The sequence below is a fragment of the Triticum aestivum genome, chromosome 6D (assembly GCF_018294505.1).
Source record: "Triticum aestivum cultivar Chinese Spring chromosome 6D, IWGSC CS RefSeq v2.1, whole genome shotgun sequence".
NCBI lineage: Eukaryota > Viridiplantae > Streptophyta > Magnoliopsida > Poales > Poaceae > Triticum > Triticum aestivum.
Genome location: NC_057811.1, coordinates 344578922 through 344651010, shown reverse-complemented (window position 1 = coordinate 344651010; position 72089 = coordinate 344578922). Strand labels below are relative to the sequence as shown.

Here is a 72089-nt window from a genome sequence, read left to right as displayed (position 1 = left end):
TCTTGTCTGATTGAATGTTTCCGAAATTAACATGGTTTAATGTTTCCAGAATTAACATGATTAAATGTTTCCAAAATTAACAAAATCCCATTTCCTGATTGAATGTTTCCATAATTAACATGATTTAATGTTTCCAAATTAACAAAATCTTGTCATATACTGATTGAATATTTCCAAAGGTAACATTACCAATTTTGCAGGAGTACCAGCTGCAGGTGGTCGAAGCAGCAGCAACAGTAGGCATCAGCGGCGGGGGCAGCAGCAGTAGTAGGCGTCGGCGGCGGGGCAGCAGCATTAGTAGGCGTCAGTGGCGAGGAAGGAGCCAGCGGGGAAGGACTACCTCAGCAACAGAGCCGGCGAGGAAGTAGCCGGTGGGGAAGGAGAGACTGGGTCGGCGATTGTAGTCTCCCAGCAGCAGAGACGGGGCACAGAGAAGGATCGCGGCGGAATCACGGAGGTTGGCGGCGGTGCAGGTGGGCGCACCGCAGTGGCTGGTCGCGCATGTGGGCGGAAACTCAGTGAAGTGGCGGAATTGCACAGCTGGGCGCCGGCAGGTCCTTGCGGATCGAGGACCAGCTCGCCTGGTGGTCGCGGTGCGGTGGGCGGCGAAATCGGCGGGCAGCTGGTGGTAGGTGGGCGGCGGTGGGTGGGTTGCGAGCGCCGGAATCTCCAGCACGGCGGCGGAATCCCACAGCGCTGGCCCCTGGCGACGCGCGGGCGCCGGACGAAGGAAGCAGAAGGATTCAAGGACCTGTTTGCTACTGTTTTAACATTACGAGGTGTTTTTTGCAAAACAACCACTGTACTGCACGCGAGACATGAATTTCGCGACGGAGGGAGTACGAAGCAAGAGCAAATAATATGTTCGAGCCCCATTGTTTTACCTTTAGTAATAGCAATACAAATGCGTGCCTTGCAACTCCTTCTGTCACAGAGCAAGGACACCGCAAGATTGAACCTACTACCAAGCACCTCTCACATTGAAGATGAATCAATCTAATTGGCCAAAAGAGATAGATAGATCAGAGAGAAATACAAGGCTATAAAATCACACATAATAAATCTCATAAAAGACTCAATTAATTTCAGTGAATAATCTGAACATAAACCCATAATTCATCGTAAACCAACAAACACACCGCAAGAATTACATCGAATAGATCTTTGAAGAGATAATTGTATTGAAGATTAGAGAGAGAGAGAGATCCATGTAGCTGCTGCTATGGACCCGTAGGTCCTTTGGGAACTACTCACACATCATCATGGAGGCAACAAGGTTGATGAAGATGGGTCCGGTATGAACTTGCACAATTTTACTAAATTGTCCAACATGCCACACATTAGAGATTATGACCCTAACGCTTTGAAGTTGCGTGTATTTCCTTTCTCTTTGAGAGGAAAATAAAAATAATGGCTTCTAGCTTTACCTAGAGGAAGTATAACTTCATGTGATGATTGTTCCAGCAAATTTCTATGTAAGTTTTGTCCACCTACAAAAATCATGCAACTTTATTCTCAGATTACAGGTTTCAAGCATGAAATGTGAGCCACTAGCGCTTGCGTGGGATCGAATGAAAGAAGCCATAAGGAATTATCCTAACCATGAAATGGAGGAATGGTTACTCCTTCATATGTTTTATAATGGTTTAAATCCTATGTCAAAAACTATGCTTGATATAGCTGCAGGAGCAACGATCATTGGAAAGCCATATGATCTCAAGAAACTACTTGATGATATGCAAGAAAACCATGCCCAATGGTAGGTTGAAAGAACTACCACCAAAAGTGCAACATCCCAAAAATGCAGGAAGACACGAGTTTGGATGGACCCGTGACTTTGATTCTAAGGGTGGTAGCATCCTAGACAATTTGGCGATAAATGGATATTCAAGGAGACACCAGACCTAAACTTTTCTTTCTAGCCTCTTTGAATCTCGAGGGCGAGATTCATTTTAAGGGGGGTAGATTTGTAACATTCCAAAATTCTGAATTTTGGAATTTTATATAAATTAAGTAATTTTTTATTTCTTTGATTGATCTTGTTTAAAATTGAGTTGAATTTGAAACTTTGAGTTTGAATGAATATTAAATGAGAGGGAATAAAATGACTTGCCCATAATTTTCGGTTTGGATTTTGGTTGTATGTGAAATTTGAATTTCCAAATATTCAAACATTTTCCAATTCAAAAGGAAATAATTGAGAGAAGGTAATATGACTCCTTAAAAATAAATATTTTAAAAGTATTTGAATAATGTTTGGAATTTAAATTTTATTTTGAACATTATTTTAAATACTTAACTTAACTAAAATTGCAATATTAATTATTTCCAAAGTAATTTATATAGGCCATAGAAAATGTTTACATCACTCTATATATCACCATATATTTATGTGAATTTTTCCCAATTTTTTAATGGAAAATGGGTCATGTTTAGGACACTTCCTCCCTCTCTGCGTAAAACATAATAAAAAAACGCTATGAATACTGTTGGTCAGGCGGCTTATACCTATCTCCCGCACAGAGCGAGTTGTACCCATCTCTTGCGCAGAGGGATCAATACCTATCTCTCGCTTTGGGTAACTCATACTTATCCCTCGCTCACGTGCAGCACAGCACAGCCAGCAGCCCACGTGCGCAACCTGTATTTATTTCCTTTCCTTTTTCTCATGCGCCTTGGCGTTGTCTCGCCCGTGCGTGGCGTTCTCTATTTTCCTGTACATGCACGCATTTCTTTTGTCTCTTTTAGTCGCACATTGACTATCCGATAAACCTCAAACCTATATATAAAGACATAAGGAACACTCAAATACATCCAATTCGGACTAAATTAATTTTTGGTTTGGCTAACCTCATTAAAATATTCTTTCTTCTGTGGTATCTTTCTCATTTCTGTCTTCGTATTTTCTTTTATATTTCCGTAGTTTATTATTTTTAGACTAGTCAATGATAGGAATCCATTTTTTCGCTAAGTTATGTATTCCGTCCATTGTAGGTTGTTTCATATTATCAATTAGTCCCTGTATTTCACAAATTAGCCTTAGAATTTTTTTAGTCATAATTTTTCACTCGTACATCTAAATTTGTTGAAATAACGCCCAAATTTTCATGTTGATCTCATCTATCCAGTTAACCTATCTATCAAATTTTTGCAACTTCAAATTCCAAATTTATTCAAATTCAACTTCAAACTTCTTTCGATCATAACTATTTACACGTAGCTCCATTTTCGACGAATCCAATTGCATTAGATTCTTATCGAAGTAATCCTCCTATTAGTACCAGTACAGTTATCTTTTCAACATATAATTTTGATCATAGCCAGATTACTCCACTAGTTCAGAAAGTGTTGTTGTGGCAGTATTTTGACATATTAAATGCGAACTTCTTTCGGTTATATCTTTTGATTTGTTATTCCAAATCTGGTGATTCTTTTTTTTCTACGTGTTCATATTGATAATGACTATCTAGTAGCACCATTATTTCAACTTTAAAACTTCCTCAAATTTGAGCAATTATAATTTGAAATTCAAACTTATTTTGATCATATCTTGCAAACCATATATCATTTCAAGTGTTTCCTTTTGCATATGAACACCTGTATCATATACTTGATATTTATGTCACGTATACTCCAAATACAAATAATTTTGACATGTTTGAATTTAAATATTCAAATAAAATTTCATTTTACTATAACTTGCGTTGTAGTGCTCCATTCAAATAATTCTTTTTCCATATGAACTCTTATGTCATATGCAATCTTCTAAACAACCTTCATGTTGTTCTCAACTCCATGCTATCTGAAACATACTTGTATAGCAATCTTTCAATATCCATTAACTCTTTTGAGTTAATTCCTTCACCTACCACGTTCTAACACCATAACGACGCATGCTATATAATAAGACTATTTATGTTGTTGCCTTTTGCACTATGCCATACTTCGTTCTTGAGTTTATTTGGATTTTTATATGGCATGGTTGTTGAGTTGAATTATTTCGTTTACGATAGATTGCTTGTGACGAGTAGAATTATGAAGAATTGTGGGTGCGAATAGCTTCATCAACCAGGAAAGTTACATCTAGATCATACTCCTTTTATACATATGTTTTCTATGCATTGTAGACCCATTGAATATATGTATGAGTAGGACTATGAATATAGTATGCAATATACTCCCAGTAGTTCATTGAGGTAGGTTTGAGCCAACGCTGTAGGATATTTTTTCTATGCTAAAGTAGACGGGGATTGGGAAGTGATTCATTATGTGGTATGAGAGGAAATGTAGTAATTAGAACCAATTAAATGACAATAACTTTATGTTAACGAATTATCTGGGTGGAACGGTTGCATGGTGAGGGGCACCCTGGAGTAACTAGGGATTTTCCCGAGTGTCCTAGAGTAACCAGGGGATCACTCTTTTATGGAAAGCCACCTAGGTTCAAAGGGATCAAACGATATTTCATGACTAGAAGCTTACGTGTCCAGCCACAAGCTATTATGGGTCCTGGCTTGGTTGATCAGTTGTGATGACTCTTACTTGGTAGTGCTACGAGAAGTAATATAAGTAGGTGGGATGAGCACTACCGGAGTTAAGGGAAATTCTTTTTAAAGACTATGTCTCGGTCTTCCAGTTCACATACCACAAGTGTATGAGCTACAAAGAAGGTGATCGAGTCTTTTGGGGAAAAGTGCGCAAACCTCACAGTATGTAAAACTAATTGATTATCCGTGTCCCTGGTTACGGTCAATTTGAGCATCTAGACGTGGGAATGTTGAGTGATCTCATCAAATTTAATTAATTAAATGGGTTTAAATCAACTTGGGTATAGATTGAGTGGAGGAACCATCTCAATCATATGATAAGCTTTGTAGTAATAAATTGATGATCATGAAAATAAGACAAACTTGCTTTACGCAAAATTTAAACCTAGGGCCTTCCACTGGCCAAATTGCATGCACAAGTTATACTCTCCTATGGTGTGACTTGCTAGCACATTCCATGTGCTAACCTACACAGGTGCAACTTATCATGTTGCGGGAACTATATGACGAGTAAGTGATGCGTTAGGGGTTACAATGTCTACACCCAACTTTGCCATTGGTGTTGATGCTACTCCACAATCTTTGTTGTTATTTATATTGTGTGGACTATAAGGTAATAGTATTTATGTTACTTTTTAACATGTGATTTTCTGCTAGTTCATCGAGTACTATGTCTGCTAGCTACTGATCCAGGGATAGCACAGCAAGCATACAAAAAGAGTGAATGCAATTGAAGAAAACAATGCGGAGTTGAAAACCAAGTTTGATGAACTCATCTCCGTCACGAAAGGTAAACAAGAGGTAAATGTGAATGCCATCACTAATGAAGAAATTAATGATGTGAATATCATTGCTCGTAATAGCTACAATCCAAACTTGAAAAATAATGGGTATGCTCGTAGATTACCATACCCTAATAATAATGGAGCACCTAATAATTTAATGGAGCTAGTAATAGCAATATCAATAGAAATACTCTTGAGGATACTCTAAAAAATTATTGCTAGTCAAACTGAGCAGAATGATAACTTCAAAAATATTTTGAAGAACCATGATAACTTACTTGTTTAGTTGACCGGTAAGATCCTAGCCAAGTTTGTAGGTAAATCGGAACCTAACCCGGTTGAAGATATCAAGATGATGACAAGTGTAAGTGCATCTAGTGCCACCCCTAGTTGGTTTTGGAGTATTGACGACAAACCTGGTTGAGGGACTAATGTGTTTGTGAGAATTGCAGGATAACACAGGTAGTAGTCCCTCACTGAGTCGGTTTACCTACCGGAGATGACCCCTAAAAATGTATGAAGACATTGAAGACAATGGTGGTATGTGAAGATATTCAAATTGAAGACTATGACAAGAGAAGGCATTGCGTGAAGACTATGGAGCGCGAAGACTTAGTTGTTTCGTTGTTTCCTTTTCTTCTTTGTTGAGTCGTAGGAACCACCGTACTGTTAAGTGGGATCCCAGTGAACAAAGTCAGAGTGACTGAAGTGATGCTCAACCAAAATCCTATGTCTTCGAGCGAAGACAATGAGAGCAAATCTTATCCAGAGCTGGATGAGTCAGCTTTACTTGTAGCCCAAGTAAAGTTGCCGCGTGTGTTTGAAATCTGACCGTTGGAACACGTGTCAGTTCCTTAGTGGCCCAGGGTCATTTCGGACAAATCAGGTCGGGTTGCCTAGGGGCTATAAATAGCCCACCCCCTACACCATAAATTGGTGGCTGCTCAGAGTTAGTGCACGGCTTTTGTCGTTTGAGAGCAACCCACCTTCGAAGCTTTTGAGAGAGAGAAATCCTGGCGAGGACAAAGCCCAAACACCCAGAGCCAAAGAGTGTTAGGCATCACTGAAGTCTTTCTATATATCCGCGTGACCTGAAGGCTTGTTACACTTGAGGACTGTGAATCCTCCAGCCGGTTAGGCGTCGCGTTCTGAGCATCCAAGAGTCATTGTGGATCGCCGGTGAACGAAGTCTGTGAAGGTTTGGAAGTCTACCTTGAAGACTTACCAGAGTGATTGGGCGAGGACTGGGTGTCCTTAGCTCAAGGGGAATAAGGTGAAGACGAGGTCTTCTGAGTTGAATCTCAGCCTCCCTAACCAGACGTACAGTTGTCACAACAACTGGAACTGGTCCAACAAATCCTGTGTCCTCGACAAGTGACTGGTTCTATCCTCTCCCTCTCCTTACTTACATTTCGTATTCGTGAAGTCATTGCCTCTTTGCTTTACCTATTTGTCTTCACTGTGTGACTACTATCGTTGTTTGGCTTCATACCATCTTCCATCCTGATCCTTACTACCTAGCTGTTATTAGTCTTCGTGCTTTCACTTCTTTGCATACTTGACTATGGGTTGCTTAGTGTAGTTTACCTTCCGCTGCATATCAATAGGTTCATTTCTATTGTTTGTCTACGAAACTCTCATGTTTTGAAGACTTTCATAAAAATCGCCTATTCACCCCCCCTCTAGTCGATAACTAGCACTTTCAATTGGTGTCAGAGCAAGGTACTCCCTTGTTCTGTGTGATTTGGTTTAACCACCTGGAGTTTTAGCTATGTCGACTGCAGGGATAATCAAAGTCTCCGCTGCTTGCCCCGTCTTCGATGGAACTGAATATCCCTACTGGAAGAATAAGATGCGCATGCATCTTGAAGCCATTGATGTCGACCTCTGGTATGTCGTCAAGAATGGCGTTCCCAAGATTGGTGAAGGTGTCACCCCTGCTGATGTCAAGAAGTTCACTCAACTGGATTCTACTGCCAAGAACATCATCTCTGGTCATCTGACCAAAGGACATTATGGCCGTGGTGAGTGCTCTGGAAACGTCGAAGCTAGTCTGGGACTGGCTCTCCAAGGTCAACGAAGGCGTCTCAACCTAGAGAGATCAAAGGATCAGTGTTCTTCGCAACCTCTTCAACCGCTTCAAGAGAAACGACAATGAGAATGTCCAGCTCACGTTTGATCGCCTCACTAACATCACAAATGAGCTTCGTGCTCTCGGCGCCACTGAGATTACCAAGCATGAAATCGTCAAGACACTACTGAGATCACTTGACAGCTCGTTCGACACCCTTGCCCTCATGATACAAGAACGCCCTGACTTCAAGACACTCGATCCGAGTGATATACTTGAGAGGCTCAACACACATGAGTTCTAGCTATCTGAGAAAGGAGATATCTATGGTCCCAACTACGGCCGAACTCGTGCTTTGAAGGCAAAAGCTGTTTCCTCATCTGAAGAAGAATCTGACTGCAGTTCTGATGATCTTGAAGACATTGGAAAGGAACTTGCTATGCTTGTGAAGAAGTTCCAGAAGTTCACTAAGAAGAAGGGCTTCAGAAAGTCTTCACGATCCAGCTCAAGAAAGGATGAAGCTTCCACTCATGACTACAAGAAGAGAACATGTCACAAGTCCAAGAAACATGGACACTACATCTCTGAGTGTCCACAGTGGGACAATGAGAAGAAGAAGAAGAAGAAGAAGAAGAAGAAGTAGAGCAAGGAATATGATTCTGATGACAAGAAGAAGAAGAAATCCTCAAAGTCTTCTTCCAAGTCCTCATCCAAGTCTTCATCTCATAAGAAGAGCTCATCTGGCAAGGCTCGTGCTTTTGTCGGCAAGGAGATGGATTCAGAGGAGGAGTCTGCTTCTGAGGAGGCGGAGGTGGAGTCTGAGGAGGAGTCCGACCCTGGCGTTGCAAGTCTGGCTCTAGCTACAGCCTACGTTGCCAAGTCCATCTTCAACACTGAAGACAATGGCTCCGTTACCAACGCTGAAGCTAATGATAAGGACGGCTCTGCTCCCACCTACTGCTTCATGGCACGTGGTGCCAAGGTAAAATCACGCGATGCTTACTTTCAAACATCTAGTGAAGATGACTCTGATTGTGAATCCAAACCCAGCTACAAAACACTTGCTAAAATTGCAACTGAATAACACAAAGCTATGGAACATACTCAAAAACTGTTAGATAAAAGCGATGACCTATTGGACGCTGAAATGACCTGTTCTCAGTCCTTAATTGAAGACATAAAAAATCTTCATGTTAAGTACCAGGAACTTGAAAGTCGTCATGAAACGCTCTCAACAACTCATGAAAAGCTCTCCTATGATTATCTTCAAAGGAATCAAGAGCTTGAGAAATTGAGAGCGACTCATGAAGATCTTCAAAAAGAGAATGAGTCACTTCGCGCTCAACAGATCAGTTCCACTCAGGAAGGATTTGAACCACCATGTCTAAAATGCCTTGAGCGTGATAACGCTACTTCTGTTGTTGAATGTTCTACTGCTGCTACTGTTGCAATATCTTCAACTGCTGATGTGGTAACTAACCCCTCTGCTGAGGATACCACTACTATTGGTGATGAAAATGCTAGGTTGAAGACATTGCTTGAAACAGGGATGTACAAAAGTCTCAAAGGGCATCAGACACTGTGCGATGTCCTCAAAAAGCAGATTCTGAACCGAAACCCTAGGAAAGAGGGTGTTGGGTTTGAGAGGAAAATGAATGTTGATGGCTCCTACTGGAAGCCTGAGCAGTACCCCAAAACCACATGGGTTGCTGCAAAGGGACCTTCAGTGGATCCATCCACCTTATCTGGCTTCACTTGTGCTAACCCTATTATCATTGATGAATCCTTTGATGCAAACTATAAAATGTTTAAGAATCGAATGGTGAAGTGTTTGCCAGGTATGTTGGTACTAACTGCAGGAATGGGCCACCTATGAAGAAGATCTGGGTTCCCAAAAGTTGTCTTGATAATCTTCCTGTGAATTTCATCATGACACCACCTGGGAAGAAGACAAATCTCAGACCAAAGGCTTCATATTGTCCAAAGGCTTCATACAGACAGAGGACTCACCTGAGTCACCCTAACGCCAATGTTTTGCAGGGAAATCATACTCAGACTTATGAATATGAGCGTGTTTCTTCATACCGCTATGTTCATAAAACTAAAAAATTTCTGCTTATTCATATGAGTATCATTCATCTCCTGCAAGGCTATTTGCTAGGGCTCCAAAGCCGAAGTTCTCAGATGCTGCACTTAGACTCATTGCTTCTAAGCCACCCCTGAAGATGTGGGTGGTTAAGAAGAATTAACTTTCTTTTGCAGGGAAAGGTCTCCAGCCGGAAATCAAAGGCGTCTGATGCTATTGCTGGGGACCTAAAATATCTTGTAGGGCGCAAGATCAAATGCCCAAATGGTCTCACTATGTATTTTGTTCCTGAATCGTTTGCCAATCATCCTATCAGTCCTAATCTTGATCTGAGCTTTCATAATCCTCTTGCCCGTCAAATGTTTATGCTTCACAATACTCTTGGTGAAGCCTATCCCCCTAACTGTACTGTAGGGTATGACACCTCATGCTTCAGAATGGATTATGGACAGCGGATGCACTAATCATATGACTGGTGATCGAAGTCTTCTCATGGACTCAACCTTACGTCCATCTGACAAGAGTCACATCACATTTGCTGACACTGGTAAAAGCAAGGTATTGGGTCTAGGTAGAGTTGCAATCTCAAAGGATCAGCACATGGATAAAGTGATGCTTGTTGAATCCCTTGGTTTCAACTTAATGTCTGTCTCAATGCTTTGTGACTTGAACATGATTGTGATATTTGGAAAATATCGTTGCCTTGTACTTATGGAATCTGACAAGTCTCTAGTCTGTGAAGGGTACCGGAAAGATGATCTATACATGGTAGATTTCTCAGCAGGGCCACAGCTTGTCGTATGCCTTCTTGCAAAAGCTTCAGAGTGTTGGCTCTGGCATCGGAGGCTAGGGCATGCTGGCATGAGGAACTTACACACTCTCGCAAAGAAGAAGCATGTCATAGGCATCGAGGGCATTAAGTTCAAGAAGGATCACTTGTGCGGTGCCTGTGAAGCTGGAAAGATGACTAGGGCCAAGCATCCCTCGAAGACAATCATGAAGACATCTCAACCCTTCGAGCTGCTTCACATGGACTTATTTGGCCCTACTCACTACTCTACTCTCACTACAAATGCTTGTCTCTATGGCTTCGTCATTGTTGATGATTATTCAAGATATACATGGGTTCACATAATTCTCTACAAGACTGAAGTGCAGGATGTCTTCAGACGCTTCGCCAACCGTGCCATGAACAACTATGGCGTCAAGATCAAGCATATCAGGAGTGACAACGGCACGGAGTTCAAGAACACCGGCCTCGATCTGTACTTGGATACATTAGGCATCACTCATGAGTTCTCAGCTCCGTACACCCCTCAGCAGAATGGCATCGTGGAGCGCAAGAACAGAACACTCATTGAGATGGCTCAGATGATGCTCGATGAATACTTGACACCCAGAAAGTTCTGGCCTAAAGCTATTGATACTGCATGCCATGTCATCAACCGTGTTTATCTTCACAAGCTTCTGAAGAAAACATCCTATGAATTCCTCACTAGTAAGAAGCCAAATGTCAGTTACTTCAGAGTATTTGGTGCTAGGTGCTAGATCAAGGATCCACGTCACACTTCAAAATTTGCACTGAAAGCACATGAAGGTTTTATGCTCGGTTACAGAAAGGACTCGCACTCCTACAGAGTCTTCAAATGTCAATGATGGGTGAGCTGAAGTTTTTCCTTGGTCTTCAAATCCGTCAACAAATAAATGGCATCTTCATATCTCAAGAGAAATACCTCAAAGATTGTCTGAACAAGTTTGGAATGCAAGACTGCAAAGGTTACACGACGCCAATGCCAACCAAGAGTCATCTGGGTCCTGACGCCAATGGTAAAGAGTTCGATCAAAAGGTATACCGCTCCATGATTGGTTCTTTACTTTATTTATGTGCATCTAGTCCAGATATTATGCTTAGTGTTTGCATGTGTGCTCGATTCCAAGCGGCACCAAAGGAATCGCATCACTTAACTGTGAAGCGAATTCTTCGATATTTGGCTTACACCCCAACATTAGGATTATGGTATCCAAAGGGCTCAGAGTTTGATCTAGTTGGATTCTCGGATGCTGATTATGCTGGTGACAAGGTGGATCGCAAGTCTACATCAGGCACATGTCACTTTCTGGGACGATCACTTGTCTGTTGGTCTTCAAAGAAGCAGAACTGTGTATCACTCTCCACTGCTGAATCTGAATACATTGCTGCTGGATCATGCTGCGCTCAGCTTCTATGGATGAAGCAAACACTCAAGGACTATGGCATCCATCTGAAACAAGTACCACTCTACTGTGACAATGAAAGCGCCATCAAGATTGCCAACAACCCAGTTCAGCACTCGAAGACAAAGCATATTGAAATTCGTCATCACTTTCTCAGAGATCATGTCATGAAGGAAGATATTGATATCATACACGTCAACACTGAAGAGCAACTGGCAGATATCTTCACAAAGCCCTTGGATGAGAAAAGGTTTTGCAAGTTACGGTGTGAGCTAAATATCTTGGAGTCCTCAAATGTACTGTGATCAGGCACACATCCTAACACTTATGCATGATGATGACTTAGATGTGCAACACACGAAGTAAAGTATATCTTCAATCAATGAAGACTTACATTCTAAGTGTGAATACATTAACGCGGAATTTGACTTCGGAGCGCCACGATAATTGTGCGCCGTGTCTGGGTCTAATACTTCCTATACGGTGGGTAACGCTACCATCAAATTCTTCTGTTTGAAGTGTTTTTCTCATGGCGTTACATTTGCTATGTCTTCCATTTGGTTTGTCTTCAATTTCAACTTGTCTTCATGATTATCTTCACTATGTTGATTTGGTTGCATTCTGGTATATACATATATTAGTGTTTTGTCCTCTACAGCATTCAGTTATAGCTATGTCTTCTCGTTTGAATCTTTTGAACTAAGTGAATGTGATCGGACCCTAACCTCTCTATGCATCCTACCTCAAACTCTATCTATACAAATCATATGCATTCTGTTGAAACTGTCGAATGTCTTCTCTGCGTCCTTGTCAGCAGAAGATACAGAGACAAACATTAAATCTGTTTTAAATGTTCAATTCTTATTGCCTGAAACCCGGAGAAGCCGGAACGATCGTCCGACAGATCAGGCGGGCATGGGAACATGGGACATCTCCCAATGTGTTGCATGTTCGCCACGTGTCCCTCAGATGTGAACCACCAGGGGCACCTGCGTAATTGCGCTGTGTCGTCCCTTTCCCTATAAATACCCGTCCAATCACGGTCAAAATCCTTCTTCCACCTCTCCACCTCGACAAACCCTAGCGCCTTCGCTAGCTCTCGACGATGCCGGCGACGAAGCGCTTAGCTGCCGCGACCTCTCCGACGCCGTCTTCACGCCGGCCGCGGACATCGTCTTCTCCGCCGCCGCCATAGGTATCCTCCGTCGCCAAGTTAGGGCACGGAAGATCGAACTGCTCGGCCTCATCTTCTACTCCGTCTAGCAGTTCATCGTGTGGTAAATTAAAACCGTCTTTTTACCGTCTTTTTGATCCTATAGATTCATCCTTTCTTACCAAAAGTGGTTTCTGCCTCCACAAATTTGGATCTATCCTGTCTGCATCTCATATAATGCCTAGTATATTCACTTATGCTTCACACGTAGTTAGATTCCTCACTTGTACTTATTCTTGGATTCGTACAAATCTGGAACCAACTCTCAACATATAAGTGAATGTCTTCGCGCTATGAGGTCAATGTCTTCTAAACTGATTTATCTTCAAAATCTTCTGAGAATGCATATGACCCCTTCCCCTTCCCTCGCATCTCTAATGCTGTCACAGGTACATGTCCGTGGGAGAATCCCTTGGTTCTCATAGTCTGTATTCATTTGCAGAATTCTTACAGCATCGCATCAACTCTCCCGAAGCCAGTTCCTGTCTAACCAGCAGACGGAAGCCTTTGACAGTGTTGAAGCCATTCAGTCTGAACTTCATGGCAACAGAGAAGTCTGCAAGGAAGGGTGGCAGACAACGCCGTGGGAACACCTCAAGAGATTTACCTCCTAACCTCTGTGAGTTGTACAAGACAGATCCAGAGGAGGACTACAATCAGCGAAAAACCCGAATCCAATGGATTCGAAGATATTGGGAAGAACAATGGTACAAGTACAGGTTCGTGACCCAGGAATATGCTGAGAAGAATGCCATCAAGCGACCATGGGGAGACATTTTGTACAAAAATCTTCCACCCAGGTCCAGAGCTGAAGCCATTGAACAAGGCTTCTACCCTTGCATTGTCCGTGGACCACAGCCTGTAGATGCCGACCCATCTTCATTGCTATGGTGTCGTGACGACAATTTGTTCAAGCGCAACTTCCAGTTTGCCAAGAACTCTGTGAAAGAAAACAAGAAGTCGCGGGGATTAGACTTCAATCCAGGCCCCTCTGCTCCTCGTGCCGATGGCACCCGCGAAGCTGAACCCAATCTTGTTGGGCCCTTCTACAACCTAGAAGGTCTCATCACTCATATTATGGTTCAAGGGACAGCCGTGGATGAGCATGCAGACGACGCTGATTCTAACGAAGCGCCTGCACCACCTAAGCCAAAGAAGCTGAAGAAACCTAAAGCTTCGAAGCCTTCCCCTGCACCAACAGCTTCATGAGTGAAGCCTCTGGCCACTTCTCCTCCTGCACCAAGTGTGCAGTCTGAAGATCTCTCACGCATCTCCAAGTCTGAGAAGAAGAAAAAGAAGCCTATGCACTCCACTGGTCCAGCTCTGACCCCTGCTGCTGTTCTGAGGAACGAGAATGACGCCATTGATCTGTCAAGTGACGACGATCTTGCTGATGATGCTCTTGAGCAGCTGATAAAGAGCAAGCAAGAGGCGGAAATCTTCAATGATTTGCCTCTCTTTGACGTGGAAGTATTGAACAACTTCATTGATGAGTGGTTTGACACCCCCAATCTCAGCTTTGACGATCTGCAACTTCCAATTGGCCTAAGCGTCTCCTTCCATGGAGCCATTGCTCCTGAGCTGGCTCTTGCTCAGAAAATTGTTGAGCTGAAGCATAAGATCGATTATGAAAAGGCTCAGTTCAAGAAGCATGTGGCCAAGCTCAGCGTGGCAGACGTCCAGAACTTCAAGGTCATGCTGCATGAGCTCAAGGAAGCGTTTCACAAGAAACGTGATGAACCAAAGGTTCTCGTGAGCGCATGAAGATTCTTGCTGCCAAGTGTGTTCAAGCTTACAATGAAGCTGAGAAGCGCAAGGCACTTGGGCGTCCTAGCATCGACCCTAAGATGGCCGCCAAGCAGAAGAAGAAGCCATCTGTGGACCAAACTGAACCATCCAGGCGGGACGAACCTCGCATTGTCTTCCCAGCCAGTATGACAGGCGTGAAGCCTAAGGTCCCCACAGTGGCTTCAGAGCTTCAGAAGACAAGGGCAGCTGAAGCCAAGGCCAGAAAGCGCAAGACCAAGAACACCACTGATGATGCTCCACCCACCAAGAAGCGCAAGACCAAGAAGAGAGATCGGGCTGCTCCCACAGAGCCCCTTGTAGTCGAGCCAATTTCTGTTGCTCGTCCTGAATCTGCACAACAAGAACGTCGAATGATAGTTCATGAGCCTGCTTCCACAGAGGCTCCTGAAGCTGAAGACATTCCAGCTATTGACCCCAACGCAGCTGAAGACATTGGTCATCATGACAATGTTGAAGATGATGAAGTCCTTCCTCAGATCGAGCACAACATGGTATCATCGCCTGTTCTTATGAATAGCAAACTCATCAGCATTGGTCGTCCATTGACGCCAACTGCTCAGGATGACTCATGGGCTGATCACCGACAAGACTCCCCCTGTCAAGAAGAAACACCTGTTACTCCCACAACTCAAGTCACCACTCCGGTGATTGAAGATGAAGACTTTGTGGCCCAACCAACTCCATCTCCACAAGCGTTGCCAGCATTTCGCAGGCTTCGCAAAGGACCAAGGCCACAGGTCACTCTGTCAAGTGTTCCAGAAGGAGAAGAGCGCCAATCCGTTTCACGCCAAGTCTTTCCTGAAGCCTCTCCAACTGTGAACAACCCCGAGACTGAAGCCAATGTGGCTGAAGATATTCCGGCTGCATCAGCCGATGACCAAGAAGAACCAAGAGAAGAAGAAGCACGTGTTGCTACACCCCCTATCAACCAAGTTGTTCTCGAGGAGAACGTGTCTGACCCTCCAGCTACTCAAGTGGAGGTTAACAACATTGAGGCGGCCACCAACACCAACACTGAAGCCAATGACGTTGTCATGGCTGAAGCTAATGTGGCGCCTGAAGTCAATGAGGTGCCTGAAGTGATAGCACCTGAAGTCAATGCTGCACCTGATGCCAATCTGCAGCCTGAAGTCACTGCCACTACCACTGCTCCTGTACCGCCTCCCAGGCCACATACTATTGAGCAAGCATACAACTATGGTCAGTTGGTCACTGTCAGATGGCATATTCTGGTTCCTCCTCCTACTGCTGCACTAGTAGAAAAGAGGGCTTTGGTTCAGGTCGGGTCAGCCCATTAGTCCCGGTTCAGTCCAGAACCGGGACCCATGGGGGCACTGGTCCCGGTTCGTGAGGCCAGGGGCCTACCGGGCCTCGTGGGGGCATTGGTCCCGGTTCATCTGGCCCCTTTGGTCCCGGTTGGTGGGACGAACCGGGAACAATGGGCCTCGCTCCTGGCCCACCACCATTGGTCCCGGTTGGTGGCTTGAACCGGGACCACAGGCTGCCCTTTAGTCCCGGTTCATGCCACGAACCGGGACCAATGAGGTGCCTATATATACCCCTCGCCCGCAAGCAGAGCACTCTAGTGCTCTGTTTTTCTCTGGCCGGCGAGGGGAGGGCTTTGTGGTGCTCTAGCTCACCTCCTATGCACATGAGGTGTTCGATGAAATGCCCGAGCCACACTAGTTAAGCTTTCTCCTCTCGAAGCTCGACCTCAAAGCTCCATTTTCCTCGAGATTTGTCTAGGTTTAGCGGCCCGTCACGTCCCATTCCCGTCTTCACCGCCGTCGATCGCCCGCGCCGATCTCGTCGCCGGCACCACCGTGGTGAGCCTCTTGTTCTTATCTTCTTTCTGAAAGAAAAAAATTCTTACTTTAGATGTATGGTTTAATTAATTAGATGCTCTGGAGAGCTATATGTTGTTAGATGAGAACTATGTATGTACTTTGGTTTTAATGTGATGATGAACTTCTATTAATTTGGTCACTTAATTATCTATTCATGATGTTCTGTAATGGTTTTTGACACACTTAATTATATATAATGCACACAGATGAACCGGCAATGGATGTACGGTGACAGACACACCTCCGAGTACATTAAGGGCGTGCATGATTTTCTCGAAGTGGCTGAGGCAAACAAGCAGAATGGTTTTATGTGTTGTCCATGCCCTAAATGTGGGAATACGAAGTCTTACTCTGACTGGAAAATCCTTCACACCCACCTGCTTTACAAGGGTTTCATGCCACACTATAATGTTTGGACGAGGCACGGAGAAATAGGGGTTATGATGGAAGACGGCGAAGAAGAAGAAGAGGACGATGACAACTATGTGCCCCCTGAATACGGTGATGCTGCAACGGGGGAAGCTGCTGAAGATCAAGAGGAACCAGACGATGTGCCCAATGATGCTGCAACGGGGGAAGCTGCTGAAGATCAAGAGGAACCAAACGATGTGCCCGATGATGATGATCTCCGCCGGGTCATTGTCGATGCAAGGACCCAATGCAAAAGTCAAAAGGAGAAGCTGAAGTTCGATCGCATGTTAGAGGATCACAAAAAAGGGTTGTACCCCAATTGCGAAGATGGCAACACAAAGCTCGGTACCGTACTGGAATTGCTGCAGTGGAAGGCAGAGAATGCTGTGCCTGACAAAGGATTTGAGAAGCTACTGAAAATATTGAAGAAGAAGCTTCCAAAGGATAACGAATTGCCCGACAGTACATACGCAGCAAAGAAGGTCGTATGCCCTCTAGGATTGGAGGTGCAGAAGATACATGCATGCCCTAATGACTGCATCCTCTACCGCGGTGCGTACAAGGATCTGAACGCATGCCCGGTATGCGGTGCATTGCGGTATAAGATCAGACGAGATGACCCTGGTGATGTTGACGGCGAGCCCCCCAGGAAGAGGGTTCCTGCGAAGGTGATGTGGTATGCTCCTATAATACCACGGTTGAAACGTCTGTTCAGAAACGAAGAGCATGCCAAGTTGATGCGATGGCACAGTGAGGACCGTAAGAAAGACGGGAAGTTGAGAGCACCCGCTGACGGGTCGCAGTGGAGAAAAATCGAGAGAAAGTACTGGGCTGAGTTTGCAGGTGACCCAAGGAACGTATGGTTTGGTTTAAGCGCGGATGGCATTAATCCTTTCGGGGAGCAGAGCAGCAATCACAGCACCTGGCCCGTGACTCTATGTATGTATAACCTTCCTCCTTGGATGTGCATGAAGCGGAAGTTCATTATGATGCCAGTTCTCATCCAAGGCCCTAAGCAACCCGGCAACGACATTGATGTGTACCTAAGGCCATTAGTTGAAGAACTTTTACAGCTGTGGAATGGAAACGGTGTACGTACGTGGGATGAGCACAAACAGGAGGAATTTAACCTGCACGCGTTGCTGTTTGTAACCATCAACGATTGGCCCGCTCTCAGTAACCTTTCAGGACAGACAAACAAGGGATACCACGCATGCACGCACTGTTTAGATGACACTGAAAGTATATACCTGGACAAATGCAGGAAGAATGTGTACCTGGGCCATCGTCGATTTCTTCCGACCAACCATCAATGTCGAAAGAAAGGCAAGCATTTCAAAGGCGAGGCAGATCACCGGAAGAAGCCCGCCATGCGTACCGGTGATCACGTACTTGCTATGGTCAATGATTTACACGTAATCTTTGGAAAGGGTCCCGGCGGACTAGCTGTTCCGAATGACGCTGAGGGACACGCACCCATGTGGAAGAAGAAATCTATATTTTGGGACCTACCCTACTGGAAAGACCTAGAGGTCCGCTCTTCAATCGACGTGATGCACGTGACGAAGAACCTTTGCGTGAACCTGCTAGGCTTCTTGGGCGTGTATGGGAAGACAAAAGATACACCTGAGGCACGGGAGGACCTGCAACGTTTGCACGAAAAAGACGGCATGCCTCCGAAGCAGTATGAAGGTCCTGCCAGCTACGCTCTTACGAAAGAAGAGAAAGAAATCTTCTTTGAATGCCTGCTCAGTATGAAGGTCCCGACTGGCTTCTCGTCGAATATAAAGGGAATAATAAATATGCCAGAGAAAAAGTTCCAGAACCTAAAGTCTCATGACTGCCACGTGATTATGACGCAACTGCTTCCGGTTGCATTGAGGGGGCTTCTACCGGAAAACGTCCGATTAGCCATTGTGAAGCTATGTGCATTCCTCAATGCAATCTCTCAGAAGGTGATCGATCCAGAAATCATACCAAGGCTAAGGAGTGATGTGGCGCAATGTCTTGTCAGTTTCGAGCTGGTGTTCCCACCATCCTTCTTCAATATCATGACGCACGTCCTAGTTCATCTAGTCGACGAGATTGTCATTCTGGGGCCCGTATTTCTACACAATATGTTCCCCTTTGAGAGGTTCATGGGAGTCCTAAAGAAATATGTGCATAACCGCGCTAGGCCAGAAGGAAGCATCTCCATGGGCCATCAAACAGAGGATGTCATTGGGTTTTGTGTTGACTTCATTCCTGGCCTTAAGAAGATAGGTCTCCCTAAATCGCGGTATGAGGGGAGACTGACTGGAAAAGGCACGCTTGGAGGGGATTCAATAATATGTAGGGACGGATATTCTTGGTCTCAAGCACACTACACAGTTATGTCGATGAACACAAGAACAGTCTGCGCTCCAAACACCCGGAGCAGTGCGACGACTGGATTACATGTGAACACATCAGGACTTTCAGCAGTTGGTTGGAAACACGTCTCAGAGGTGACAACACTGTTTGTGATGAGTTGTACTCATTGTCCAGGGGACCATCTTTGACTGTATTGACTTACAAAGGATATGAGATAAATGGGAATACTTTTTACACGATTGCCCAAGATCAAAAGAGCACCAACCAAAACAGCGGTGTCCGCTTTGATGCAGCAACCGAGAGGGGAAAGGACACATATTATGGTTACATAGTGGACATATGGGAACTTGACTAGGACATGATTTTAGGGTCCCTTTGTTTAAGTGCAAATGGGTCAATCTGTCAGGAGGCGGGGTACAAGTAGACCCACAGTACGGAATGACAACAGTGGATCTGAAAAATCTTGGGTACACTGACGAACCGTTCGTCCTAGCCAATGATGTGGCACAGGTTATCTATGTGAAGGACATGTCTACCAAACCGAGAAAAAGAAAAGATAAGGAAGCGAATACATCATACGATGAGCCAAAGCGCCACATAGTTCTTTCAGGAAAAAGGGACATCGTGGGAGTGGAGGGCAAGACAGACATGTCTGAAGATTATGAAAAGTTTCATGAAATTCCTCCCTTCAAAGTCAAGGCTGACCCAAGCATCCTGATAAACGATGAAGATTATCCATGGTTACGGCGCAATAAGCAAATGACACAAGCGAAGAAAAAGTGAAGACTTTCTCCCGCAACTATTATGATGATACCATGCCAACTTTGTAACAGACGAGTATGATACCATTGTCCGTTTTGTACACGAAGTGCATCCAGTTTTTGCCGTAACCCTCTCAACTTTCTTGCACATGCTATGTGGATGAAATGATGATACCATGCCAACTTTCAACCTTTTCAGAGTTCATTTGAAATGCTTTTTAATTTCAGGGTCTTATAGCTCAAAATAATCAATAAATGCATGAAAATTAACAAATGAAGTGAGAAAGGGCCGAAAGAACCGGTACTAAAGGAATCAACTAAAAAGCTTTTATAAACCTCTAGTATTATTGAAACTAAAATTATATAGAATTTATGCAACTAAAATTATCAAAGTATTTTCTGTTCAAAACATTAAAAGCAAAAAGAATTTTCATAAAATAAATACAAAAAGCAAAAAAGAAAATAAAATAAATAAGTATAAACAAAATAAACTTTTATAAATAAGTAGAAACAAAATAAAATAAAATAAATAAGTAGAAACAAAATAAAAAAAATAAAGTAGAAACAAAATAAAATAAAATAAAATAAACTATAATAAAACAAAATAAATAAACCTTAATAAAATAATTAAAATAGCAACAGTAAGTATTTTGTTGTAAGTATAAACAAAATAAAAAATAAAGCAACAAAGAAAACAAAAAACTGGAAAAAAATTAAAAAAATGCCACCTCCTCGGCCACCACGGTCTGAATACGACTAGAAACCCAGCTAGTTGGGCCAGGATTCAGGCCCGCAGAAGGCCCAGCAGGCCCACAGGCAAAGCAGTGTCAAATTAGGCCCATAGGCCTGCAGTTCAGAGGAGTTCAAGAGAGAGGAGGCAGCAGTGCTTATAAAGAGGTAGTCGACGCTCTCAACTAGCGAGGTGGGACTAAATTCCCACCACCACGCCGCTGTGCAAGGCCATTGGTCCCGGTTGGTGGCACGAACCGGGACCAATGCCACCCTTTGGTCCCGGTTCGTGGCAACAACCGGGGACCAATGCCCCCCCTTTAGTCCCGGTTGGTGCCACCAACCGGGACCAAAGGCCGCCGCTTCCTGCCCTTTGGGCTGCTGAAAAGAGGCATTTGGTCCCCAAAGGCCTGGGTATATAAGTAGCACTTAGGAAAATTTGACGAACTCATCGCCAGTTGCCCCCCGGCCCGCCCGACGACGCCGAGCTCATCGACGCCACCAGGCTGCCCAGATCGACGCCGTCCGCTGCCCCGACGCCGTCCGCGCGCCCCCGTCGTCGCCCCTGCCCCGTTGCCGCTAGGCTGCCCCGACGCCGCCCGCCGCCCCCGCCGACGCCGTCGTCGTCGCCTGCGCCCGTCGTCGCCGTCGCCCGCGCCAGTCGTCGCCGTCGCTGCGGGGAAGCACCACGCCGGCTCCCGCGACCCGTTCATCCCCGAGGCCGTTCGTCCGCCGCCGCACCGATTCTGGCCGACGACCTCGACCCCTCCCCGCGCTGTGAGCCCCTGCCTCCTCCCCTTTCCTTCTCATTGACGTCCCCGCACGCCATCCGTAAGTGCGCGCCACCGCCAACCATCATCGCCGTCGCCGACCACCGGCCTATTTTTCATTTTTTTTGTTACGATGTATGTATGTATGTATGTATGTTCACTGTATAATGCTCTGTATATGCTGTATAATGCTCGTTTTTGCATCTTTTTTACCAAGAAAAAGGTCTATTTTTGGTGATATGTATGTTCATATGCTCATTGATATTTAAGAAAATGTTCATATGCTCATTTAAGAAAATGCTCATATGTAACATTTAAGAAAAAAAAGTAAATGTATGTATGTTCATATGCAAAGAATTATTTTTGGATGAAATGAGATGAGATGAGATGTGTTTTGTGTTGGAGAAGAAAAGAGGAAGAAGGAAGAAGGAAGAAGAAGGAAAAGAGGGTCAAGGGGGGTCGATATACCCCCTCCCCGATAACATTTTTTCCATGTATATATGCAAAAGTTACATTTTTAGAAAAGTTTTATATATCTAGCTAGGAAAGGAAGAAGAAGAAAAAGAATGAGAGGAAAAAGGAAAATAAGAAGAGGAAGAAAGGAGAAGAAGAGGAGAGGAAGAAGAGGAGAAATAAATAAGAAGAAGAAAAAAGAAGAAAAAGAAGAGGAGAAGAAGAAAGGAATAGAGAAGAAGAGAAAATCGAATATTCTATTTTCTCTTCTTCTCCTCTATTCCTTTCTTCTTCTCCTCTTTTTTCTTCTTTTTTTCTTCAATCTTCTCCTCTATTAATATCTTCTTCTCCTCTTTTTATTTCTTCTTCGTCTTCTTATTTTTTATCGGATATGTCGTTGTCGATATACCCCGTGTCCCGATAACTTCAACACGAGGGGGGCGCGGGGTTTAACCTACCCCCTCCCCGATAACATTATTTTCCCATGTATGTATGTCGTCGTTGTCGATATAACCCCCTCCCGGATAACTTCGACCGTGATAACTTATACCACGGGAGCACCCCCCGGCCCTCTCGCTCGACCAAAACTCTCGAGGACACCCAAACCCTAGAAAAAAACGATGTCGGTCTCCTACCCCCTCCCGCCGCGCCCCTACCCTTGAAGCGTTGCCGAGGCCACCCCAAACCCGGAATAAGCTAGGTCTACGTTTGCACTAATATATCCACCTGCTGTCATGTTTGTGTAATAATTGCCATGTTGTAATATTTGCAGAAACAATGGAGCACGGACGAGACGAGGAAGCAGAAGAGGTGTTGGGGGACATAATCTTAGCCGGAGGTGATGTCTTGTCGTATCTTAACGACAATGATGGTCTGGAAGAACAGGGTGAAGAAGCAGGCTACGGTGATCGAAGAGTGGAGGAGGAAAGACATGATTATGATGGCTCCGGTGACCCAATGCTGGTGCAAGAAGGAGCCCGTGGTGACGGCTCCGGTGACCGAACAGAGTCCGGCCAGGTAAATATATTAGTTAAGCCTGTGCTGACTAGCTAATTGATGCATTCATTGTTTTGGTATGTACACATATTAATTAACTCTCGTCTTTCTTCTTTTTTCTAGCCCTCCGGATCGAGCACAACTTCGGTAAAGAGACGAGGCCCGAAGAAAAAGTTGCGCTCGGATGAAAGGTTTGAGATCACAGCAATCGCGCGCGACGGCCAACCGATTGAACCCATCCGGACAAAGGAAGCATTTGCTGCTCAGTGCGGGGTTCTTGTTAGGGACAAGATCCCGATCAGCATCCACCAATGGTATAAGCCTAAGAAGGAAGACCCTGAGGTGTCTTATGTCAATGATATGCAGAAAGATGATCTTTGGACTGAGCTGAAGGCAAATTTCACCCTACCGCCAGAGGAGGATCCGGAGAAGCCAGTTAAAGAGCAATTAATCAAGTCTCATGCTCTTAAGAAGATGGCAGACCTATTCAGGAGGTGGAAGAATGAGCTGAAAACGTTTGTCGACAAAGAAGAGACACCAGAATTCATCGGCAAATATGAGAAGATCAGAGATCACTGGCCCGCATTTGTGGCCCACAAGACATCGGAAAAGAGTAAGAAGATGTCAGCGACAAACAAGAAAAATGCTGCGAAGAAGAAGCTTCACCATCGCACGGGGTCAGGTGGCTACCTCAAAGCCCGGCCTAAGTGGGCCAAGGCTGAGAATGATCTGCTTGATAAAGGGATCGAACCAGAGACAATGAACTGGCCAGACCGTTGCCGGACTTGGTTCTTCGGGGCTGGCGGAACCTTGGACCCTGTATCAGGGAAGTGCGTTTGGACGGACGAGCAAATGAGAATACCAGTCAAGAGGCTTCAGCACTATATCGATGCAGCGCAGCAAGGGACGTTCGTTCCAGACAGAGAGAACGACGAGCTCACAATGGCCCTCGGGAATCCTGAGCACCCTGGACGGACACGAGGCACGCCAGGCTCCGTTCCGTGGAAGGCTGGTTTTCCGGACGCAGGCGGTTACAAATGCCAGGAGAGGAGGAAAAAAGTGGAGCAGACCCAAATTCAGAAGCTGCACGAAAGGGTTCAAGCGCTAGAGGAACGAGACGTAGCTCGCAGCAAGCGACCTGCCGAAACTACCCCGAAGCCCCGCCATCTCAGCGGAGAAGCAGCGTGGCTTCCACCGAGCTGCTTCAGCCGGAGCATGTCTTGACGGCTCCTGCTAGCTACCCCGTGGATGCTATCACGGAGTCTCAACATTGCCACCTTATGACGCAATGGCAGAACTTCAAAGTCAAGGCGGCTGTCGGCTCTGTTCGACCTCCTGAACCCGGCGCAACTTTTCACTGTCGTCCGATTCCAGAAGGATATGCTAGGGTGACGGTGGACGAAATAACGGAGGGATTTGAGGACCTCCAGCTTGACCACCCTACCGGTGAAGGGGAGACTCGGCTGGGTTCTGCTCTGAAGACTCCATGCCTATGGCGGAAGGAGCTCATCAACCTTCCGAACTGGACGCCTCCGCCTCCTCCTCCTCCTCCGGCGAGTAAGGGCACTCCGCCTCCTCCCTCCTCCGGCGAGTGATCAGGGCACTCAGCCTCCTTCTCCGGCGCGTGGCGGCACTCCGCCTCCTTCTCCGCCTGCGCCGGCGCGCCCGAGCAGCCAGCCTCCTCCTTCTCCGCCTCGTCAGCAAGGGCGGAAGAGACCCGCCGCCGCTCCGGCTGCTCCGGCGCGTCGTAGTCCTTCTCCTCCGCCTCGTAAGCAAGGAAAGAAGACAGCCGCAGCCGCTCCGTCTGCTCTGCCGGCGTCTAGCAGTACAGCCAGAGGCGGGAGGCAATACAGATTCGGTCCTTCTCTGAAGACTCCAGAGAAGTTACCATACGAGAGGACCCCGGAGGAGAACGCGAAGATCGTGCGAGCCGAAGTGACGAACTTCTTTCAAGGGGTGAAAGCAAAGAAACATCCACCTCCGGAGGAGAAGGTAGATCCGGTGAAAGCGAAGCGCACTCTGGCTGCCCTGACAAAACCACCAAAGTCTCCGCCGAAAGGCAACTATGAGCGCATTATTGCAAAGACATTTGTCGAAGCGGAGCGGTCGGGAAGTACTGTCAGTGATCAAAGGTTAAAAGAACGACGAGCTGGGAAAAAAATTGCCCAGCTCGGCGAACAAGCGAACCAATCGTGCCCCCCGCTCAAGGTGTCTAGCGACATCGTCGCTAATGATCCGAGGATGGTGCCCGGTTATAGCAATCTTGGAGATTACCTGCCCGACGATGTACATTATGATTTCTTGGAGGTGGAGGAACACAGATACGAGTACGGGAAGCCTCTCGTCAAAGATGAAAGATCTCTAACAACGATGATGCGAAGATTCCATGATTGGTACATGAAAACCTGCAGAGAGTCTGGGGGGAGGAATACTTTGACGCTGAGAGTTAAAGAGGAGCATGACCTCGTTGGAATTGAACTGTTGAATGTTCCATTTGAGGAGTTCTTCCAGTTTTTCAATCAAAAGGCCCTCGATAAATCAACGGTCACTTGCTACTGTCTGTAAGTAGTACTACTTCTGTCATTAAGTCTCTCTATATAGGTCAGCTCTTTCATTGCATGTATTTATAATTATCCTCACTATATTATGCAGATTGAAGATCGCCGAATTGAAGAAAAGACAAATCGGTGATATTGGGTTCATTAACACAAATCTCATAGATGCAACTGAGGTTAAATATCATGCCGAAAATACCGAGGCCAACTTGCTACGATCGTTGGTAATAAATGAAAACAAAGATATAATACTCTTTCCTTACAACTTCAAGTGAGTGTTACTGTCTTGTGCATATTCGGTTTCCCTTATTAGTCCAGGTTATAGTAATGTAATTGATGACTTATGCATGCGTGCGCAGCTTCCACTATATTCTCCTAGAGATTAAGCTTGAGCAGGGACTAGTAACCGTCTTAGACTCGAGACGAAAAGATCCCCAGGACTATGCGGACATGACTCAAATGCTCGAGAAGTAAGTTAAATCGATCATTATCCACCATATCAGCAACTTTGTTCATTTCCTGATATCAAGTAATTGTTTTCTTTGTCTGGCAGGGTTTGGAGAAAATTCACCAAAAAAGCTCCGGGACTGCCGAAGAAGCTGCAATTTAGACACCCGAAAGTAAGTACTATAGTAGCATGTTCCGCGCATCTCCTAGTGATTCAAGCGCTAGTTTCATCAATACCATTTAGCATGCTTGCTTATCAGTTTGATTGACCTCTATTTCTTGTAAAGTGGTTGTGGCAGGAACAAGGGAATGATTTCTGTGGATACTACGTTTGCGAGTCCATCCGCCACACGACCTGTGAGCGGGGCTACTCTGACGAACAATATGAAGTGCGTAAGCAATAATATTCACAATTTTATTTTATTACCATCATTTGTGTTGAGTTTCATTTATTCATATATATATGTATTGACCCCCTTCTTCAAATTAGATCTTTCGGATGCGGGATGAACTCCTACCACCAGATCGTATGCGAGCAATTCAAGAGGAATTGGCGGCATTCTTCCTTGACCACGTGATCGCTGAAAACGGAGAATACTATGTGGACCCTGTGTTCATATATAATTAGGAGATTATATTGTAAGAGATAATTATTGTATATATGTAGCCGGTAGTGTCGGATAGATATACGAGAACTTGTTGTTCGACCAATCTCTCGGAGAAGGAGAGGTGGTCGATATCACTTCTCTCTGTATGCATATGTTCATGACGATCTTCTGTTTCCTTCATTTGCTTACTAGCTAGCGTGTCTAGTCCTCTCTATACGTATATAGTACGTAGCGTCGACCAAGCACGGAGATAAGAGAGGACACTTCTCTCTATTAATTAGCTAGCTAACACAATATATGAAACACCTAAATTAACCCCCCAAAACCCCCAACCCCCCCCCCTTCAAAAAAAACAAAAACCCCAGCCCCTGAAATGCTGACGCGTGGATGCCTATTGGTCCCGGTTAGTGCCACCAACCGGGACCAAAGGCCCTCCTGCCAGGGCTCGCCGCACCGGCCACGTGGAGGCCCATCTGTCCCGGTTCGTGTAAGAATCGGGACAAAAGGGCTAGGGCATTAGTAACGACCCTTTAGTCCCGGTTCAACAACCGGGACAAAAGGCCCTTACCAACCGGGATAGATGACCCTTTTTCTACTAGTGCTGCTCCGCAATTTGACTATCATGTCGCGCACAGGCCACAGGTCCAGAAGCCAAAGCCAAGACTGCCCAGGTTTCCAGGTACTGCCACTTCACCAGGGTCCTTCAATGCAAATGGCTTCATTGCGCACAACACTTTCTTTGATAGCGCCAAGAACCCCTATTCCAAGCTAAGGATTTCATCGGATCGGTTCTGGAGCTATCAGCAGCACAGTTATTATTCATGTGTTCTTTATGATTAGGGGCGCATCTTTCCTCATATGCGTCTTGACTGCGAAGCCATTGCTGGATTGCCATGCCTTGAAGAAGCCCTTGACTGCTATCGTGATGCTGGCTTGCTCAACTTTGTAACTGATAAGGAGCATTGGAATGAAGAACTTCTGCTTCAATTTTATGCTACCCTCCACATTCGCGGATACAACAGGGATCCGAAGACTTGGGTCCTTGAGTGGATGATAGGCAATGTCCATCATGAAGCCAAAGCTTTTGACATCATTGAGCTAACCGGCCTGCCCACTCCAGGAGAATTATATGAACCTCATTGTCAGCTTCACCGCAATGCTCTGGAGAGTATCTTCCACAAGCCAGAGCCCAACATGAGCCAAATGCTGAGTATGATGAAGCCTCTGCCACATGACGCTGATTACCCAAAGGAGTTCTTTGTCGAAGATCTAGAGTATCTGCCACGCACTATTTATCACATCATCAGGCGAACTCTATGGCCTGTCAAAGGACATTCTTCAGTAGAAAAACTTGAAGGAGCAATGAAGACTTTGGTCTTTTATATCTTCAACGGCATCAGCTTCAATTCTCAAGACTTCTTTATCAGGCAGTTGGCTGCATCAGGCTCTGATCTCTTTGGACTGAATTTCTACGCTCCGTGGGTCATGCGCCTCATCAAGCTACACTCAGCTGTCAACTATCAGCCCTCTGCTCGCAACCATCTGATCTTTCTGCCAGAGGTTGATATGTTAGTTGAAGCCATATACCCAGAGCCTGCCAAGGAGCCTGTTTGTCTTCACAATGCTGATCACCAAAGCTTCATGCAACCCATTGAAGGAGTCCAGGCAGTCACTCGTGTTTATCCTTTGGCTGGCAATACACGCTTACCTCACCGTGCTCAAACTGAAGCCACTGAAAGCACTATTGCTCAAAGGCCTCGAAAGCGATCTCGTGTTCTCAATGACCGAGAACTTCTCGTTGCCCTGCATCAGAAACAGGATAAGCATCACTTCTGGCTGAAGCGGCAGATGCAAAGCCTCTTGGTGGACGTCAATCGCATTCGCAATCTTGCCACCAAGAATGCCTTTGTTACACATGAAACCTATCGGAGGTCATGGAAGAGTTTGACATTGCTCAGTGCTGAAGCAGATCTTCAAGACGATGGCTTCACTGGAAGATTCAAGTTTGACTCCACTCCTCCAAGGAATGTTGTCTTGCGTCGAACTCCGTCTCTTGAAGACTCTGATTATTCCTCCTCCGCTGCAATGGTGAATGCCAGAGTAATCGATGATCAAGATGATGCTACTTCACCTCCTCCAACTTCAGCGCGTATCGACACTGCACCAAGTTCGTCTGCACCGCCAAACCCCGATGCCGACCCTGCATCCTCTCCTACTCCTTCTCGGAATGAGTAGAGGCTCTATGTCTTCAAACCTTTTTGGTCCTTACTGACAAAAGGGGGAGAAGCATATGAGTTGATAGTCTTCAAGCGGGTCCATATGGGCGGTTGCTTTATATTTTGCCTAGTGTTTACAACTCTCGCTTTTGATACAGTTGGTTCTTTGAGTTGTAACACTTAAACTTGATGGTCGTCTGCTACTTGTTTGCTATTCTGTGATGTGATGATAAATTCCGCATGTGCGATGATAAATTCCGCACTTAGTCATTTTGCAGACGCCCATTTCTCATTATGCATGTCATTATCCTTGTTATATCAAATCATACATGACGAATTGTCTTCATAAGTTGAAGAGGATCTCCACAAGTACAACCTTGCATTTGCATTCCAAAAGCAAATTACTTATATGCACATCTTCAGGGGGAGCCTTTTGCTACTTACGAAGACAATACCTCTATCCTTTACAATTTGGCATACTTTTATCCCCGTTGAAAACTTCAACCAGTTTGTCATCAATCACCAAAAAGGGGGAGATTGTAAGTGCATCTAGTGCCACCCCTAGTTGGTTTTGGAGTATTGACGACAAACCTGGTTGAGGGACTAATGTGTTTGTGAGAATTGCAGGATAACACAGGTAGTAGTCCCTCATTGATTCGGTTTACCTACCGGAGATGGCCCCTAAAAATGTATGAAGACATTGAAGACGATGGTGGTATGTGAAGATATTCACATTGAAGACTATGACAAGAGAAGGCATTGCGTGAAGACTATGGAGCGCGAAGACCTAGTTGTTTCGTTGTTTCCTTTTCTTCTTTGTTGAGTCGTAGGAACCACCGTACTATTAAGTGAGGTCCCAGTGAACAAAGTCAGAGTGACTGAAGTGATGCTCAACCAAAAGCCTATGTCTTCGAGCGAAGACAATGAGAGCAAATCTTATCCAGAGCTGGATGAGTCAGCTTTACTTGTAGCCCAAGTAAAGTTGCCGCGTGTGTTTGAAATCTGACCATTGGAACACGTGTCAGTTCCTTAGTGACCCAGGGTCATTTCGGACAAATCAGGTTGGGTTGCCTAGTGGCTATAAATAGCCCACCCCCTACACCATAAATTGGTGGCTGCTCAGAGTTAGTGCACGGCTTTTGTCGTTTGAGAGCAACCCACCTCCGAAGCTTTTGAGAGAGAGAAATCCTTGCGAGGACAAAGCCCAAACACCCAGAGCCAAAGAGTGTTAGGCATCACTGAAGTCTTTCTGTCCGCGTGACCTGAAGACTTGTTACACTTGAGGACTGTGAATCCTCCAGCCGGTTAGGCATCGCGTTCTGAGCATCCAAGAGTCATTGTGGATCGCCGGTGAACAAAGTCTGTGAAGGTTTGGAAGTCTACCTTGAAGACTTACCAGAGTGATTGGGCAAGGACTGGGTGTCCTTAGCTCAAGGGGAATAAGGTGAAGACGCGGTCTTCTGATTTGAATCTCAGCCTCCCTAACCAGACGTACAGTTGTCACAGCAACTGGAACTGGTCCAACAAATCCTGTGTCCTCAACAAGTGACTGGTTCTATCCTCTCCCTCTCTTTACTTACAGCTTGTCTTTGTGAAGTCATTGCTTGTTTGCTTTACCTATTTGTCTTCACTGTGTGACTTCTATCGTTGTTTGGCTTCATACCATCTTCCATCCTGATCCGTACTACCTAACTGCTATTAGTCTTCGCACTTTCACTTCATTGAATACTTGACTATGGCTTGCCTAGTGTTGTCTACCTTCCGCTGCATATCAATAGGTTCATTTCTATTGTTTTTCTTCGAAACTCTCATGTTTTGAAGACTTCCATAAAAATCGCCTATTCACCCCCCCCCCTCTAGTCGATATCTAGCACTTTCAGTTTCAATGCTCAAGACTTCTTTATTAGGCAGTTGGCTGCATCAGGCTCTGATCTCTTTGGACTGAAGTTCTACGCTCCATGGGTCATGCCCCTCATCAAGCTACATTCAGCTGTCAACTATCAGCCCTCTGCTCGCAACCATCTGATCTTTCTGCCAGAGGTTGATATGTCAGTTGAAGCCATATACTCAGAGCCTGCCAAGGAGCCTGTTTGTCTTCACAATGCTGATCACCAAAGCTTCACGCAACCCATTGAAGGAGTCCAGGCAGTCACTCGTGTTTATCCTTTGGCTGGCAATACACGCTTACCTCACCGTGCTCAAACTGAAGCCACTGAAAGCACTATTGCTCAAAGGCCTCGAAAGCGATCTCGTGTTCTCAATGACCGAGAACTTCTCGTTGCGCTGCATCAGAAACATGATAAGCATCACTACTGGCTGAAGCGGCAGATGCAAAGCCTCTTGGTGGACGTCAATCGCATTCGCAATCTTGCCACCAAGAATGCCTTTGTTACACATGAAACATGTCGGAGGTCATGGAAGAGTTTGACATTGCTGAGTGCTGAAGCGGATCTTCAAGACGATGGCTTCACTTAAAGATTCAAGTTTGACTCTACTCCTCCAAGGAATGTTGTCTTGCGTCGAACTCCGTCTCTTGAAGACTCTGATTATTCCTCCTCCGCTGCAACGGTGAATGCCAGAGTGATAGATGATCAAGATGATGCTACTTCACCACCTCCAACTTCAGCGTGTATCGACACTGCTCCAAGTTCTTCTGCACCGCCAAACCCTGACGCCGACCCTGCATCTTCTCCTACTCCTTCTGGGAACGAGTAGAGGCTCTATGTCTTCAAACCTTTTTGGTCCTTACTGACAAAAGGGGGAGAAGCATATGAGTTGATAGTCTTCAAGCGGGTCCATATGGGCGGTTGCTTTATATTTTGCCTAGTGTTTACAACTCTCGCTTTTGGTACATTTGGTTCTTTGAGTTGTAACACTTAAACTTGATGGTCGTCTGCTACTTGTTTGCTTTTCGGTGATGCGATGATAAATTCCGCATGTGCGATCATAAATCCCGCACGAAGTCATATTGCAGACGTCCATTTTTCATTATGCATATCATTATCTTTGTTATATCAAATCATGCATGATGAATTGTCTTCATAAGTTGAAGAGGATCTCCACAAGTACAACCTGCCATGTGCGTTTGTATTCCAAAAGCAAATTACTTATATGCACATCTTCAGGGGGAGCCTTTTGCTACTTATGAAGACAATACCTAAATCCTTTACAATTTCACATACTTTTATCCCCGTTGAAAACTTCAACCAGTTTGTCATCAATCACCAAAAAGGGGGAGATTGTAAGTGCATCTAGTGCCACCCCTAGTTGGTTTCGGAGTATTGACGACAAACCTGGTTGAGGGACTAATGTGTTTGTGAGAATTGCAGGATAACACAGGTAGTAGTCCCTCATTGATTCGGTTTACCTACCGGAGATGACCCCTAAAAATGTATGAAGACATTGAAGGCAATGGTGGTATGTGAAGATATTCACATTGAAGACTATGACAAGAGAAGACATTGCGTGAAGACTATGGAGCGCGAAGACTTAGTTGTTTCGTTGTTTCCTTTTCTTCTTTGTTGAGTCATAGGAACCACCGTACTGTTAAGTGGGGTCCCAGTGAACAAAGTCAGAGTGACTGACGTGATGCTCAACCAAATCCTATGTCTTTGAGCTAAGACAATGAAAGCAAATCTTATCCAGAGCTGGATGAGTCAGCTTTACTTGTAGCCCAAGTCAAGCTGCCGCGTGTGTTTGAAATCTGACCGTTGGAACACGTGTCAGTTCCTTAGTGACCCAGGGTCATTTCGGACAAATCAGGTCGGGTTGCCTAGTGGCTATAAATAGCCCACCCCCTACACCATAAATTGGTGGCTGCTCGGAGTTAGTACACGGCTTTTGTCGTTTGAGAGCAACCCACCTCCGAAGCTTTTGAGAGAGAGAAATCCTTGCGAGGACAAAGCCCAAACACCCAGAGCCAAAGAGTGTTAGGCATCACTGAAGTCTTTCTGTCCGCGTGACCTGAAGACTTGTTACACTTGAGGACTGTGAATCCTCCAGCCGGTTAGGCGTCGTGTTCTGAGCATCCAAGAGTCATTGTGGATCTCCGGTGAACGAAGTCTGTGAAGGTTTGGAAGTCTACCTTGAAGACTTACCAGAGTGATTGGGCGAGGACTGGGTGTCCTTAGCTCAAGGGGAAGAAGGTGAAGACACGGTCTTCTGAGTTGAATCTCAGCCTCCCTAACCAGACGTACAGTTGTCACAGCAACTGGAACTGGTCCAACAAATCCTTGTCTTCGCCAAGCGACTGGTTCTATCGTCTCCCTCTCTTTATTTATAGTTTGTCTTCATGAAGTCATTGCCTGTTTACTTTACCTATGTGTCTTCACTGTGTGACTACTATCGTTGTTTGGCTTCATACCATCTTCCATCATGATCCTTACTACCTAACTGCTATTAGTCTTCGTGCTTTCACTTCATTGCATACTTGACTATGGCTTGCTTAGTGTAGTTTACCTTCCGCTGCATATCAATAGGTTCATTTCTATTGTTTGTCTTCGAAACTCTCATGTTTTGAAGACTTTCATAAAAATCGCCTATTCACCCCCCCTCTTGTCGATAACTAGCACTTTCAAGAAGCAATGAAGAGAAGGTAGGAGAGCTTGATAAAAGCCATGTGCCAGAATATACCTACCCATTGCGGAGTTCATAAAATGATAGCAATGAAGCACCCACTACCTAAGGTATCCAATGATGAAGCCTATAATGTATTTGTTGATCACGTTGCAGCCAAGGTACGTGAGCTAGGTTATGAAAGAAAGAAGTTGTACATTAAATTACCAGCTAAGCAAGAAGATGCTTTTGAGCCTACTATAGAAATTGAGATTGGTTTAAATAAGTTCAGTGATTTATGTTATCTAGGTGCTAGTGTTCCCACTATACCTAAATATGTTTATTATAGTCTCAATATAATCTTGGTCCTTATGTTACTATTGAGATTAGGTTGAATATGGCTAACTCCTCTTTTACTCAAGCGGTAGGGAGTAAGCATGGAGTTATAGTTCAAATAAATGATTGCCCTGTCATGATTGATCTGGTGATAGTTGATATGCCTGAAGATCCAATTGCTCCTACAATTCTCGGTAGTCATTTTCTAAGGACTATCAAAGCTGTGATAAATGTGTTCGAGTGAAATGTTAGATTTGACTTACCTACTAAATATCCTAATATCCATTTGTGAGACATTTCCCCAGGAAAAAAAAGAAGACCTACACCGGAGGGCATTGTCGTCTATGCCAGAAGATATGGTCTTGGTGTGTTTGCACCTACATGATCTTCACTACGGTCAAGCTAACTGGCTAAAAACAAGCGCTTCGTAGGCGGCAACCCACGCAAATAAAGTAGAAAAGTAAGTTTTGTCTTTGTTCTAATAAAAAGAGTGTTGAAGTTCTAGATAAAGAAATTGAGTTTGGAAGAGTCGTTCTAATCGAGGCTTTGTTATGTGCAAAAATGATTATGTGTTGTATTGACGTTTGAAGGGCTGGATATATGCCTATGTATTGTGTTGGGACTAACCCCGCAAGAATTTGAAGAAAAACAGAAGTTTCAGAAGAAAAGACGGCATAGCATGCAAGCCCCAAGGTCGTCTGGGTAGTCATATGACTCCCTTGTCGTTCTAATCAAGGCTTTGTTATGTGCAAAAATGATTATGTGTTGTATTGACGTTTGAAGGGCTGGATATATGCCTATGTATTGTGTTGGGACTAACCCCGCAAGAATTTGAAGAAAAACAGAAGTTTCAGAAGAAACAGAAGAAAAGACGGCGTAGCATGCAAGCACCAAGGTCGTCTGGGTAGTCATATGACTCCCTTGTGGTTCCATCAAAAAACAACAAGAGACAATAGTGTGATCGACGGCGTATCATGTGAGCGCCCGCTCCTATACGCAGTCGTATGAAATCTTCAAAGATACAGAGGGAATGTCCAATGCATTTGATGATGTTTAATGCGAGCGCCCTCGCTCACATAGGTGATCGTATGGAACCCTCAACCAAAAGAGAAAGAAGAACAGAGTGAATGACTGATACGTCTACAACATATCTATAATTTTTTATTGTTCCAAGCTATTATAGTATCAATCTTGAATGTTTTATATACACTTACAAGCAATTATATATCATTTTTTAGGACTAACCTATTAACTTAGTGTCCAGTGTCAGTTGTTGTTTTTGCCTGGTTTTGGTTTTTCAGAATATCAGTACCAAACGAAGTTCAAATGCCACTAAACTTTTTGGAGATTTTTTTCTGGACATACGAGACCCTAGAATCTTTGGGAGAGGACCAGAAGATGGAGCAGTGGGCCACGAGGCACCAGGGCGTGCCCAGGGGGTAGATGCGCCCTGGTGGCTCGTGGGGCCCACGTGGCTCCGTTTGACCTAACTCTGTCTCTATAAATTATCTAAAATCGGGAAACCACCTGGGGACACCACGAAATATTTTTTCCGCCGCCGCGAGTTCCTGTTCTCGAGAGATCCCATCTAGAGGCCTTTTTCGGCACTCTGCTGGAGGGGGAATCAATCACGGAGGGGTTCTACATCAACCTTACTTCCCTTCTGATGATGTGTGAGTAGTTTACCACAAACCTACGGGTCCATAGTTAGTAGCTAGATGTCTTCTTCTCTCTCTTTGATCTTCAATATAATGTTCTCCTCGATGTTCTTGGAGTTCTATTCGATGTAATCACTTTTTGCGGTGTGTTTGTTGGGATCCGATGAATTGTGAGTTTATGATCAGATTATCCATGAATATTATTTGAGTCTTCTCTGAACTCTTTCATGCATGACTATTATAGCTTCGTATTTCTCTCCAATCTACTGATTTGGTTTGGCCAACTAGATTGATTTTTCTTGCAATGGAAGAGGTGCTTTGTGATGGGTTAGATCTTGCGGTACTCAATCCCAGGGACAGAAGGGGACATGAGACGTATTTGTATCATTGCCATTAAGGATAGAAAGATGGGGTTTATTCATGCGTGAGTTTACTTTGTCTACATCATTTTATCTTGCTTAAGGCGTTGCTCCGTTCTTTATAAACTTAATACTCTATATGCATGTTGGATAGCGGTCGATGTGTGGAGTAATAGTAGTACATGCAGGCAGGAGTTGGTCTACTTGTCTCGAACATGATGCCTATATATATGATCATTGCCTTGGATATCGTCATGATTATTTGCTTTTCTATCGATTGCCCAACAGTAAATTTTTTTACCACCGTATGCTATCTTCAACAGAGAAGCCTCTAGTGAAAACTATGGCCCTCGGGTCCTCTTTTATCATATATTAAAACCCAAAAATACTTTGCTCCACTTTTTCTTTCTTTATTTTATTTTATATTTTTATTTATCTATTTATCATTACGAGATTTTATCCGTGCAATTTACTGCCAAGGGATTGACAACCCCCCTTGTAGCTAGATCTATCCTCTTTAGTTTGGTTTTCCCCATCTTAGAGTCCAAAGCCAAAAAAATCCAAGCCTTGTTGGTGCTGAGATCCTGTTGCTGCGTTCCTTGCATGTTCTTCATCTTTTAGATCTGCACCAAGTTCATCATTGTAGTTACTTTCAGATTGGATTGTTGTGTTGGAAAAAGAGAGAGCAAAAAAAGTGGAAAAATATATCAAAGATAAAGAAAAGAGTGGCAAAAAGTCAAGAGAGAAAGAAAGTGTTGTGTAAGATCCAAAAGTTTCAGCTTGGTAGAAAATTTTCAGAAGCTTGTGTGTTATGTATTTTTCAATCTTGGTGCAAAGGTCCAGCAAATCTATCCGCATACTTTCTTTGTCAACTTGATTTCAACACAAACCCCTTTTTTGTTTACCCCACCAAGCTCCACAAAAAGATGAAGCTGGTTCTTTGATCCCTGTCTTTCAATCGCTTTAATACATCCGAGAGAACTGCAATCTGATGTGAACCCATAAGAACTTTGGTGAATATAAGAGGCGATGTTGTGTGATTCCACTAAAATTATCCTACTTCACTTTTTAGGCCCACTAACATGGCAGGACCTACACCAAGGGTGCGTCCAAAGAACCATGGAGAAGAAAATCGCATGGCCACCTGCGCTAACGTGCAACGTCTATGTGTTGACGTTCTTCAAGAATTTAAGAGGATACTTGATGAGTGTCTTCCCATTGGTGCAAATGCGGTTTCACACTGACAATACCCTGCTGCTCATGAAGTACAACAAACAAGACATGCTCGAGGGCATGATGCTGCTACTCGTGGGAGTGTCACGACTACTCATCCAATGCAGCAAGGAGGACATGCTAGAGGGCATGTTGCTGCTGCTACTCGTGGGGACGACGATGTTGCTCTTGAATTGCAAAAGGTATGTCATGCTCAAGGGCAAAGTTGTGGCACCAGTCGGCACAACGATGACCCGCCGCAAAGCGTGACCGTGGTTGATGGACTGACTCCGGTGATTCATAACCCATGTTCACATGAGAAGCTCATTCCTAATTAATGTTGCCATCTTGACCACCACTATTGTCCCAACATCCATGAAATATGTGCTGCAAATTCCATGTGAGGAAGAGAGTCCACTATACAAAATCCTACAACTTGAGAGTTATAAAAATGGCAAGCTGAGTGACTCCACCAAAAGTGAGGAAGAGTGTCCACTTCCAAAAATCCCACAACTTGAGAGTGAAAAAGAAAAGTGAGTTGAGTGACTACACCAAATATGAGGGAGAACGTCCACTTCCCAAAATTCCACATATTGAGAGTGATAATAAAAGGGAGGTGAGTGAGTCCACAAAATGTGAGGATCAGATTATTCAACATGAGATTAGAGAATGAAATATCTCCAACCAAATATACCACACAATCAGCGAGAGAGGACCAATGAGTTGTGTGAGTCCACAAAATGTGAGGTTGAGACCATTCCACGCCATATTAGAGAGCTAAGAGATCCACAATCCTACATACCATACAATAAAAGTGAGAGGATAAGTGAGTTGTGTGAGTCCACTAAATTGGAGGTTGAGATTCTTCAACATGAGAGTAAGGAGATGAGTGATCTGCCACCAAAAGAAAATGAGCCATCCACCATATGAAAATAGAGAGGATTATTCAATTACTAGCTAACCTTTCACAAAATTCTATTTATTTGCAATATGTACAAATGCAAAAGTCATACCTATCAGCCATCTTGCAACGATGGGAGGACCAGATCCAGGAACAGTTGTGGTGCACGTGGAACACCACTACACAAGGTGCATATTTGCAGATTGATTTTCACCAAGGAATGGAAGTAATCAATGAGGTAAAACAAAAGAGATCATCCATTTTGATGAGACCAGAGGTATGCGCATATGAACTCTTGAAACACTAGCGAAATGAAATCAGAGAAAAAATGTTGGGTACATCCTTTAGCACACCATCAATCTCTTAGCATAATTTTTTCAACCTTGAAGACAAATGAAAGGAGTTCACAAACTTAAGACTAATGCATAATTGTTCAACTTTTTCTTTGCCTAGTTATTCTCTATTGTCCTCGTATAATTTTTTTGTCGACGATATAAGTCGAGGACAACTTTACTCCAAGAGAGGGAGGATGATATGGACATGGTCATGGTTGGTTACAAATTTGTACTCCCTAAAAATGTTAGTTGGAAGGAGTTATTGAGTTGAACAAAACATCATGTGGACATTCATAAACATTTGAAGAAGTTCGCGAAGGTGAAAGCTAGACTTATGCATTCGATAAGATCTTTGCATTGTTTCTTTGTACTGGCCTATTTTGTTTTATGTGATGACTAGCTAGAGTTGAGGATGAATCCATTTCAAGAGGTGGAGGATGATGAGGACATGACAACCATTTGTACACCCACGGTCATGAAAGGAAAAATTATAATAATTTGTGTCAAAGAAATACATGACTAGGTGAACGCTAACTTAAGTTCATACTACAATCATGAGCACATGCCTGCACCTTCATCTTTCTTGTTATTGATTGAACTCTGCTACAACGTCGAAGAAGGACAATGACTTCCAGCCGTGCAGAAACAATGTTTTCAAGACAAAGAGACAAAGTTAGGAGCTCATGAAGAAACAAGTCTGTTGTCGGAGAAGACAATGTTCTGACTCTGGCAAAACATTGTTATACTCGAGTTTAGCCATCTACATTTTGTGAAAGAATTCCCGAAGCCCAAGCTCGCTACTAAAGAAACAATGCTCAGACTCGGATGAAACAGTGTTTGGTTGTGTCAACAGTTCGCACATTCACGCCAGATTTCTGGAAGCTACCCCATTAAGTCCCGGGGCTGGTTTGTTTTCACACATATGCTAGTTCCCAAAGCTAGCTTCCTGCACAGCTATCCGGTTGTCCCTGGTTATAAACTCAATCCCCCCCCATTCTCTAGAGAAAAAAACTTTCAGCCAAAAACCACATTAGCTACAAGCTTGTAAACTACTAAGATCCGTGAGGTCTTGCTAATATTGCTCTTGTGGATTCACCATATCCGTAAGGAGTTTGGTTCCTCCTAATTCGTGCTATATGGTTCCGGTCGTTTTGTGTGGGTTCGTCCCGGTTTGTGGTTCTACGATTGTTCGGACATCGGGCTAGAGTTCTTGTAGCTCCGGTCGGCCATCCCCAACTACGGGTTGCATCCAACCTTGGCCAGTATAAAGCTAGTTATCCCGGCTATACCTGGCCATACCTCGGGCCGGGCCTAGCCAAGCCCGACACAAAAAAACAGGCCCGAGCCCGGCCCGGCCTGGCCGTCGGGCCTGTTTTCTGGGCCCGAGCCCGGCCCGAACACGTAAAAGCCCGTCGGGCTTCGGGCTGGCCCGGCCCGTCCTTCAGGAAAACGTGAAAACGATGGGCCCGGCCCGGCCCGGCCTTCGGGCTCAAAATCTAGGCCGGAGCCCGGCCCGGGAGCGGCGTCGGGCCGAGCCGGGTTGGGCTTTTTCGGGCCGGGCTGCCCATGGCCAGGACTAATCCCGACTGCTTCCAGCTATTTATCCTTCCCAATTCAATTATGCACCTATCACCAAGAGGACGACGTGGCTGGAGGGGGGATTATGTGAAGTATTAACGAGCATTGGACTCTGAAGGATTACTAAATATGCATGCCCCATTACAAGGCACCGACAATTAGCCAACATTTAAGAAATCAAACAATAGAAAACTTTTATTTATAGGCCAGTGAATCTAGGCTTAGTGCCTTCGCCTGGTATACCTCGTTGGAAATATTAGCACTTTCTCGATTAATTTAATTCACGAGTAGACAGTAAATATGGCAAATACGGTATGCATCTCATACCGATACCTAAGCATGTGAGCACGTACAGTACATAGAACCGAACCATCTATGAACAGCATATATACGGCTAGCACATGAACAAGCAAACAGGGGATGAACGAGTCATACCCTCTGATTGGCCAGGCCAACGCGGCGGCGGTAGCAGCAGCCTCGGCATCAGCCAAGGCCTTCTTCTTGGCGACTTCGTCGTCAGCCATGGAGTCGATGTAGAGGAAGTAGTGGAAGCAGAGGCGGACAATGGCGCTTCTGTAAGCGACTCGTTAATTAATTAACCATTCCTGAGCGGCAAAAATAAGCTTCGGCTCGGCTCATTTCCGCAACCCGCAACCCGCGGCGCGCGCGTCATGACGAGGCGTGGCGTGGCGAGGCGAGGCGGGCGGCGGAGGAGGAGGAGCGCGCGTGTACAGCTCCCAATAGCAAGTGATGGAGCAGCCCTTACAAAGAGGTCTCACTCTTCTTACTGTAGCAGTATGGGACTAAACTTCCCACACTTCCCACCACTTGCTGTACACATGCATGGGCCTTAGAGATTAACTAGGGATTATTGTCTTATATGGGCCTAAGCCCATCCATAATCCATCATACCTTTGGCCCAACATGACGGTAATTTCTTTTCTGAATTTTCTACTTCCTCTGTTTCTAAATATATGTCTTTTTAGAGATTTCAATATAAACTACATACGGATGTACATAGACATCGTTTAGAGTGTAGATTCATTCATTTTGCTCTGTATGTTGTTCATATTGGAATCCCTAAAAAAACTTATATTTAAGAACGGAGGAATATGAACCAGGTATATTTACCCCCACGCAGTTCTAGTCAGACTGCTAATTTGGTGCCGAATGTTGCAGTGACTAATTTGTTTTACTTTCTACACTTTCAGACAGAGTGGAGGAAACAAAGCAGTTGTGCCATTAACCAGGGTACGGAGCAGTTGGGTCATAAAAATTTAGGACAGGGTCTGCTCCTCTGAACGTGCAGTGCAAAACAAGATGCCATCATAGGGTTCATATACCATTGGCCCATTCAGAGCATGATCTTGTTTAGGAGAGAGCACAGACCAGAGGGGCTTCTGAAGCGACCGTAGAGAACATGAAAATGCGATATTGTGGCACTACACGGGGACATTCCTTCTTCCTTTGATCTTCGCTGGGATGGGAGCAGAGAGCAGTGATAGGACGGCAGCCGCCCAACTCAAGTAATCATGCTTGTTCCTTGCTTAAAGGAGAGCCCTTGCTTTCCTTTACAAGTCTTGATCCTTTCCTGTTCCTCAATTGCCAAGCAAAAGTTAATGGCTTGCCCAGCACTTTTAACTTTTAAGACTTTGGATGTGTTACTAAACTAGGAACGATGAAATTATACCTACTGGTACGTGAAGTGCCATCACTTTACTTTATGGGAAACAAGTGAGGCTGATCGTCAGTGAGAATTTCCGGAATGAAATCTGCAGTTTGACAGTGTGTTGTTTAGTCAGTTTAGGTCTTGATCCCATGTGTTTTACTACTAACATAGCCTGTCCATGGTGTTCGTCGACCATTACCCTGTCAGTAGACAAACAAGTAGATCACAATTATGGCTCCCAATAAATGAGGTCGCTCCTGGTTTGGTTTGCTGGGGTTTCGCTTGACAAGTAGGGAGAGACCATTCAATTCTGGAAATCATTTTCTTGTCAGTAGCCAGCTACTGTACTAATTAGTTTGCAGGATAAAAGAGTGCACACCAAGACAAGGAGTTACTATAACCATGTGATGGACTGATGAATTTACGACCCTCACGTGTTCTCCTTTTCTAGGTCAGAAATACTCTGGACTTCCAGATGCTGAAGCTTGGACTTGATGGCCGCTCATGTGCTGGACTACTGGTGCCTGCCTGAGATGTATTATCCCTTACCTTCAGTGTTTAAACAAATCACAACCTCTTCCAGTGCAGCTGCGTTTATTTTAACCCAGTTGTGCTCTCCTTCCCATTAATTAATTCGCCTATGATTCTGTGAGTCTCCTCTGCATATCATAAGTACAATATTGCTAATGCACATTCCAGCATCAACACCAGTGATGGAGGTGACCGTAGGAGTAGAGTACACGTCCTATGTGTACATCCACATCTGCCACGTACTGTGCATTTGAATTTACCTCGACTTGTTGAATAAGACTGGGCATTTCAAATGCATCCTTCTTTCCATGGACTCTCCAACCCAGAAAGAACATGTGGGCCCCCACAGCACTGCCAAAACTGATCGAGTATTTGAATGTACCTTCGAGATGAGCTGATTCAAACTTGAGTCATGCATGGCACCTTGAGTTTTGCAACTGCTACTCATTCGGGTTGCCTTCCTTTTAAGGCCTTTAGAAGTTTGAGCTTTTCAAGTAACTTGTGCAGGAGAGGAGCGCTTTATACATTGATGCCCTTTATTTGGGCTGATTCAGTTGGACTAGAAAGTGATCAAAAACTATGCCCGAAAGCCGAAAGTGCATTATTTTTTGAACGGTGGATTCAAACTTTACAATAGAGATCCTAGTCACGCAAGCAAAAATGGCTTTGATCTGTTAGGGAACAGCCTGAGTTCTGAGCCGGTGTCTCTAGCTCATTTTACGACACGATTTGAACACGGAATATCAAAGTTCATTGAGGGCAATCGGGATAAATCCTGGTGCTCTGAACGGGCGTTCAAACATTTTCGGGGAAGCAAAAAGCTATTGGTGCATGGCCGCAAGTATGCGAGAAAGCTACGCTGGTGATGATGTCGAAAGTACAGATAAGATGCAATCAGTAGCATGCATGAAGCAAGAAACCAGACGCAGAACTGGCATATTGTATGTTTTCCAGATCGTGGAAAAACGAGAAGCTGGTAGTGAAAGAAAGGCGCCAAAGGTAGTAGAGCAATAAGCACGCGGAGTATACGTACACTCATTGTTCCCTCGAACAGAAAATGAAAAGGGGAATTTTATACGAGTGATCACCGTTCAATCGCCGCCTGGGCGATATTTAAATCGAACGAAGATGATGTGTTGTGTTCCATACTATCGTTCTGAAGATGATTGATCTTGGCAGAATACGGGTCTGACAGGTCTGTCCGTATTCAAAGATCGTGTGTATATTGGGATAGTGCGGATGTGCAGTACACAACTTCGAGAAGATGAGCTTCCATGTTCGTCTCTGATTATACTGTCCATGTGTCTTGCAAATCTGGTTCCTCAGTGTTTCTATTAATTAATATTACATGATCCCGCGGCTATGGAATTGCTCAGATTCGGGCCGGGGCACAATCCTCGCTTGGCTTGTCGATGCTGGCAACGGCGATGCTTGCGAACTCCGTTCCCTCCTTGGAGGCGCTCCTATGGCCTCTTTCTGTGCCCCTCTTCGAGCACCGGGGGAAACCCTAGGTCTGATTCCTCGGATCGGACGGTGGCGGCACCACGGCGTCGTCCTCCTTCTTGAAGGCACTGTCTTGTTGGCTCGCGGTGTCCCCGGTTTTCGTTTTTGGAGATGTTGGACCTCATGTTGGTTCGGACTGCCGCTCAAGGCGTGGTTTTCAGGGCGCTATGTACGACTTCCGCGGTGCTTCTCCCATGTCTTCTGGCTCTGTCTAGGCTGGGTCCTCCTGCCCACTTCCCGACCTCCCAGCGCATTGGTGGGGTACGTTGATCCGACGATCGAGCCTGGAGCAGTGGATGCGGGGCGGACGTTCTCGTGAGGTGCGACGCGGTCTGAGTTCTTGTGTCCCGCCTCCTCGCCCTCTATGGCTAGAGGCCGGATTAGGGGGGTTAGCTGTGTTTTTTCTTGTCTTGACCTGAGCATCCCATGTCTTTCTGCTCCGAGCATCATGTTCACGCCCTCGTGCGTCTGTGTCATGTGATTTATCCTCTCTTGATTAGAGGGGGGGGGGGGTTATAGAAAATGCAGACGAGCTCATGGCATCAACGTCTTCCGTCACAGAATTGCAGGTTGGTGCCCCCCTCCCCCCGACTGCTTCCACCGCCCCTCTCTCCCCTTGCAACAACGTATGGAGCGGGTTGCAGCGCCGCGCCTCGGCCTTGCAGCAACGTATGGGCGCCTCCTGAGCTCGTTGGAGGAGCGGTTTACGAGAGGATAAGGGAGAGGAGAGTATTCGATGGTCTAGTTTTCTTCAATGTTGACGATGGGGAGAAGGAAAAGAGGTTGTGATTTCTCGTATGGAGATGGGTATAGCATAAGGCGAAGTGTGTGGGCCAGTAGGTCATATGGCAGACGCGCGACGCGGTCGATGTTTGACGTAAGATTCCTCGATTGAATAGAAGTGTTTCCCTAGAAGATATTTATAAAAGCATCTTCAGTAGCTCCCCTATCCATAAAAAAGTATCATTTAGGGAAAGTTGAGGTAGAAAATAGCCGTCCAACATCTTTTCCCCTATAATTTGGCAGGCTGAACCCACCTGAAATGTCACGTGAGGATACCCTCGCACAACCGCCGCTCCCCCCGCGCCGTGTCTAGGCCTTCCCATGCCGCCACGTCTCGCATGCCCCGCCTCACTGCACCAGCCGCCCCATGCCACCACGCTCTCCTCCCCATTGTGGATTTGGAATTGTTATCAAGTATGTGTCTTTGATATAATATTGTTTGAATTATTATGATGTATCATTTGTATGCTTGTTTAATGGATAATAAGAAAGAAAATTACAAAACAAGTTTACGGAAACTAATAAAAGTAGTCATAAGACAACTTTTCCTAAGTTATATAGACAACGCGTAGAACGACTTTTACAGATAGTTTTTTAATCAACTATTGAAGATGCTCTAAGGATTGCAATTCATCAATTTTTTATGGATGTGGCTAGGTCACCGTCGACTGAGATTTACCAAGTATCAGTCAAGTGACATAACATGTTAGAGAGAAAAAAATTGAAAAGAAAATTTTGTATAGATCTTAATGTAAGATTTCACTGATATAGCATCGACGAAGTCTCAGTCGACTGAGACTTAGGACTGGTTTTTTATATAAAAAACCATTAAATCCGCATGGATTTTGAGGCATATTGTGCAATTTCGTTGCAAACACAGACAGTACGGTTGCTCCTCGCAAACGACACAAGCCCGCGCACCCTTTACCGTGACCAAGACCTGAAAAGCCGTAGGCCGCTGCTCCATCCATGCATTCACGCATGCAGCTGCAGGCAGGAGCGAGTAGAGACATCACGTGGCGAACAGAGACGCCTGAATTGAAGACAAGACGAGCAGTGCCAAACGCAAACGCCTCCTCCTCTTTAACGCGCCTGGCCCGGCTCATACTCACAGGCCGATCAGCCGTGCATCGGTCCATCCCCTTCCCCGCTCAGCGGCACGGCGTCCCATTCCCAGGCACGCGCTCTCCTCTGATGACACTGATACGATGCGATGCGACGCCGGCCGTTCCATTCCCTTTGTCTTACCTCAAGACGAAAGCCTCAAAAGCCTCCCCCTCCCCATCGAACACGACAACTCCCGGGAATAATAAACCAACCACAGTGCGACTGCCACAGTGGCCCGCTGCACGTACCCGCGCCCGGACGCAAGGCGAGCATAGACACACTTGCACAGTACAGCACTACAGGTGCACCAAGTGCAGGGTGGTACGGCGACTGTACATGCCTTAACCCGCTAACCGCTCCGACTGGGTGTGTGATCGGGTCGACGGGGATTTACCAAAAACTATTACATGCATGCAGTTGATGGTTAACACGGGAGTGAGTGCCAAAATCAATATTAGCGGCAGAGGTTACTGGACTGGGCATTGTTTATTTACAGCTTGTAGATGATGAGGAAGCATGGGAGCACCGCCCGCCGATCGAACACCACCAGCTCGCCCTTGCCGCCGCGGACGGAGTCGTACTCCTTGCCGGCGGCCTCGGAGCATGGCCCCTCCGCCACCCGCCCGGCGATCACCCTGCACAGGAACATGGCCCGCCGGCCGGTCTCCGGCCCGCGCCCGCTGGCGTGCGCGCCGCCGCTGCCGTCGAAGGTCCGGACGACGCGCAGGGACGCGCTGTCCGAGGAGGAGCTCCCGTGCGGCGGGGCCGGGGAGAAGCGCATCATCTCGTTGCCGTCGGCGGCGCTGCGGGAGGCGCCCCCGGCCCGGGCGCGCACGGCGGCGCGGTAGTCCTCGAAGCGCGCCACGGCGCGCGCCTGGTTGTGGACGCGGAACAGCATCTCCACCTCCCCCGCGAACGCGCCACCGGCAGCAGCGGCCGGCGCCGGCGGGAGAGGAGACCACGACGAGAGGAAGATGATCTCGACCACCTGCCGCGAGGAGTGCCCCGCCGGGAGCTCGGTCAGCGCCGGCAGCGGGCCGAGCGGGCCGGGAGGAGGCGACGGCGGCACGGACGTCGGCTTCGCCGCCTTGGGCTTCTTGGTCCCCGAACTAGTCTTCGAGCTCGATTTGAGCTTGGGCTTGCACGAGGAGACGTCCCCTTGGGCGTCGCCGGAGCTGGCGCAGCTCGACGGGAGGAGGAGGTGCGACTTCTTTGGCAGTGCCGCGACATTGGCAGCGACGTCATCGGCCGCCATGGACTTGCAGTGAAGGGACCGGACCCAGCTCGCCGAGGCCGTCGGACGGCGCCCGAGCGGCGGAGGCTTCTCCGGCATGAGTCGGCCGGCAGCTAGCTGACGTTGTGTTTTGTAGTGCTGCTGTCTCGTCTTGGCTCTCGCTGGGCAGACTGAGACTGAGTGAGGGAGGTGGTGGTGGCGTGGTAAAGTAGGAGGCGAATGCTTATTGTGGTAGTGTTCCTGTCGCTCGGCAATTTGTATGCTCCAAACTTAGCTGCCGAGGTAATGGCAGTGCAGGTGGAGATGCTGCTGCCAACTGGCCTTGTAGCGCCGCAGTCAGTACTGGCCAGTACTAGTAATACAAGAAGAAGAATTACTACGCCAATTTACTAGTGCTACTCCACTGGTGTGCAATTTGTGGTGGACCGGCCGGCAAGGCTTTTCTGGCGGATCGATCCTGGTGACCAGTGTTGACTGTTCAAACTGTTATTTTAGACCGCTGTTGACGACAGTTAAAACGAGGCAGCCATGCATGTTGGCCTGCGGAGTTATGGTGTTGTTTGTGAACTCTTTGATTGTGTTGGTCCTTCAGCTCTCACTAGTAGAAAAAGAATCAAATGTGTGCATTAGTGCCGGTTTACTTTTGAGCCGGCACTAATGTGTGCATTAGTGCCGGTTTCAACGGCTAGCCGGCCGCTTTCATTAGTACCGGTTCGTGGCCGACCTTTAGCATCGGTTCGTGCCACGGACCGGTACTAAAGTGAGTGGTGGCAGGATGTTGTCGGTACTAAAGGTCGTCCTACATAAACCCTTCCTCCACTCGAGCTCGCTCTGTTCTTCCCCTTTCCCCCCTCCTCTCTGTTCTTCCCTTCTTCCTCTCAAGCTCATCACACATTTTGCCCAAAATTTGTCAAGATTTGAAGGCCTCCATTCATTCAAATGATCACAAAGGTTAGCAACTTTGTCCTTTCATCTCTCATTGCTAGATTAGCTCTTGCAATGCTTTGTATAGTGATTAATTTATGAGCTTAGTAATTTGGGAGGAAATATATGTGCTAGTATTTGATTTATATGCAATTTGATGTTAAAAATAACACTTAGTTTGCGTATGTAGGTGTGGTTTACTTAGTGCCTTCTAAATCTCCGTCGTAACCACAGTCGATCGCCCGCACCGTTCCGTCGCCGGCACCACCTTGTGGTGAGCCTCTTGTTCATGAATGTTTTACATTACCAAATTGATGTTTGTGTGATTTGGATATATAGTTACTCGTATAATTATCTTACCCGTACGTTGTTTGTTATACATAGTGCCATGGTTTTGATATCCGTCCCCGTCGGCCCTCGTCCTTGTTATGATTCGGATGTGGTATATTCTCTTTTAAAACTAGTTGTTGCATTTCGTGTTTATGAAAAATTATGCCCATCAAGTTGACATAGATATTTTTGTCTAGGAGGTTTGTGAACCGGAAATTCCAACCGACCCTATTGTCGAGAGGTTAAATTTAGTTGAAAGAGAAAATGAGTATTTGAAGAAAAATTGAAAAGAATTGAGGGGGAGAAGATGGAATTGGAGTTGCATGTTGCCGATGTCGTCGATGATCACAAGATCAAGATGGAGAAAATGTGCTTGAAGATTAGAAAGATTAGAAAATATGTCATTGATAGTGAGGCTTGGTATCATTATGCTGTTGGATCAATTGTTACCTTAGTTGCGATCTTGATCGCATTTGTTGTTGCATTTAAATTCTTTAGTTAGAGAGTTATTTGTTTGTTGCATTTAAGTCTTGTATGAACTTTATGTATGAATTTGTATTAATTTGGTCTTTTCGGTGTTGTGTAATGAAGATGAGACGACAATGGATGTACGATGACCGATGCTCTCCCGGGTTCATTAATGGCGTGCAAACTTTTCTGCTTGCGGTTGAGGCAAACAAGCGGGCGGATGGTTTTATGCCTTGTCCATGTTTAGTCTGTAAGAATGATCACAATTACTCTACGTCAAGAACCATTCACGTCCATCTGTTTAAGTCCGGTTTCATGCCCCACTATAATGTTTGGACCAAGCACGGAGAAAGAGGGGTTATGATGGAAGACAATGAAGAAGAAGAGGACGACGACAACTATCCTGGTCATGGGTTCCCTGAATACGATGATACAACAATGGGGGAAGAAGCTGAGCCGGCAATGCGGGAAGAAGCTGAAGAAGAGGCATCAGATGAGCCCGCTGATGATCTAGGTCGGGCCATTGCCGATGCAAAGAGAAACTGCGCAAGTGATTTGGAGAAGAAGTCGCAGCGCATGTTAGAGGATCACAAGAAATTGTTGTACCCGAATTGCGAAGTTGACAAGAAAAAGTTGGGCACCACACTGGAATTGCTGCAATGGAAGGCAGAGAATGGTGTATCTGACAAGGGATTTGGAAAGTTGCTGGTAGTGATAAAGAATATGCTTCCAAAGGACAACCAATTACCCGAGAGTACGTACGAAGCAAAGAAGGTTGTCTGCCCTCTAGGGTTAGAGGTGCAGAAGATACATGCATGCCCTAATGACTGCATCCTCTACCGCGGTGAGTACGAGGATTTGAACGCTTGCCCGGTATGCGGTGCATTGCGCTATAAGATCAGGCGCGATGACCCTGGTGATGTCGAGGGCGAGCGCCCCAGGAAGAAGATTCCTGCCAAGGTGATGTGGTATGCTTCTATAATACCACGGTTGAAACGTTTGTTCCAAAACAAAGAGCATGCCAAGGCGATGCGATGGCACAGAGAAGACCGTAAGAAAGACGGAAAGTTGAGAGTACCCGCTGACGGGTCGCAGTGGAGAAAAATCGAAAGAAAGTACGGGAAGGAGTTTGTAGATGACGCAAGGAACGTATGGTTTGGTCTAAGCGCAGATGGCATTAATCCTTTTGGGGAGCAGAGCAGCGACCATAGCACCTGCCCTGTGACTCTATGTTTTATAACCTTCCTCCTTGGTTGTGCATGAAGCGGAAGTTCATTATGATGCTAGTGCTCATCCAAGGCCCTAAGCAACCTGGCAACGACATTGATGTGTACCTAAGGCCATTAGTTGAAGAACTGTTACAGTTGTGGAATGGAACAGGTGTATATGCGTGAGATGAGCACATGCGGGAAGAATTTGACCTAAAGGCCTTGCTGTTCGTGACCATCAATGATTGGCCTGCTCTCAGTAACCTTTCAGGACAGACAAACAAGGGATACCACGCATGCACGCACTGTTTGGATGATACCGATAGTATATATTTGGACAATTGTAGGAAGAATGTGTACCTGGGACATCGTCGATTTCTTCCGAGCAGGCATCCCGTAAGAAAGAAAGGCAAGCATTTCAAAGGTGAGGCGGATCACCGGACGAAGCCACGCCACCGTACTGGTGCTGATGTACATGATATGGTCAAGGATTTGAAGGTAGTCTTTGGAAAGGGTCCTGGCGGACAACCTGTTCCTAATGACGCTGACGGACGCGCACCCATGTGGAAGAACAAATCTATATTTTGGGACCTGCCCTATTGGAAAGACCTAGAGGTCCGCTCTATAATCGACGTGATGCACGTGACGAAGAATCTTTGCGTGACCCTGCTTGGCTTCTTGGGTGTGTATGGGAAGACAAAAGGTACACCTGAGCCACGGGAGGACCAGCAACGTATGCATGGAAAAGACGGCATACATCAGGGTCATGCCAGCTACGCTCTTACCAAAGAAGAGAAGGAAATCTTCTTTGAATGCCTGCTCAGTATTTGTGACGCCCGGATAATTAAGCTACAGTAATCCCACGTTAACGATGCCACGTCACCCCGTTTACTGTTGATAAACTCTCGATAGTTCAGAACCGAAACAAATTCAAAATTTAAATAAAAGCAAATAATAAAAGTTTACAAATATTAAAACTAAAATGTTCGGAGTGAGCCAAATAGTCAATATTAAATATTGGTGAAGAAACCAAATAGCCAAATAGTCAATATTAAATGTTCGGAGTGAGCCAAAGTCAGTATTTAACTGCACTATAGTAAGTAAAAACAGCAGCAAAACAATTATTTAAATGCTTTTAAATACTAAACAAATGTTAATCTAGTTTATATAATCACCAAACTTTTTGCAGTAGGTGGCCTATGTTATTATGCTAATTTAGGAGTAGGGGTTGTATTTTTGTAAAACTGTTTTGCTAACTAAAATAAATAAAACAGAAAAGAAAATAAGAAAAAGATAAAAATAGAAAACAAAACAAAAGTGTGAAAAAAAAGAGAAAGAAAGAGAGAAAGCCCCCTGGACAACAGGACCAGACGGCCTAGCTGGCTGACCCACCTGGCCCAACCGGCCAGCCCACCTACTCCCCTCCATAACCCCCCACTACCCGAAACCCTAGCCCACGCACCACTTCTCCCCATGTCGCCACTCCCCGCCCCTCCCCTGATCCGATCTGGATCGGGGCCCGACGCGCCCCTGTCGTTCGACGCCGACGGCACAGCCATTCGCCTCCCCGCGCCGTCGTCGCCCGAGGATCTCACTGGAGCCACCTCGCTGGAGCCACCCCGCCGGATCACCGCTCGCCTTCCCGTCGTCCTCCTCAACCCCCACTGCCTAGACCCCACGACCGCCGGTGAGGCCCTGGCCTCTCCTCCTCCCCCTGCCACATCTGCTCCTCATGCCGTCGTGCACACGCGCGCCCGCACGGCCACAGACGCGCCCGCTCGCCTATCCCGCATCACCACCGCAGATCTCGCCGCTCCGGCCGCTCGTCCTACGCGCGCGCCCGCGCCGTGCTCGTCTACACCGCGCCGCTCGACGCCCTTGCTCCCCGCGCGCGCCCGTCGCCTACTCCGGCGCCCACCGCGCCCTCTCCCCTCCCCGGCGACCACCACGTCCCCTCGCCGACGCCTGCGCCCGCAACAGCTCACCGCGCCCAGCGCCGCTGCACACCGCGTACGGCATCGCTGCTCGCGTCCCCTGCTTGCTCACCCTCGCCCGGGTTCTGCGCTTCCTTCGCCAACCGCGCCACCCGCCGCCCCGCCCGGATCCGGCCACGGTCACCGGCGCCGGGCCACGCGCCGGCCCCGTTCACCTCGCCGACGCCCTTGCCTGGCCTCGCCACTGGCTAAGCCAGCCGGGATCGCCCGGGTCCAGGCGTCCCCGCCCGCTACGCCCTGCGCCCCGTGCTCGATCCATCGCCCAGTGCCCGTTAAGCCCCTGGCCCAATGACAGCCGGGGCCCACCCCTGGAACGAATTATTAAAAAAGAATTATAAAAATATAAATAAATAACTAATTAACTAATGAATTACTTAAGTTAATTAATCATGTTTAATTAATCTAATTAACTAGTTAGTTTAATTAAATAGTAATTAGATAAGTTAAACCCTAATTAGACTAAACAGTCAATGACGAACGGGACCCACACGTCAGTTGACTAGTCAACTCCCCTGTTGACTGCTGACGTCATGCTGACGTCAACGTGCACTATTCTGGATAATGTTGAATTAAATTAATTAAATAAATTCTAAAAATGATTTAAAACTTTGGAAAATCATATAAAATAAACCGTAGCTCGGATGAAAATACTTTCTACATGAAAGTTGCTCAGAACTACGAGACGAATCCGGATACGCAGCCCGTTCGTCCGCCACACATCCCTAGCATAGCAAACACACAACTTTCCCCCTCCGGTTCATCTGTCCGAAAACGCGAAACACCGGGAATACTTTCCCGGATGTTTCCCCTCTTCGCCGGTATCACCTAGTACTGCGTTAGGGCACACCTAGCACCACGTATTGCCATGTTATGCCTTGTGTTGCTTTGATTTCTCTATTATTTATTGTGTTCCCCCTCCGTTACTTCTTTCCGGTAGACCCCGAGACTGCCGGCGACCCCCAGTTCGACTACGATGTTGATGACCCCTCCTTCTCGGCTGAGCTTCCAGGCAAGCCCCCCCTTGATCACCAGATATCGCCTATTCCTTCTCTATATTGCTTGCATTAGAGTAGTGTAGCATGTTACTGCTTTCGGTTAATCCTATTCTGATGCATAGCCTGTCATTTGTTGCTACAGTTGTTACCCTTACCTACTATCCTACTGCTTAGTATAGGATGCTAGTGTTCCATTAGTGGCCCTACATTCTTGTCCGTCTGCCATGCTATACTATCGGGCCGTGATCACTAGGGAGGTGATCACGGGTATATACTATATACTTTATATACATGACACATGTGGTGACTAAAGTCGGGTCAGCTCGTTGAGTACCCGCAAGTGATTCTGATGAGGGGGCTGAAAGGACAGGTGGCTCCATCCCGGTAGAGGTGGGCCTGGGTTCCTGACGGCCCCCGACTGTTACTTTGTGGCGGAGCGACAGGGCAGGTTGAGACCACCTAGGAGAGAGGTGGGCCTGGCCCTGGTCGGCGTTCGCGGATACTTAACACGCTTAACGAGATCTTGGTATTTGATCTGAGTCTGGCCATTTGGTCTATACGCACTAACCAACTACGCGGGAACAGTTATGGGCACTCGACGTCGTGGTATCAGCCGAAGCTCTTCTTGACGTCAGCGACGGAGCGGCGCGCGCCGGATTGGACTGGAACGCCTGCTAGGCTAGGTCTGCTTCCGGCCGCGTACGCAACGTGCAGGTGTGCAATGGGCGATGGGCCCAGACCCCTGCGCGCATAGGATTTAGACCGGCGTGCTGACCTCTCTGTTGAGCCTAGGTGGGGCTGCGACGTGTTGATCTTCCGCGGCCGGGCATGACCCAGAAAAGTGTGTCCGGCCAAATGGGATCGAGCGTGTTGGGTTATGTGGTGCACCCCTGCAGGGAAGTTTATCTATTCGAATAGCCGTGTCCCTCGGTAAAAGGACGACCCGGAGTTGTACCTTGACCTTATGACAACTAGAACTGGATACTTAATAAAACACACCCTTCCAAGTGCCAGATACAACCCGGTGATCGCTCTCTAACAGGGCGACGAGGAGGGGATCGCCGGGTAGGATTATGCTATGCGATGCTACTTGGTGAACTTACCATCTACTCTCTTCTACATGCTGCAAGATGGAGGTGGCCAGAAGCGTAGTCTTCGACAGGATTAGCTATCCCCCTCTTATTCTGGCATTCTGCAGTTCAGTCCACCGATATGGCCCTTTACACATATACCCATGCATATGTAGTGTAGCTCCTTGCTTGCGAGTACTTTGGATGAGTACTCACGGTTGCTTTTCTCCCTCTTTTCCCCTTTCTATACCTGGTTGTCGCAACCAGATGCTGGAGTCCAGGAGCTAGAGATCCCGAGGATGATTCTACATGGAGTTCGGCTTCGAGGAGTAGTTAGGAGGTCCCAGGCAGGAGGCCTTGCCTTTTCGATCGTTGCTACTTTTGTGCTAGCCTTCTTAAGGCAAACTTGTTTAACTTATGTCTGTACTCAGATATTGTTGCTTCCGCTGACTCGTCTATGATCGAGCACTTGTATTCGAGCCCTCGAGGCCCCTGGCTTCTATTATGATGCTTGTATGACTTATTTATGTTGTAGAGTTGTGTTGTGATATCTTCCCGTGAGTCCCTGATCTTGATCGTACACATTTGCATGCATGATTAGTGTATGGTCAAATCGGGGGCGTCACAAATTGGTATCAGAGCCGACTGCCTGTAGGAACCCCCCTTCCACACTCCTTGGCCGAAGTCGAGTCTAGACATTACAAAACTTTTACTAACATGGTTGTGTGCCTTACGGGCCCACGTCGCCATTGGGTGGTATTAGGATCTTTTATTCCTCGACCTATACTCTGGGACTCTGACCTCTCTTCTATTCGGGTGAAATGATTTTACTAACTCTGACTCTAGGTTCTCATAACTACTTCCTCCCGGAGAGGCCCTCACTCCAGATGATTGCTTGGTGCACCGAAGGATTTTGAAGATACTCTCCGATGTTCTGGAGACTTTGTGCTCGTTGCTTTTGCAATTCCCTACCACTGATTTATCCCTATGGATAAATACTTACACCCGTCGTTCTTAATTTTATTCCAAGTTGATCTTGTTAATACAAGATGCCCCGAACCGCTCTCCGTTGTTCCAAGAATCCTTTGAGCATACTGCTTTACAGTTCTTGCCTCATGAATACCCTTACGGATAATTCCTCGCACTTATCGAGTATCCGCTCTTTCCCAGTTATTCATGTATTTCACAAAAGTCTTCAAAAAACTATTTGAACTTCTGAAAATCCTGAGTAGCATATTGCTCTTGAAATTCTTACTTGCTTGCATTATGTTTAATCCCATAAGTCCCGTAATCTTATTGGCATCCCTTGTCATTATCATTTTGAGTCCGTTGATTCAATTTGTTGCGAATGCTCGCAATCCTCAATCAGAGCCTAGAATTCATCCTTCCGGCTCAGACGTCATTTGAAACGTGAACTGGTTATCGACCAATCAAATTGCCGTCGATTGTACCCCTAAGTCTATTCAACTTATCCATTCTTAATCAGACCATTGGCTTCTGATCCCTTGATTTGGAAATGATAATTCCTTTGAATTTGAGCTTTGAATTACTCAGTTGTTTTTATAGTCCGATGCCCTTTCGTTCCTTCTTCCTCTGATAGAGTACTGATACTCGCATCAGCTCTGTTGTAGACCACAAGACCCCTTGTTGGGTTATTATCCGACAGTGTCCTTCATATTCAATAACCTTGTGATCATTTCCATGGATATATAATGCCTTTGGTAATTTGTATCCTCTGCTTGATAACCATACTCAACTTTTGAGCTGGTGATTTTACTCTTGAAGTTTGAGGTATATGTTCCTAAGATGCCCCGATGGATTGAACCTATACCTTCCCTAAAAACCGTATGAACCCGAAGGTTTTCACAAGTCATACCCTTCTGGTATTTTACCAGATAATTTTCTACCATACAACTTCATTGAATGCGAGAAGTGAATGAAAGGTTATGCATTGGAGAAGTGGGAGTCGACCTTGAACTTTGTGTTCATGCCCATGGACACGATGTAGATCCTATCATAGAAGCTTCTTGTAATAATAACTATTTCCTTGATATGATATCGTCTAGTATCTGTGTATTGATCCTTTTGCAATCGTGGTTCCGACCATGTTCTCCTTTAAATACCATTTCTCGTGCAAGTTTAAGCACTTGTCCTCTGCAGAGCAATACCCCCGTCCAACCTCTACTTTGGTCTGTCGTCGAGTATTACCCCCCTGGTATCTCGAGAATGCCAAGGAACTACTTAACTTCTTATGAGTTCTTCATCAACTAATATTCTTGCCGATTCCATTTTTCCAACGGGTTCTGAGTTGTTAGAACCCCTCAAGGACACCGATAAGTGAATCAATTCCGCACTCCGATTCAATAACTCTAAGTAATTTTTGTTGCTTACGAGTTTAATAATCCTTCAAGTCATTCCTAGCCTGCTCGGCTATGTCATTATCGTGCCGATTTTAACTGTGCTACCTGGACCTTCCCAGCGCACAAATTTCGACAGTGAGCTAATCTTGCGTCGATCTTCCTCGTCATATCACTTCTCCTTGAACAGCAAACTTGATTTCGAGTTTGTGTCCTACCCGTGGTTCCAATAACCTTTCGCTTTCATCATTCCTTTGACTTGATGTCATCGTCGATCAATTACATCTTCTTGAAAACCTCTCGACAAATTTGTCGTGATCATTGTCAACAATTTGACTTCTTCCAAGTTGTGTGTCGAAATTCAGGATGAGAAATACCATCCTTGCCCCTCGATGAATTGTGTTATCATCGACAACATTCTTGCCTCCCCCCAACACAAACTTGTTCATATTTTGTGTTGTATCTTGATTTCCCTGCTATCCAACTTATGTTATGTTCTACCGTGGAGTATTACCATCTTTGATGTCAAGAATGTCGTGAGCATTACTCCACCTCTTAAGAATTCTTGGTACAGTGATACTTCTCACCATCACCATTCTTTCTTGGTCCCCGTGTTGTTTCTAAACGAAATACCGACAAATGGTCTGTGATGTGTAAATTCTAAACTTCTAGCAACCCTATTGCTTTGAAGTTATTGGTCTATAGTTTCATTCTACGTCTATGGCTTAATGAATCATCATTCGAACATTGATCGTGCTACCTAGCCCATATTTCGGGTGCACATTTCAACCAATGTTTAACTGTGTATGTTTTCCTCGAGCATACATCATTAAGTCATTCGATCTAGCTAATGTTATCTCCTTGTTCACATAGTTGTGGAAATCCATCTTTTGGAAATCTCAATGGATTGTCGCTGAGTCAATCAGTCACCTCCTCACCTCTCCTTGATTTAATGATGAACCCTTGTTCGGAACTCGCTTCCATAGTTCATCTCCCGAGAATCTTCGATGTCGTTTCGACAATTTGTGTTGCACCTTTCTTCTCAGGCATCCTGAGTCTGAGTTATCCTGACACCAATCAGATCTGAATCTCGGTCAGATATGATGGTTGGAACATATTTCCAAGAGTTATAACATTGGTCTATTTATGACCCGGTAAGGTGATGTCATGCCTAACACACCTGGCCGGAGGACCTATTGTTATAAGTTTTCCTTTTTAGCAAGGTTAGCTATTCTTCCATGAGGAAATTGTAAGACTTACTCTATAAGTTGTTCCTGATGGATCCTTTGTGTATCCATAGCCTGATCTTACCTAATGACCATGTCAATGCTATCTTGAAGCATGTCTGTGGTACTCCGATCTTCAATAAAAACATTTGAAGCACAATGCTAAATTTTGTTATCAATTATTCAAACACCGTTGTTTGGGTAATGTCATGAACTTCCTCTTCCCTAACCTAAATGGTTCTCTTCTAACCATTGTCCTTGGGAAGGATATACCCCTGAAATATGTGTTTAAACACATTTTCCTTTCCATTGTTCTGTTTAATCTGATAATCATATTTTCCTTTCCATTGGTTGGTTTAACGTTTCTGGTGATCATTATGATCTAAGCAGTATTAATTCCCTGCTTGTGCAAACACCTCGGTGTACAACTCTGTCAGTAAGACCCTGTTACTATTGTTGGTGACATTCCGGTAGCCACCGATGGACGAGAACTTTGCCTATTGGTCCGCCTCGTTTCAACGAGCAGGAAAATGGTTCTCTTCGTCCCTCGCCCTTGGTACCGACGATGTTGCTGACATATAACTGACAGGCTACCCTCTGACATGCCTTGCTATCATGATCGTGCAAGATGTCACCGCCCTTCCTACTTTTAACCCACATGGTGGGCCCATAACCCACAGTTCCACAGGATCGAAACCTGACTCTCCTATACACCCTGTTGTCGAAGTTATTCCTCGAGCTTGACTTCGTATGTGATTCACGGGCCACCTGCCAAGTGATCTATTCTGGTACCAGACGCAATACTTTCCCATTTGCTCTGAACCCCTGTCACATTTCGTATCAGGCAACGAACGATTGTCTATGCGCTTGAAACTTCTATTTTGCACCTTCTTACTTGCTCCCGATAATGTCTTAAGTTTCAATTCGAGGGTTACCTCCCGCCACCCTCCCTGATGTTATCTACTAGATAAGCAAACATTGTAGCGGCCCGTTTTTCCGTAATGCCCCCTTATCCTTTCGTAAGTACGATGGAGTTCCCGAAGAAAGGACGACGACTTCATCATGATGCATTGGAATAAAGAATTGAAGACATCAACCAAAGGATTAACTTCTTCGAGAAGATCCGTTAGAATATCGTAACCAGAACTTTCCCCCTTACTCCCCTCTTAAATCTCGGGACGAGATTTCTTGTAGTGGAGGAGAATTGTGACGCCCGGATAATTAAGCTACAGTAATCCCACGTTAACGATGCCACGTCACCCCGTTTACTGTTGATAAACTCTCGATAGTTCAGAACCGAAACAAATTCAAAATTTAAATAAAAGCAAATAATAAAAGTTTACAAATATTAAAACTAAAATGTTCGGAGTGAGCCAAATAGTCCATATTAAATATTGGTGAAGAAACCACACTTTTGTAAAGTATTTAACTGCACTATAGTAAGTAAAAACAGCAGCAAAACAATTATTTAAATGCTTTTAAATACTAAACAAATGTTAATCTAGTTTATATAATCACCAAACTTTTTGGAGTAGGTGGCCTATGTTATTATGCTAATTTAGGAGTAGGGGCTGTATTTTTGTAAAACTGTTTTGCTAACTAAAATAAATAAAACAGAAAAGAAAATAAGAAAAAGATAAAAATAGAAAACAAAACAAAAGTGTAAAAAAACGAGAAAGAAAGAGAGAAAGCCCCCTGGCCAACTGGACCAGATGGCCCAGCTCGCCGACCCACCTGGCCCAACCGGCCAGCCCACCTACTCCCCTCCATAACCCCACACTACCCGAAACCCTAGCCCATGCACCACTTCCCCCCCCCCACGTCGCCACTCCCCGCCCCTCCCCCGATCCGATCTGGATCAGGGCCGGACGCGCCCCTGCCGTTCGACGCCGACGGCACAGCCGTTCACCTCCCCGCCGCCGTCGTCGCCCGAGGATCTCACTGGAGCCACTTCGCCGGAGCCACCCCGCCGGATCACCGCTCGCCTTCCCGTCGCCCGGTCGTCTCCGTCGTCCTCCTCAACCCCCACTGCCTAGACCCCACGACCGCCGGTGAGGCCCTGGCCTCTCCTCCTCCCCCTGCCACATCTGCTCCTCATGTCGTCGTGCACGCGCGCGCCCGCACGGCCACAGACGCGCCCGCTCGCCTATCCCGCATCACCACCGCGGGATCTCGCCGCTCCGGCCGCTCGTCCTACGCGCGCGCCCGCGCCGTGCTCGTCTACACCGCGCCGCTCGACGCCCTTGCTCCCCGCGCGCGCCCGTCGCCTACTCTGGCGCCCACCGCGCCCTCTCCCCTCCCGGCGACCACCACGTCCCCTCGCCGACGCCTGCGCCCGCAACAGCTCACCGCGCCCAGCGCCGCTGCACACCGCGCACGGCATCGCTGCTCGCGTCCCCTGCTTGCTCACCCTCGCCCGGGTTCTGCGCTTGCTCCGCCAACCGCGCCACCCGCCGCCCTGCCCGGCTCCGGCCACGGTCGCCGGCGCCGGGCCACGCGCCGGCCCCGTTCACCTCGCCGACGCCCTTGCCTGGCCTCGCCACTGGCTAAGCCAGCCGGGATCGCCCGGGTCCAGGCGTCCCCACCCGCTGCGCCCTGCGCCCCGTGCCCGATCCATCGCCCAGTGCCCGTTAAGCCCCTGGCCCAATGACAGCCGGGGCCCGCCCCTGGAACGAATTATAAAAAAAGAATTATAATAATATAAATAAATAAATAAATAACTAATTAACTAATGAGTTAATTAAGTTAATTAATCATGTTTAGTTAATCTAATTAACTAGTTAGTTTAATTAAATAGTAATTAGATTAGTTAAACCCTAATTAGACTAAACAGTCAATGACGAACGGGACCCGCACATCAGTTGACCAGTCAACTCCCCTGTTGACTGCTGACGTCATGCTGACGTCAGCGTGCACTATTCTGGATAATGTTGAATTAAATTAATTAAATAAATTCTAAAAATGATTTAAAACTTTAGAAAATCATATAAAATAAACCGTAGCTCAGATGAAAATACTTTCTACATGAAAGTTGCTTAGAACGACGACACGAATCCGGATACGCAGCCCGTTCGTCCGCCACACATCCCTAGCATAGCAAACACACAACTTTCCCCCTCCGGTTCATCTGTCCGAAAACGCGAAACACCGGGGATACTTTCCCGGATGTTTCCCCTCTTCACCGGTATCACCTAGTACTACGTTAGGGCACACCTAGCACCGTGTATTGCCATGTTATGCCTTGTGTTGCTTTGATTGCTCTATTATTTATTGTGTTCCCCTCTGTTACTTCTTTCCGGTAGACCCCGAGACTGCCAGCGACCCCCAGTTCGACTACGATGTTGATGACCCCTCCTTCTCGGCTGAGCTTCCAGGCAAGCCCCCCCCCTTGATCACTAGATATCGCCTATTCCTTCTCTATACTGCTTGCATTAGAGTAGTGTAGCATGTTACTGCTTTCGGTTAATCCTATTCTGATGCATAGCATGTCATTTGTTGCTACAGTTGTTACCCTTACCTGCTATCCTACTGCTTAGTATAGGATGCTAGTGTTCCATCAGTGGCCCTACATTCTTGTCCGTCTGCCATGCTATACTATCGGGCCGTGATCACTAGGGAGGTGATCACGGGTATATACTATATACTTTATATACATGACACATGTGGTGACTAAAGTCGGGTCAGCTCGTTGAGTACCCGCAAGTGATTCTGATGAGGGGGCTGAAAGGACAGGTGGCTCCATCCCGGTAGAGGTGGGCCTGGGTTCCTGACGGCCCCCGACTGTTACTTTGTGGCGGAGCGACAGGGCAGGTTGAGACCACCTAGGAGAGAGGTGGGCCTGGCCCTGGTCGGCGTTCGCGGATACTTAACACGCTTAACGAGATCTTGGTATTTGATCTGAGTCTGGCCATTTGGTCTATACGCACTAACCAACTACGCGGGAACAGTTATGGGCACTCGACGTCGTGGTATCAGCCGAAGCCTTCTTGACGTCAGCGACGGAGCGGCGCGCGCCGGATTGGACTGGAACGCCTGCTAGGGCTAGGTCTGCTTCCGGCCGCGTACGCAACGTGCAGGTGTGCAATGGGCGATGGGCCCAGACCCCTGCGCGCATAGGATTTAGACCGGCGTGCTGACCTCTCTGTTGAGCCTAGGTGGGGCTGCGACGTGTTGATCTTCCGCGGCCGGGCATGACCCAGAAAAGTGTGTCCGGCCAAATGGGATCGAGCGTGTTGGGTTATGTGGTGCACCCCTGCAGGGAAGTTTATCTATTCGAATAGCCGTGTCCCTCGGTAAAAGGACGACCCGGAGTTGTACCTTGACCTTATGACAACTAGAACTGGATACTTAATAAAACACACCCTTCCAAGTGCCAGATACAACCCGGTGATCGCTCTCTAACAGGGCGACGAGGAGGGGATCGCCGGGTAGGATTATGCTATGCGATGCTACTTGGTGAACTTACCATCTACTCTCTTCTACATGCTGCAAGATGGAGGTGGCCAAAAGCGTAGTCTTCGACATGATTAGCTATCCCCCTCTTATTCTGGCATTCTGCAGTTCAGTCCACCGATATGGCCCTTTACACATATACCCATGCACATGTAGTGTAGCTCCTTGCTTGCGAGTACTTTGGATGAGTACTCACGGTTGCTTTTCTCCCTCTTTTCCCCTTTCTATACCTGGTTGTCACAACCAGATGCTGGAGTCCAGGAGCTAGAGATCCCGAGGATGATTCTACATGGAGTTCGGCTTCGAGGAGTAGTTAGGAGGTCCCAAGCAGGAGGCCTTGTGTTGGAAATATGCCCTAGAGGCAATAATAAATGGTTATTATTATATTTCCTTGTTCATGATAATTTTCTATTGTTCATGCTATAATTGTGTTATCCGGAAATCGTAATACATGTGTGAATACATAGACCACAACGTGTCCCTAGTAAGCCTCTAGTTGACTAGCTCGTTGATCAGCAGATAGTCATGGTTTCCTGACTATGGACATTGGATGTCATTGATAACGGGATCACATCATTAGGAGAATGATGTGATGGACAAGACCCAATCCTAAGCATAGCACTAAAGATCGTGTAGTTCGTTTGCTAGAGCTTTTCCAATGTCAAGTATCATTTCCTTAGACCATGAGATCGTGCAACTCCCGGATACCGTAGGAGTGCTTTAGGTGTACCAAGCGTCACAACGTAACTGGGTGACTATAAAGGTGCACTACGGGTATCTCCGAAAGTGTCTGTTGAGTTGGCACGGATCGAGACTGGGATTTGTCACTCCGTATGACGGAGAGGTATCTCTGGGCCCACTCGGTAATGCATCATCATAATGAGCTCAATGTGACTAAGGAGTTAGCCACGGGATCATGCATTACGGTACGAGTAAAGTGACTTGCCGGTAACGAGATTGAACAAGGTATTGGGATACCGACGATCGAATCTCGGGCAAGTAACATACCGATTGACAAAGGGAATTGTATACGGGATTGATTGAATCCTCGACATCGTGGTTCATCCGATGAGATCATCGTGGAACATGTGGGAGCCAACATGGGTATCCAGATCCCGCTGTTGGTTATTGACCGGAGAGGCGTCTCGGTCATGTCTGCATGTCTCCCGAACCCGTAGGGTCTACACACTTAAGGTTCGGTGACGCTAGGGTTGTAGAGATATTAGTATGCGGAAACCCGAAAGTTGTCCGGAGTCCCGGATGATATTACGGACGTCACGAGGAGTTCCGGAATGGTCCGGAAGTGAAGAATTATTTATAGGAATTCCAGTTTCGGCCATCGGGAAAGTTTCGGGGGTTATCGGTATTGTACCGGGACTACCGGAAGGGTCCCGGGGGTCCACCGGGTGGGGCCACCTATCCCGGAGGGCCCCATGGGCTGAAGTGGGAGGGGAACCAGCCCCTAGTGGGCTGGTGCGCCCCCATGGGCCTCCCCCTGCGCCTAGGGTTGGAAACCCTGGGGGTGAGGGGCGCCCCACCTGACTTAGGGGGGAAGTCCCCCCCCCCTTGGCCGCCCCCCCATAGATGGGATCCCAGGGCCGGAGCCCCCCCGGGGGGCCTATATAAAAGGGGGGAGGGAGGGCTACTGTACCCTAGCCCCTGGCGCCTCCCTCTCCCTCCCGTGACACCTCTCCCTCCCGCTTGCGCTTGGCGAAGCCCTGCCGGGATCCCCGCTACTTCCACCACCACGCCGTCGTGCTGCTGGATCTCCATCAACCTCTCCTTCCCCCTTGCTAGATCAAGAAGGAGGAGACGTCGCTGCTCCGTACGTGTGTTGAACGCGGAGGTGCCGTCCGTTCGACGCTCGGTCATCGGTGATTTGGATCACGACGAGTACGACTCCATCAACCCCGTTCACTTGAACGCTTCTGCTCGCGATCTACAAGGGTATGTAGATGCACTCCTTCCCCTCGTTGCTAGTAGACTCCATAGATGGATCTTGGTGATGCGTAGAAAATTTTAAAATTCTGCTACGATCCCCTACAGTGGCATCATGAGCCAGGCCTATGCGTAGTTACTATGCACGAGTAGAACACAAAGCAGTTGTGGGCGTAGATGTTGTCAATTTTTCTTGCCACTACTAGTCTTATCTTGTTTCGGCGGTATTGTGGGATGAAGCGGCCCGGACCGACCTTACACGTACGCTTACGTGAGACAGGTTCCACCGACTGACATGCACTAGTTGCATCAGGTGGCTAGCGGGTGTCTGTCTCTCCCACTTTAGTCGGAACGGATTCGATGAAAAGGGTCCTTATGAAGGGTAAATAGAAATTGGCATATCACGTTGTGGTTTTACGTAGGTAAGAAACGTTCTTGCTAGAAACCTATAGAAGCCACGTAAAAACTTGCAACAACAATTAGAGGACGTCTAACTTGTTTTTGCAGCATGTGCCTTGTGATGTGATATGGCCAAAAGGATGTGATGAATGAGATATATGTGATGTATGAGATTGATCATATTCTTGTAATAGGAATCACGACTTGCATGTCGATGAGTATGACAACCGGCAGGAGCCATAGGAGTTGTCTTTATTTTTTGTATGACCTGCGTGTCATTGAATAACGCCATGTAAATTACTTTACTTTATTGCTAAACGCGTTAGCCATAGAAGTAGAAGTAATCGTTGGCGTGACAACTTCATGAAGACACGATGATGGAGATCATGATGATGGAGATCATGGTGTCATGCCGGTGACGAAGATGATCATGGCGCCCCGAAGATGGAGATCAAAGGAGCAAAATGATATTGGCCATATCATGTCACTATTTGATTACATGTGATGTTTATCATGTTTTGCATCTTATTTGCTTAGAACGACGGTAGTAAGTAAGATGATCCCTTATAATAATTTCAAGAAAGTGTTCCCCCTAACTGTGCACCGTTGCGAAGGTTCGTTGTTTCGAAGCACCACGTGATGATCGGGTGTGATAGATTCTAACGTTCGCATACAACGGGTGTTGACGAGCCTAGCATGTACAGACATGGCCTCGGAACACACGCAATACACTTAGGTTGACTTGACGAGCCTAGCATGTACAGACATGGCCTCGGAACACGGAAGACCGAAAGGTCGAGCATGAGTCGTATAGAAGATACGATCAACATGGAGATGTTCACCGATCTTGACTAGTCCGTCTCACGTGATGATCGGACACGGCCTAGTTAACTCGGATCATGTTTCACTTAGATGACTAGAGGGATGTCTATCTGAGTGGGAGTTCATTGAATAATTTGATTAGATGAACTTAATTATCATGAACTTAGTCTAAAATCTTTACAATATGTCTTGTAGATCAAATGGCCCACGTTGTCCTCAACTTCAACGCGTTCCTAGAGAAAACCAAGCTGAAAGATGATGGCAGCAACTATACGGACTGGGTCCGGAACCTGAGGATCATCCTCATAGCTGCCAAGAAAGATTATGTCCTAGAAGCACCGCTAGGTGAAGCACCCATCCCAGAGAACCAAGACGTTATGAACGCTTGGCAATCACGTGCTGATGATTACTCCCTCGTTCAGTGCGGCATGCTTTACAGCTTAGAACCGGGGCTCCAAAAGCGTTTTGAGAAACATGGAGCATATGAGATGTTCGAAGAGCTGAAAATGGTTTTCCAAGCTCATGCCCGGGTCGAGAGATATGAAGTCTCCGACAAGTTCTTCAGTTGTAAAATGGAGGAAAATAGTTCTGTCAGTGAGCACATACTCAGAATGTCTGGGTTACACAACCGCTTGTCTCAGCTGGGAGTGAATCTCCCGGATGACGCGGTCATTGACAGAATCCTTCAGTCGCTTCCACCAAGCTACAAGAGCTTTGTGATGAACTTCAATATGCAGGGGATGGAAAAGACCATTCCTGAGGTATATTCAATGCTGAAATCAGCGGAGGTGGAGATCAAAAAGGAACATCAAGTGTTGATGGTGAATAAAACCACTAAGTTCAAGAAAGGCAAGGGTAAGAAGAACTTCAAGAAAGACGGCAAGGGAGTTGCCGCGCCCGGTAAACCAGTTGCCGGGAAGAAGCCAAGGAATGGACCCAAGCCTGAGACTGAGTGCTTTTATTGCAAGGGAAGTGGTCACTGGAAGCGGAACTGCCCCAAATACTTAGCGGACAAGAAGGCCGGCAACACCAAAGGTATATGTGATATACATGTAATTGATGTGTACCTTACCAGTACTCGTAGTAGCTCCTGGGTATTTGATACCGGTGCGGTTGCTCATATTTGTAACTCAAAACAGGAGCTGCGGAATAAGCGGAGACTGGCGAAGGACGAGGTGACGATGCGCGTCGGGAATGGTTCCAAGGTCGATGTGATCGCCGTCGGCACGCTACCTCTGCATTTACCTACGGGATTAGTTTTAAACCTCAATAATTGTTATTTAGTGCCAGCTTTGAGCATGAACATTGTATCTGGATCTCGTTTAATTCGAGATGGCTACTCATTTAAATCCGAGAATAATGGTTGTTCTATTTATATGAGAGATATGTTTTATGGTCATGCCCCGCTGGTCAATGGTTTATTCTTGATGAATCTCGAACGTGATGTTACACATATTCATAGTGTGAATACCAAAAGATGTAAAGTTGATAACGATAGTCCCACATACTTGTGGCACTGCCGCCTTGGTCACATTGGTGTCAAACGCATGAAGAAGCTCCATGCAGATGGACTTTTGGAGTCTCTTGATTACGAATCATTTGACACGTGCGAACCATGCCTCATGGGTAAGATGACCAAGACTCCGTTCTCCGGAACAATGGAGCGAGCAACCAACTTATTGGAAATCATACATACTGATGTGTGCGGTCCAATGAGTGTTGAGGCTCGCGGTGGCTATCGTTATGTTCTCACTCTCACTGATGATTTAAGTAGATATGGGTATGTCTACCTAATGAAACACAAGTCTGAAACCTTTGAAAAGTTCAAGGAATTTCAGAGTGAGGTTGAGAATCAACGTGACAGGAAAATAAAGTTCCTGCGATCAGATCGTGGAGGGGAATATTTAAGTCACGAATTTGGCACACACTTAAGGAAATGTGGAATCGTTTCACAACTCACGCCGCCTGGAACACCTCAGCGAAATGGTGTGTCCGAACGTCGTAATCGCACTCTATTGGATATGGTGCGATCTATGATGTCTCTTACCGATCTACCGCTCTCATTTTGGGGCTATGCTTTAGAGACTGCCGCATTCACTTTAAATAGGGCTCCGTCGAAATCCGTTGAGACGACACCGTATGAATTATGGTTTGGGAAGAAACCTAAGCTGTCGTTTCTAAAAGTTTGGGGATGCGATGCTTATGTCAAGAAACTTCAACCTGAAAAGCTCGAACCCAAGTCGGAAAAATGCGTCTTCATAGGATACCCTAAGGAAACCATTGGGTATACCTTCTACCTCAGATCCGAAGGCAAGATCTTTGTTGCCAAGAACGGGTCCTTTCTGGAGAAAGAGTTTCTCTCGAAAGAATTAAGTGGGAGGAAAGTGGAACTTGATGAGGTGATAGTCACCCCTTCCGAACCGGAAAGTAGCGCAGCGCGGGAAGATGTTCCTGTGGTGCCTACACCGACTGGGGAGGAAGTTAATGATGATGATCATGAAGCTTCGGATCAAGTTACTGCTGAACTTCGTAGGTCCACAAGGACACGTTCCGCACCAGAGTGGTACGGCAACCCTGTCCTGGAAATCATGTTGTTAGACAACGGTGAACCTTCGAACTATGAAGAAGCGATGGCGGGCCCGGATTCCGACAAATGGCTAGAAGCCATGAAATCCGAGATAGGATCCATGTATGAAAACGAAGTATGGACTTTGACTGACTTGCCCGATGATCGGCGAGCCATAGAAAATAAATGGATCTTTAAGAAGAAGACAGACGCGGATGGTAACGTGACCATCTATAAGGCTCGACTTGTCGCTAAGGGTTATCGACAAGTTCAAGGGGTTGACTACGATGAGACTTTCTCACCCGTAGCGAAGCTGAAGTCCGTCCGAATCATGTTAGCAATTGCCGCATTCTATGATTATGAGATATGGCAAATGGACGTCAAAACGGCATTCCTTAACGGCTTTCTTAAGGAAGAATTGTATATGATGCAGCCGGAAGGTTTTGTCGATCCTAAGAATGCTAACAAGGTATGCAAGCTCCAGCGCTCCATCTATGGGCTGGTGCAAGCATCTCGGAGTTGGAACATTCGATTTGATGAGATGATCAAAGCGTTTGGGTTTACACAGACTTATGGAGAAGCCTGTGTTTACAAGAAAGTGAGTGGGAGCTCTGTAGCATTTCTCTTATTATATGTGGATGACATACTATTGATGGGAAATGATATAGAATTCTTGGAAAGTATAAAGGCCTATTTGAATAAGTGTTTTTCAATGAAGGACCTTGGAGAAGCTGCTTATATATTAGGCATCAAGATCTATAGAGATAGATCAAGACGCCTCATTGGTCTTTCACAGAGTACGTACCTTGACAAGATATTGAAGAAGTTCAATATGGATCAGTCCAAGAAGGGGTTCTTGCCTGTATTGCAAGGTGTGCAATTGAGCACGGCTCAATGCCCGACCACGGCAGAAGATAGAGAAAAGATGAGTGTCATCCCCTATGCCTCGGCCATAGGGTCTATTATGTATGCCATGCTGTGTACCAGACCTGATGTAAACCTTGCCGTAAGTTTGGTAGGAAGGTACCAAAGTAATCCCGGCATGGAACACTGGACAGCGGTCAAGAATATCCTGAAGTACCTGAAGAGGACTAAGGATATGTTTCTCGTTTATGGAGGTGACGAAGAGCTCGTCGTAAAGGGTTACGTCGACGCTAGCTTCGACACAGATCTGGATGACTCGAAGTCACAAACCGGATACGTGTATATTTTGAATGGAGGGGCAGTAAGCTGGTGCAGTTGCAAGCAAAGCGTCGTGGCGGGATCTACATGTGAAGCGGAGTACATGGCAGCCTCAGAGGCAGCGCAAGAAGCAATCTGGATGAAGGAGTTCATTACCGACCTAGGGGTGATTCCCAATGCGTCGGGCCCGATGACTCTCTTCTGTGACAACACTGGAGCTATTGCCCTTGCCAAGGAGCCCAGGTTTCACAGGAAGACCAGGCATATCAAGCGTCGCTTCAACTCCATTCGTGAAAGTGTTCAAAATGGAGACATAGATATTTGTAAAGTACATACGGACCTGAATGTAGCAGATCCGTTGACTAAACCTCTCCCTAGAGCAAAACATGATCAACACCAGAACTCTATGGGTGTTCGATTCATCACAATGTAACTAGATTATTGACTCTAGTGCAAGTGGGAGACTGTTGGAAATATGCCCTAGAGGCAATAATAAATGGTTATTATTATATTTCCTTGTTCATGATAATTGTCTATTGTTCATGCTATAATTGTGTTATCCGGAAATCGTAATACATGTGTGAATACATAGACCACAACGTGTCCCTAGTAAGCCTCTAGTTGACTAGCTCGTTGATCAACAGATAGTCATGGTTTCCTGACTATGGACATTGGATGTCATTGATAACGGGATCACATCATTAGGAGAATGATGTGATGGACAAGACCCAATCCTAAGCATAGCACAAAAGATCGTGTAGTTCGTTTGCTAGAGCTTTTCCAATGTCAAGTATCATTTCCTTAGACCATGAGATCGTGCAACTCCCGGATACCGTAGGAGTGCTTTGGGTGTACCAAACGTCACAACGTAACTGGGTGACTATAAAGGTGCACTACGGGTATCTCCGAAAGTGTCTGTTGAGTTGGCACGGATCGAGACTGGGATTTGTCACTCCGTATGACGGAGAGGTATCTCTGGGCCCACTCGGTAATGCATCATCATAATGAGCTCAATGTGACTAAGGAGTTAGCCACGGGATCATGCATTACGGTACGAGTAAAGTGACTTGCCGGTAACGAGATTGAACAAGGTATTGGGATACCGACGATCGAATCTCGGGCAAGTAACGTACCGATTGACAAAGGGAATTGTATACGGGATTGATTGAATCCTCGACATCGTGGTTCATCCGATGAGATCATCATGGAACATGTGGGAGCCAACATGGGTATCCAGATCCCGCTGTTGGTTATTGACCGGAGAGGCGTCTCGGTCATGTCTGCATGTCTCCCGAACCCGTAGGGTCTACACACTTAAGGTTCGGTGACGCTAGGGTTGTAGAGATATTAGTATGCAAAAACCCGAAAGTTTTTCGGAGCCCCGGATGAGATCCCGGACGTCACAAGGAGTTCCGGAATGGACTGGAGGTGAAGAATTATATATAGGAAGTCCAGTTTCGGCCACCGGAAAAGTTTCGGGGGTTATCGGTATTGTACCGGGACCACCGGAAGGGTCCCGGGGGTCCACCGGGTGGGGCCACCTATCCCGGAGGGCCCCATGGGCTGAAGTGGGAGGGGAACCAGCCCCTAGTGGGCTGGTGCGCCCCCCATGGGCCTTCCCCTGCGCCTAGGGTTGGAAACCCTGGGGGTGGGGGCGCCCCACCTGACTTGGTGGGGAAGTTTCCCCCCTGGCCGCCCCCCCCCCCCCATAGATGGGATCCCAGGGCCGGTGCCCCCCAGGGGGCCTATATAAAAGGGGGGAGGGAGGGCTGCTGTACCCTAGCCCCTGGCGCCTCCCTCTCCCTCCCGTGACACCTCTCCCTCCCGCTTGCGCTTGGCGAAGCCCTGCCGGGATCCCCGCTACTTCCACCACCACGCCGTCGTGCTGCTGGATCTCCATCAACCTCTCCTTCCCCCTTGCTGGATCAAGAAGGAGGAGACGTCGCTGCTCCATACGTGTGTTGATCGTGGAGGTGCCGTCCGTTTGGCGCTCGGTCATCGGTGATTTGGATGACGACGAGTACGACTCCATCAACCCCGTTCACTTGAACGCTTCCGCTCGCGATCTACAAGGGTATGTAGATGCACTCCTTCCCTCTCGTTGCTAGTAGACTCCATAGATGGACCTTGGTGATGCGTAGAAAATTTTAAAATTCTGCTACGATCCCCAACACCTTGCCTTTTTGATCGTTGCTACTTTTGTGCTAGCCTTCTTAAGGCAAACTTGTTTAACTTATGTCTGTACTCAGATATTGTTGCTTCCGCTGACTCGTCTATGATCGAGCACTTGTATTCGAGCCCTCGAGGCCACTGGCTTGTATTATGATGCTTGTATGACTTATTTATGTTGTAGAGTTGTGTTGTGATATCTTCCCGTGAGTCCCTGATCTTGATCGTACACATTTGCGTGCATGATTAGTGTACGGTCAAATCGGGGGCGTCACAGTATTAAGGTACCGTCTGGCTTCTCGTCGAATATAAAGGGAATAATAAACATGGCAGAGAAAAAGTTCCAGAACCTAAAGTCTCATGACTGCCACGTGATTATGACGCAACTGCTTCCGGTTGCATTGAGGGGGCTTCTACCGGATAACGTTCGATTAGCCATTGTGAAGCTATGTGCATTCCTCAATGCAATCTCTCAGAAAGTAATCGTTCCAGAAATCATACCAAGGTTAGAGAATGATTTGGTGCAATGTCTTGTCAGTTTTGAGTTGGTGTTCCCACCATCCTTCTTCAACATCATGACGCACGTCCTAGTTCACCTATGCAAAGAGATTAACATTTTGGGTCCTGTATTTCTACACAATATGTTCCCCTTTGAGAGGTTCATGGGAGTCTTAAAGAAATATGTTCATAACCGTGCTAGGCCAGAAGGAAGCATCTCCAAGGGCCATGAAAATGAGGAGGTCATTGAGTTTTGTATTGACTTTATTCCTGACCTTAAGCCGATTGGTGTTCCTGAATCGCGGCATAAGGGCAGACTGGATGGAAAAGGCAGGAGGGAATCAAAAAATATGTATGGACGGACATTCTCTCACTGAAGCACACTACACAGTTCTACAGAATTCGCCTTGGTGGCTCCGTATATGGACGAACACAAGAATTTTCTACGCTCCAAACACCCGGAGCGGTCTGATGACTGGATTACACGTGAACAAACCAGGAGTTTCGCCGGCTGGTTGCAGACACGTACCATGCATGACGCCTCTATTGAAGATGACCTGTACTCGTTGTCCCAGTTACCATCTTCGAATATAATGACTTTCAAAGGGTACGAGATAAATGGTAATACATTTTACACGATCGCCCAAGATAAGAAGAGCACCAACCAAAACAGTGGTGTCCGCTTTGATACAATAACCAAGACGGGAAAGGAAACATATTATGGTTACATGGAGGAGATATGGGAACTTGACTATGGACGTGGTTTGAAGGTCCCTTTGTTTCGGTGCAAATGGGTCAATATGACACGAGGCGGGGTAACGGAAGACCCGCAGTATGGAATGACAACGGTGGATCTCAACA

General features: G+C 46.3%; 1 protein-coding gene across 1 annotated transcript; it reads right to left on the bottom strand.

The window, feature by feature from the left end:
• Positions 1 to 45836: 45836 nt before the first annotated feature.
• On the bottom strand, positions 45837 to 46970 carry LOC123141607 (protein enabled homolog). Its single transcript, XM_044560704.1, has one exon. The coding sequence runs from the start codon at positions 46727 to 46729 to the stop codon at positions 45887 to 45889; it is 843 nt and encodes a 280-aa protein (XP_044416639.1). The 5' UTR covers positions 46730 to 46970; the 3' UTR covers positions 45837 to 45886.
• Between the last annotated feature and the right edge of the window lie 25119 nt (positions 46971 to 72089).

Excerpts from the sequence above, each read along its gene's own strand:
- LOC123141607 (XM_044560704.1), bottom strand. The coding sequence starts at position 46,729 with ATGCCGGAGAAGCCTCCGCCGCTCGGGCGCCGTCCGACGGCCTCGGCG.